Genomic DNA, 72,089 nt, shown 5'->3' with positions numbered 1-72,089 from the left:
AATTGCGTTACCAGAGAGTTGAAAAACTCCACACTGCAGCTTACCCAGAATCTCGAGAAACATGAGGTTAGAAGGATCGTAAAGCGGGAAAGATAGTCCAGCCCTCAATTGGCCCAAAATGACGATAATCTTGTCGGACGTACAAATATCCGACTGAATCCACCTGTAGTTCAGTTCCATGTCCTGAGTAGCAGAAGCAGGCGGAGTCACAGAAGAATCAACTGCGGGAGTTAGGGTTAAACCCATCTTTTAAAAATCTGCTTGGAATTCCTCAAGGGATTTGGGTGAGATATTTGTGGAAACCTTCTTGGGATCCATGATAACGAAAGAAGAATAAAAATTGAGAAGGGTAGTAACAATGGCAGAAGAAGGAGAAAGCGAAAAAACCAGATAAACACAAAATAAGGGAAGAGGAAAAGAAACCCCAGACCTAAGTCAAGTTGGGTATAAATAACGCAGAAAAGATGACCGGCTTAGTGGGTTGATGACACGTTCGAGGTATACTGACCGACAATAGGCGGTTACTCAGAAAACGTGGTTACGTGGAAGCATGAAAGTGGAGAACGTGGCGGCAAAGGAATACAAAGCGGTTCCTATTCCATTCTCGTATGATTCGAGTAGAATAAGAAAAGGCAAAATGTGGGTACACGAAATAGACTCGCCACGTGTCGAATATAAAAGGTAGAAGTATATTACCGAAGTCAGGGACTTGTCAATTCGAATGTCAGAATTACCTCGCCACCGATCAATCCCGCGAAGTATATTACCGAAGTGAGAAAACCTGTACGAATAATCTAAATTACGAAAGACCAAGCTGGAGTACCCATCAAGATATCAACGACGAAGCCGAAAGGGCGAAGTATGGTAACTTGGTTGAAAAGATAGATCGCGAAACAGATATATTGGGGAGCAAGAAAAGAGACAGGTGTCCCGACAAACCCATGTGAAGATAGCGAAAGAAGGGGAAGAACTTTATGGAAAATGGCCTGCGCGAAGTATAAAACGCTCCCGAGAGAACTTGGTGAAGTAAAATGAGGTGTACACCATTAGGGTTGATTGGCCTATAAATAAAGGTCCTTGGGCAAGGCATAAGGGGGCGGATTCTGGAGAGAAAAAGGATTTTAACCTAGAGAGTGAGATTAGGGTTTCCTTGTGTTTAAGAGCTTGTATTTTGGTTTCCTTAGAATTCATCAATAAATTTTTTATAGTTTATATTACTTAAATATGTCTTAGATCTTGGTTGTTTTCCTTTTGGGTGTACTACTGGATTTCTAGTAGTTACATTTTGGCGTCCAGAAACAGGGAACTTAGATTGGGGATTCATCCTTATCTAAGGAGTGGAGAGAAGCTGAAGTTGTAGGAGTGAGAGATCTTAGCAATACGTCCCCCTTTAAGATTAGGGTTTAAAGGATAATCGATATTAAAACTAGGAGAAGTTGATGACTAGAATACCAGATCCAGCAACACACATGATAGCAACAAGGAGGAGCAAACGATTGGAGGAAAAAAAAAGGAGGAAGAATGGAAATAGGAGGAACATCGGCAGCATGAGAAAGACAAGGCGTGAACCAACAGCGGACTGAGGAGGCCAACAAAGATAACTTTAGAAAGGGTTCTGTACACACCTCCGACACGGACACCATTGCAGGAGAAAAGATGACTCGCCAGGAACTCGAGGAGAATATCGGTGAAGAAGCCATGACGTTGGATCATTTGAGGGAAAAGCTCCTCCTTGAAAGAGAACGGTATAGGGACCTGGCGGAATATCATGCCCGATTGACGAGACAAAACGCCAGGTTGGCGCTGCAAAATCGCCGACTTAACGAGGAAGCTGCAGCTGACGTCACGGATTCAGAGGTGGACATGATATCGTCAGGAGAAGAAGAGTTACGACGAACGAAATACACCCGCGAGGACGACGGAGGTGAGCGAAGAAGGATACGACCAATAAAAAGCAGTGAAGAAAATGAGGAAATCTCAAGTCGGGAAGATCAAAGGCGGAGGTATGAAGAAGAGCGGAGGAATGAGTAAAATGAGAGGAGTCAAGAAAATGAAAGATAACACGAATTCAACGGGAGGAATGAGGAGTAAAGGAGATATGACGAAGGGAGGCTCAATATGACAGGAGTTGGCGGTCGGGAAGAGAATGGAGGGAACCTTAACCAGGAAGTTCTGGATGAGCTGCGAGGTATGAGGACATTGAAAAAAATTTGCGAAGAGGCGGCAGAGTGCAATTGGCGGAAGAAATAGAAGAGGCCGACAAATCTCCATTTACTTACGAGATAATGTACGCGGACATCCCAGAGAAATGCCAATTGGTGTCTTATAAGCTGTTCTATAGGCCCATAAAGCATCATTCAATCTTAATGACCAATCTTTCCTGGACGGGTTGACCGTCTTCTCCAGAATGTGCTTAATTTCCCTATTAGACACTTCCACTTGTCCACTAGTCTGAGGGTGGTACGGAGTAGCAACCTTGTGAGTTATGCCATACTTGCGTACTAAAGACTCAAAGTACTTGTTACGAAAATGTGAACCGCCGTCACTGATGATAGCTCTAGGGGTACCAAAACGTGAAAATATGTTCTCCTTTAGAAATGAAAGTACCACCTTGTGGTCATTTGTTCTGGTTGCTATGGCTTCTACCCACTTAGAAACGTAATCAACTGCGACTAGGATGTACAACTTGCTGTCAGACATGGGAAATGGACCCATGAAGTCTATCCCCCAAACATCAAAAATCTCCACAATCAAAATGGGGTTATAACCGGAAAAGCCATCTAGAAAACAGTAGTGACTGTGTCCAGACACACGTTCTAGCATTTGGTCAATGAAAGGGAGCGGGAAGTGATCCTTCCTTGTTACTGTGTTCAACTTCCTGTAGTCGATGCATACTCGCCATCTTGTGATTGTACGAGTAGGGACTAATTCATTCTTGTCGTTCTGAACAACAGTAATGCCTGACTTCTTAGGCACAACTTGAATGGGACTAACCCATTTGCTATCGGGAATTGGGTATATGATACCCGCATCAAGTAGTTTCAGGATCTCTCCTTTGGCTACATCTCTCATGTTAGGGTTAAGTCTCCTTTGCATTTCCCTCGATGGTTTGGCATTCTCTTCAAGGTTAATGTGGTGCATGCAAATGGTGGGACTAATTCCTTTGAGATCTGAGATGGTCCATCCTAAGGCCTCTTTGTGTTCCTTAAGTACTTCTAAAAGCTTACTTTCCTGTTCCGTGTCTAAACATGATGAAATAATGACAGGTAAAGTATCAGAAGAACCTAGGAATGCGTACTTCAACGTACTAGGCAATGGTTTCAATTCAAGCTTGGGTGGCTCAACAATGGATGGAATAAGCTTGGAATCAGAGAATAGGGGTTGTTCCACTTCATATTTCCTTTCAGTGACGTCCATTTGAGGTACAGATTCGAGCAGAGATAGGACGTCACTACAGTATGCATCATCATAGAAATCAGGGTTAAAGTTCTCCATACATGCTTGAAAGGGGTCAACGGATAGAATGTTAGTCAACGAATCTTGCATTAATCCTTCAATCATATTAACTTCATGTACATCATCATCATCAAGATTCACAGGTTGTTGACTAATATCGAACACATTCAATTCTACCGTCATGTTACCAAAAGACAGTTTTAACACTCCATTCCGACAGTTGATGACCGCGTTGGACGTAGCCAAGAAAGGACGTCCTAAGATGACAGGAATGTGACAGTCTGGGTTTTGTACAGGTTGAGTGTCTAAGACAATGAAGTCTACGGGAAAATAGAATTTGTCAACCTTGATCAAAACGTCTTCGACCACTCCACGAGGAATCTTGACAGATCGGTCTGCCAGTTGTAGAGTGATAGATGTTGGTTTCAACTCCCCAAGACCTAACTGCTCATAAACAGAATATGGCAGTAGGTTAACACTTGCACCTAGGTCTAATAACGCTTTATTGACCGTGTGTTCTCCTATAGTGCAAGAAATTGTTGGACATCCTGGATCCCTAAACTTGGGTGGAGTTCTGTTTAGAATGATGGAACTCACCTGCTCAGCTAAGAAAGCACGTTTTTGCACATTGAGCTTGCGCTTTTGAGTACACAAGTCTTTGAGGAATTTGGCATAAGCAGGGATTTGCTTGATTGCTTCAAGAAAAGGAATGTTGATGTTGACTCTCTTGAACAGATCTAACATCTCATTGTAATGGGTACTTTTCTGTTGATAGATCAATCTTTGAGGAAAAATGGAGCAACAGGAAGATGAGTTGGCAAAGGGACATTCACAGCAGTAGAATTGTCAGATTTTCCAACTTGCTCAGATTCTTTGGTTTTCTGGGGTTGTGGAGACACGTGGAATTTGTATCAGACTCATTAGGTTCGCCTACGTTGTTCTCGATGACTTTACCACTTCGGAGGGTGGTAATGGCATGGATTTGATCAGGTGAGGTTTCAGTGCAGGATGTTGTGCCTGTTTGAAATATCCTCTTTGGATTTTGTTGGGGTTGGCTCGGAAGTTTACCCTTTTCTCTCTCACATATTTGATCCATCTTTTGATCTAGATTTTTCTGACTTTGCATCAAACTCTGGAACATTTCCTCTAGGGTGGACAATCTCTTGTCGGTATTGTGTTGAGGATATGATTGTTGTTGAGAGTTTGATTGTTGTTGAGGGTTTCTCGGGTGTTGATAACCTTGTTCTGATACCTGATTGTTCTGATATCTGATTGTTTTGATAGCTCTGATTGGGTTGAGATGGTCCTCCTTGAGTGGGTCCTTTTGACCATGAAAAGTTAGGGTGGTTTCTCCATCCTGGATTGTAGGTCTGTGAATAAGGGTTATGCTCTGGTTTCTGAAACATGGCATGTGCCTGTTCAAGCCTAGACTCCTGGACTGCAAGCAAATCTGGACAATTTTGGAATTGATGGTTGGGGTCGTTACAAGCAGCACAAACAGATGAAGCGACATGTTCTCGGAGAGTAGTGGTGGAAGGTTTTGAATTTTTATGTAGTTCTAACTCTTCTAATCTCCTAACTATTGATGCCATGTTTGCTCTACCCTCAAAATCCGCTTCAATCCTAAAAGCCTTTGCTTCGGATGTAGTCTTTCTGGTTTCACGGATGGATTCCCACTGTTGCGTCTTTTCAGCTACTTCAATTAAGAAGTCCCAAGACGCGTCAGCAGTTTTATCTACGAATAGACCATTACACATCGACTCAACCGTTGTTCGGGTGGACACATCTAGACCTTCATACAAAATTTGCACAAGTCTCCATTTTTCAAAACCATGATGGGGACATTGGAGCAATAATTCATTGAATCTCTCCAGGTATCTAGCTAAGGTCTCACCTTCTAATTGCACAAAGCTATTCAGACTTTGACGAATTGTCGCAGTCTTGTGGTTCGGGAAAAACTTTTTGAAAAACTTTTATGAGGTCATCCCATGTCATGATGGATTGAGGCTGTAAAGCATAAGCCAGGCCTTTGCCTTATCTTTCAGGGAAAAGGAAAAAGCCTTAACTTCAGGGTTTCGTCGGTCATTTGAGTGAAACGCAGAGTTCCACAAATTTCCTCGAATTCTCTCACGTGGTGGTACGGATTTTCATTCTCAACACCTCTAAAAATAGGAAGCATCTGTATTGTGCTTGATTTCAGCTCATAATGGCCATTAGCCTCGGGTAGCACAATACAAGAAGGTTGACTGGCTCTAGTTGGGTACATATAATCCTTGAGAGTACGTGGTTCTCCCATTGTTTCTGGTTGATCTGGACTGTCTCCCTCAGAACTTAGAATTTCGATAGGTTCGTCTGGGTTAATTCTAACAAGTCTGTTTGTCTGGTCTCTGTAGGTCACAATCATGTCCTAGTAGGTACCTTAACTAACATGTTGGTCAGACAGAGCAATCGGAAACAGTTTGGCCCACAAGGGTTATGAAGATTTGGTTTTGAATGGGTTTTGGTTTAAAGAAGGGGTTTTGTTTTTTTTTTTTTTTTTTTTGGTTTAAAAGTTTGGTTTTTTGAAAAAAATTTTTGAACTAACCTAGCATAAATTATCACAACTCATAAAGAAAATAAAAAAACCAATAATAATAATTAAAACAAACCCATATAAAAGAAAAATAAAAGAAAGATAAAAGAAAACAAAAAAAATAATTACAGTCCCAAATATAAAAACAAAAGAAAAAGAAAATAAAAATTATTACAATCCCAAAATAAATAATTAAATTAATTATTACAAGCCCAAATTTGAATTTAAATGAGGCCAAGGGGTTAACTCATGGGTTAGGCTTACTTGTTTTTTGGAGGGAAGCCCAAAAATAGGCTTTTAGTCCCCTTTTAGTTGCACAGCCCAGTTGGGCTTTATGATCGTCCTAGCAGCTCACGTCCAAGCCCAGCAGCAACAGGTGGAGCAGAGCCCAGCAGAAGCAGCAACGAAGCCCAGCTCACAGAAGACCACGAGCCCAGCAACAAAAGGAGGCAGAGCCCAGCAGCACTTGGTGAAGCCCAATTCAGAAAAGTACAAGCCCACTAGAAGAGGGCAGAGCCCAGCAGCTTCACTTCAGTTGGCAGCCCAGCAGCTTCACTTGGCAGCAGCAGTTGCTTTGGTTCACCAGCAGCAACAGCAGCAGCAGACTTTGGCTTGGCAGCAACAGCACAGCACAGGAACAGCACAGCACAGCAGCAACAGCAGCAGCAGCAACAGCAGCAGCAGGCTTTGCAGCAGGCTTGGCAGCAACAACAAATAATGCACAGCTCCAGCAGCAGTTAGCAAGTGAACAAGATAGCAATGAACACACACAACTATGCAAGCACAACAAGGCCACAACAGCTATGAAAACTTCAAAAATATGGCAGCCAGCTCCCCGGCAGCGGCGCCAAAAACTTGTTGTGATGATTAAGATGCACACAATACACTTGCAAGTATACAAGGTCAAAATTTATAATATAAGGGTGAGTAGGGGTTTGTCCACAGGGAGAGGAGCATATAAGAAGTTTTCCTAGGCTAATAAGAGTGGCAATGCACTATGGCAGTGAGCTAAGGGCAAACAAGGTTTCAGGCATACAAACAAAAATGCAAGGTAAAGCAATAGAGAAACAGGCTAAGAACCACAGCAGGGAAAGAAACAGACAATAACCAAGGCTTGGAAGGTAAAGCAAAAGAAACAGCCAAGAAAAGCAGCAAATAACCAAGGCTTGGCAGCCAAGGGCAGGGTGAGGATTATGCACTGACTTCAGTGCACAAAAGCTACAAGGTGCAAGAAAATAAAAAGCAAGAAAATTAACTGAAGAAAATAACTGATCAGGAAGCAAACACAGGACTGAAATATAATTGACTGAAAGAGAAGTGGTGGGTAAGCCAAGGCTTATGATCCACCTTGTGTCCTAATCAAGTGACATGTTTCTAGGTTATGTTCATTCCTAAGCATACAACTAGAAATGGAAGAACACCAATTGCTCACTAGTCTACCCCTAGCATTGGCTGTCTTTTGACAGTACAGCCAATCACAGGCTCTATGAACATTGGCATCTCTCATTTGCACAATCAAAACACAGCAACAGGAAGAAGTAACTATCCTAGCTCATTCACACTTGACAGTGCACAAGGCTTCACTGAGCCTTGGCCTGAAGCTGATTAGCTCATGCTAACCATATTATGGCAACATCACATTAACATAATAGATAATTCAACACATTAGCAACATATCAGATAACAAAACATAGCAATTCAACTGTCACTGATAAGCACTGAAATTTGAAGCATAAAATTTGTAGCAAATTCTCTACTGGCTAGTCCAGAGAGGTATACAGTGTCCTCTACACACTTCACACAACACCCATTTATACCCAATACACATAATTTTTTTCCCCAATTTTCCCCAAAGTCAGTAGAACTAGGGTTTGGTGAAATTGATTTACCTACTGTTGATGAGATACTCGCTCCATCTCGTCGACCCAATCTTCTCCTGCTTCTTCTCGTTCCTCTCGAGCTCCAATTGATGCTTTAATCATCATATATCCCCAATTTCTCACCTAGGGTTTCAGGCAGAGAGATGAGAAATTGAGGTGTATGATGATTAAAGAGATGGTACGTGATGGGTTTAGGTAGTTGGGGAGAAATTAGTGGAGTGATTTGGGGTGAGGTGGTGGTGATGGAGACGGACATGGTGGTGGTACGGGGCATGGCGGTTCTGCAGAGGGGGGGTGATGGAGGAGATGGTTCGATGGAGAAGGGAAGGGTGCGTTTGTTTGAGGTGTAGGTGCTCGGTCGCTAGGGTGTGAGGCGAGTGTATCGAGTTGATGATCTGCGACGCTGAGCCGTGGGATAGGGAGATGAAAGATCAATCGGACGGTGAGATGAAGTGAAGCTTGTAGCGACCGCTGGATTTTTTATACAACGAAGTTAACGGCTCAGATGGGTTAGGTGTTGTAGTGTAAGGCGGAGATATCAAACGTTGATGAACAGCAAGGGAGCGACCGTTGGATTCAACTACCATCTAATCGAAGGCTTGGAATTTCAGCGCTGTGGTGCTTGGCAGAGACTTCAGATTTTGATGCTCTATGAAGGAGCGACCATCGGATGCTTCTGAGAACTGATCTGACGGCTGAGAACGGAGGCGCTTTTGTGTGTAGAAAATGAGGTTGTGCGCACCATTCTTCGCGGCTTCCTTGCGTAATTTCTCCCGGCTTTTCACTACTTTTCTGCTCTTTTCGCTCCGCGACTCATCCGAACTTTATTTATTACCTAAAAATGCAAAATTAATTAATAAAAATATTTATTCTTGAAAACAATGAAAATACAGAATATGGGATAAAATGTAGAATTAATGCAAAAGATGAGTTAAAATGCCAACAAAAAGGGATAAATATATACAATATTTGGCACTCATCAAATACCCCCAAACCTGAATTTTACTTGTCCTCAAGTAAAACAAAACTAAGGAAATCCTAACTATACCACTGTCGCTGGTCTCTCGAATGCATTTAGCGTATGCACTAAGCCTTTTAAACCACTAAGTGTCCCTAGTGGACGAGTTGAAGTCTCGTGAAGGTTTGCTTAGAACGTACCTACAAAGTTCTAGGTCAAAATATAAGCTCAGATTCCATCAAACGTGACATGTGCAAAACAGTTTAAGCTCACAGCAAAATGGAGATGTCAATCTAGCTATCGAAGGCACAATCCTAGCACTGATAACAAAAAGACATGTGATAAGAGTGTAAAGTGTATCTACACATGTGTAAAGAAAGATCTGAAGTCATGACTACTAATCACCAAGAGATAGTTTCTCAGGCTAAGAACTGAGGTCGAAATCTAGCTAGCTGTCCGGACTTTACGAGAATTGTGAATGAGTTGGAGGTATTTCACAATTACTCGCGTTGTACATCAATGGCATACACCCTCCTTGCTTACAAAAACAACAAAATGACTCTTTACATGACTCTTATTTACATTGACTATTCTCTTTTATTTTTGGAACAAGAGATGATGGAATTGATAAATACTTGATTTTTTTTGTATTTTTCTGATATTTTTTTTCTGAATATATACATCGTTTTTTTTTTTTTTTTTTTTTTTTTTTTTTTTTTTTGAAACACTTTTGATACAAACAAAAAGGAAACAAAAGATTACATGACACTTTGCAAGAGGTAGCCCTTTTTGATGCACCCAGTTAAATTCGATGGTTGTCTTTCTTAATGTAACCTCCACCTTCTATCCCAACCAACCAAAGAACAAGCTAGTCCAGTTTCGTTCAGTATTCTAAAGTGATTGGCAATCGTAACTTCCTATCAACACCTTGAAGATCGAGGCCATACATGTATTGGTAGATCGTGCGCGTGCAAATTTCTTATCACTATGTGAATTGTGCTAGAATCAGGGTGCCTAAATATCTAGACTAAGACTCCTAATAAAAATACATATTTGCACAAGAGTCAACATTTCAAGGTAAATGAGCTCCATTTTTATGATTTTTCATTTTTAATTTTTTGAATTTTGATTTTTAATTTTTTTGGAATTTTTCAATTTTTTTCAAAAAGAGGAGTTGTTTTCAATTATAGCATTATCATGGTATCTACTCTATACCCCCAAACCTAAACTAAACATTGTCCTCAATGTTTCAAATATGGAAAGAATTATAAAACAATATATGAAGAGGAACATGCTGAGTAGAGTAAAAGGAGAGAGAATACCCGATTGTACGGTGGTAGCTCGATTAAAACTCCGTTATTTCAAGGCAAAAATCCATCATATTAGCAGTCACAATGGATGAGCACAAAATATACACAAAGGAAATTTAACTAACACATTATCTACAAGAAAATTTTGGTTTTTAATGGGATTGGACTTTTTGGAAAAAATTTGGTTTTGTTGGGAAGACAAATTTGGTTTTGATGGGAAAACGAAAAATTTTGGTTTTTAGGGAAACATTTGGAAAATTTTGGTTATTTAGGGAAAGAGTGGACCAGTTTAGTCCACATAGACTGGGTCCTCCAGGTGGTTGTTTCAATGTCGGGTGGAAATGGCTCAAGGAATGGCTTTAATCTCTGCCCGTTGACTTTGAAAACGTTCTTGTTGGAGACATCCTCCAGCTCTACAGCTCCATGAGGAAAAACTGTGCGTACTAGGTACGGACCCTTCCATCTGGAACGCAGTTTTCCTGGAAAAAGATGTAATCGGGAGTCATACAGCAAGACTTTCTGACCAGGAGTGAAGGATTTGCGCAGAATACGCTTATCATGAAATATCTTCATCTTTGCTTGTACAGCTTGGCACTGTCATAAGCCTCATTTCTCAATTCTTCCAACTCGTTGAGTTGAAGTTTCCTTTGAATTCCAGCTTCGTCCAGAGAAAAGTTCAGCTCTTTGATTGCCCAGTAGGCACGATGTTCTAATTCCACAGGTAGATGGCACGGCTTTCCATACACTAGACGATAGGGGGACATGCCAATTGGTGTCTTATAAGCTGTTCTATAGGCCCAAAAGCATCATTCAATCTCAATGACCAATCTTTCCTGGACGGGTTGACCGTCTTCTCCAGAATGTGCTTAATTTCCCTATTAGACACTTCCACTTGTCCACTAGTCTGAGGGTGGTACGGAGTAGCAACCTTGTGAGTTATGCCATACTTGCGTACTAAAGACTCAAAGTACTTGTTACGAAAATGTGAACCGCCGTCACTGATGATAGCTCTAGGGGTACCAAAACGTGAAAATATGTTCTCCTTTAGAAATGAAAGTACCACCTTGTGGTCATTTGTTCTGGTTGCTATGGCTTCTACCCACTTAGAAACGTAATCAACTGCGACTAGGATGTACAACTTGCTGTCAGACATGGGAAATGGACCCATGAAGTCTATCCCCCAAACATCAAAAATCTCCACAATCAAAATGGGGTTATAACCGGAAAAGCCATCTAGAAAACAGTAGTGACTGTGTCCAGACACACGTTCTAGCATTTGGTCAATGAAAGGGAGCGGGAAGTGATCCTTCCTTGTTACTGTGTTCAACTTCCTGTAGTCGATGCATACTCGCCATCCTGTGATTGTACGAGTAGGGACTAATTCATTCTTGTCGTTCTGAACAACAGTAATGCCTGACTTCTTAGGCACAACTTGAATGGGACTAACCCATTTGCTATCGGGAATTGGGTATATGATACCCGCATCAAGTAGTTTCAGGATCTCTCCTTTGACTACATCTCTCATGTTAGGATTAAGTCTCCTTTGCATTTCCCTCGATGGTTTGGCATTCTCTTCAAGGTTAATGTGGTGCATGCAAATGGTGGGACTAATTCCTTTGAGATCTGAGATGGTCCATCCTAAGGCCTCTTTGTGTTCCTTAAGTACTTCTAAAAGCTTACTTTCCTGTTCCGTGTCTAAACATGATGAAATAATGACAGGTAAAGTATCAGAAGAACCTAGGAATGCGTACTTCAACGTACTAGGCAATGTTTCAATTCAAGCTTGGGTGGCTCAACAATGGATGGAATAAGCTTGGAATCAGAGAATAGGGGTTGTTCCACTTCATATTTCCTTTCAGTGACGTCCATTTGAGGTACAGATTCGAGCAGAGATAGGACGTCACTACAGTATGCATCATCATAGAAATCAGGGTTAAAGTTCTCCATACATGCTTGAAAGGGGTCAACGGATAGAATGTTAGTCAACGAATCTTGCATTAATCCTTCAATCATATTAACTTCATGTACATCATCATCATCAAGATTCACAGGTTGTTGACTAATATCGAACACATTCAATTCTACCGTCATGTTACCAAAAGACAGTTTTAACACTCCATTCCGACAGTTGATGATCGCGTTGGACGTAGCCAAGAAAGGACGTCCTAAGATGACAGGAATGTGACAGTCTGGGTTTTGTACAGGTTGAGTGTCTAAGACAATGAAGTCTACGGGAAAATAGAATTTGTCAACCTTGATCAAAACATCTTCCACTCCACGAGGAATCTTGACAGATCGGTCTGCCAGTTGTAGAGTGATAGATGTTGGTTTCAACTCCCCAAGACCTAACTGCTCATAAACAGAATATGGCAGTAGGTTAACACTTGCACCTAGGTCTAATAACGCTTTATTGACCGTGTGTTCTCCTATAGTGCAAGAAATTGTTGGACATCCTGGATCCCTAAACTTGGGTGGAGTTTTGTTCAGAATGATGGAACTCACCTGCTCAGCTAAGAAAGCACGTTTTTGCACATTGAGCTTGCGCTTTTGAGTACACAAGTCTTTGAGGAATTTGGCATAAGCAGGGATTTGCTTGATTGCTTCAAGAAAAGGAATGTTGATGTTGACTCTCTTGAACAGATCTAACATCTCATTGTAATGGGTACTTTTCTGTTGATAGATCAATCTTGAGGAAATGGAGCAACAGGAAGATGAGTTGGCAAAGGGACATTCACAGCAGTAGAATTGTCAGATTTTCCAACTTGCTCAGATTCTTTGGTTTTCTGGGGTTGTGGAGACAACGTGGAATTTGTATCAGACTCATTAGGTTCGCCTACGTTGTTCTCGATGACTTTACCACTTCGGAGGGTGGTAATGGCATGGATTTGATCAGGTGAGGTTTCAGTGCAGGATGTTGTGCCTGTTTGAAATATCCTCTTTGGATTTTGTTGGGGTTGGCTCGGAAGTTTACCCTTTTCTCTCTCACATATTTGATCCATCTTTTGATCTAGATTTTTCTGACTTTGCGTCAAACTCTGGAACATTTCCTCTAAGGTGGATAATCTCTTGTCTGTATTTTGTTGAGGATATGATTGTTGTTGAGAGTTTGATTGTTGTTGAGGGTTTCTCGGGTGTTGATAACCTTGATTGTTCTGATATCCCTGATTGTTTGGATAGCTCTGATTGTTTTGATAGCTCTGATTGGGTTGAGATGGTCCTCCTTGAGTGGGTCCTTTTGACCATGAAAAGTTAGGGTGGTTTCTCCATCCTGGATTGTAGGTCTGTGAATAAGGGTTATGCTCTGGTTTTTGAAACATGGCATGTGCCTGTTCAAGCCTAGATTCCTGGACTGCAAGCAAATCTGGACAATTTTGGAATTGATGGTTGGGGTCGTTACAAGCAGCACAAACAGATGAAGCGACATGTTCTCGGAGAGTAGTGGTGGAAGGTTTTGAATTTTTATGTAGTTCTAACTCTTCTAATCTCCTAACTATTGATGCCATGTTTGCTCTACCCTCAAAATCCGCTTCAATCCTAAAAGCCTTTGCTTCGGATGTAGTCTTTCTGGTTTCACGGATGGATTCCCACTGTTGCGTCTTTTCAGCTACTTCAATAAGAAGTCCCAAGACGCGTCAGCAGTTTTATCTACGAATAGACCATTACACATCGACTCAACCGTTGTTCGGGTGGACACATCTAGACCTTCATACAAAATTTGCACAAGTCTCCATTTTTCAAAACCATGATGGGGACATTGGAGCAATAATTCATTGAATCTCTCCAGGTATCTAGCTAAGGTCTCACCTTCTAATTGCACAAAGCTATTCAGACTTTGACGAATTGTCGCAGTCTTGTGGTTCGGGAAAAACTTTTTGAAAAACTCCTTTATGAGGTCATCCCATGTCATGATGGATTGAGGCTGTAAAGCATAGAGCCAGGCCTTTGCCTTATCTTTCAGGGAAAAGGAAAAAGCCTTAACTTCAGGGTTTCGTCGGTCATTTGAGTGAAACGCAGAGTTCCACAAATTTCCTCGAATTCTCTCACGTGGTGGTACGGTTTTCATTCTCAACACCTCTAAAAATAGGAAGCATCTGTATTGTGCTTGATTTCAGCTCATAATGGCCATTAGCCTCGGGTAGCACAATACAAGAAGGTTGACTGGCTCTAGTTGGGTACATATAATCCTTGAGGTACGTGGTTCTCCCATTGTTTCTGGTTGATCTGGACTGTCTCCCTCAGAACTTAGAATTTCGATAGGTTCGTCTGGGTTAATTCTAACAAGTCTGTTTGTCTGGTCTCTGTAGGTCACAATCATGTCCTAGTAGGTACCTTAACTAACATGTTGGTCAGACAGAGCAATCGGAAAAATTTGGCCCACAAGGGTTATGAAGATTTGGTTTTGAATGGGTTTTGGTTTAAAGAAGGGGTTTTGTTTTTTTTTTGGTTTAAAAATTTGGGTTTTTGAAAAAAATTTTGAACTAAACCTAGCATAAATTATCACAACTCATAAAAGAAAATAAAAAACAATAATAATAATTAAAACAAACCCATAAAAGAAAAAATAAAAGAAAAATAAAAGAAAACAAAAAAATAATTACAGTCCCAAATATAAAAACAAAAGAAAAAGAAAATAAAAATTATTACAATCCCAAAATAAATAATTAAATTAATTATTACAAGCCCAAATTTGAATTTAAATGAGGCCCAAGTGGGTTAACTCATGGGTTAGGCTTACTTGTTTTTTGGAGGGAAGCCCAAAAATAGGCTTTTAGTCCCCTTTTAGTTGCACAGCCCAGTTGGGCTTTATGATCGTCCTAGCAGCTCACGTCCAAGCCCAGCAGCAACAGGTGGAGCAGAGCCCAGCAGAAGCAGCAACGAAGCCCAGCTCACAGAAGACCACGAGCCCAGCAACAAAAGGAGGCAGAGCCCAGCAGCACTTGGTGAAGCCCAATTCAGAAAAGTACAAGCCCACTAGAAGAGGGCAGAGCCCAGCAGCTTCACTTCAGTTGGCAGCCCAGCAGCTTCACTTGGCAGCAGCAGTTGCTTTGGTTCACCAGCAGCAACAGCAGCAGCAGACTTTGGCTTGGCAGCAACAGCACAGCACAGGAACAGCACAGCACAGCAGCAACAGCAGCAGCAGCAACAGCAGCAGCAGGCTTTGCAGCAGGCTTGGCAGCAACAACAAATAATGCACAGCTCCAGCAGCAGTTAGCAAGTGAACAAGATAGCAATGAACACACACAACTATGCAAGCACAACAAGGCCACAACAGCTATGAAAACTTCAAAAATATGGCAGCCAGCTCCCCGGCAGCGGCGCCAAAAACTTGTTGTGATGATTAAGATGCACACAATACACTTGCAAGTATACAAGGTCAAAATTTATAATATAAGGGTGAGTAGGGGTTTGTCCACAGGGAGAGGAGCATATAAGAAGTTTTCCTAGGCTAATAAGAGTGGCAATGCACTATGGCAGTGAGCTAAGGGCAAACAAGGTTTCAGGCATACAAACAAAAATGCAAGGTAAAGTAATGGAGAAACAGGCTAAGAACCACAGCAGGGAAAGATAACAGACAATAACCAAGGCTTGGAAGGTAAAGCAGCAAAGAAACAGCCAAGAAAAGCAGCAAATAACCAAGGCTTGGCAGCCAAGGGCAGGGTGAGGATTATGCACTGACTTCAGTGCACAAAATCTACAAGGTGCAAGAAAATAAAAAGCAAGAAAATTAACTGAAGAAAATAACTGATCAGGAAGCAAACACACAGGACTGAAATTATAATTGACTGAAAGAGAAGTGGTGGGTAAGCCAAGGCTTATGATCCACCTTGTGTCCTAATCAAGTGACATGTTTCTAGGTTATGTTCATTCCTAAGCATACAACTAGAAATGGAAGAACACCAAATTGCTCACTAGTCTACCCCTAGCATTGGCTGTCTTTTGACAGTACAGCCAATCACAGGCTCTATGAACATTGGCATCTCTCATTTGCACAATCAAAACACAGCAACAGGAAGTAACTATCCTAGCTCATTCACACTTGACAGTGCACAAGGCTTCACTGAGCCTTGGCCTGAAGCTGATTAGCTCATGCTAACCATATTATGGCAACATACATACATTAACATAGATAATTCATACACATTTAGCAACATATCAGATAACCAAGAACATATGCAATACTCAACTGTCACTGATAAGCACTGAAATTTGAAATGCATTAAAATTTTGTGGCAAATTCTCTACTGGCTAGTCCAGAGAGATATACAGTGTCCTCTACACACTTCACACAACACCCATTTATACCCAATACACATAAATTTTTTTTTCCCCAATTTTTCCCCAAAGTCAGTAGAACTAGGGTTTGGTGAAATTGATTTACCTACTGTTGATGAGATACTCGCTCCATCTCGTCGACCCAATCTTCTCCTGCTTCTTCTCGTTCCTCTCGAGCTCCAATTGATGCTTTAATCATCATATATATCCCCAATTTCTCACCTAGGGTTTCAGGCAGAGAGATGAGAAATTGAGGTTGTAAATGATGATTAAAGAGATGGTACGTGATGGGTTTAGGTATAATAGAGTTGGGGAGAAATTAGTGGAGTGATTTGGGGTGAGGTGGTGGTGATGGAGACAGACATGGTGGTGGTACGGGGCATGGCGGTTCTGCAGAGGGGGTGATGGAGGAGATGGTTCGATGGAGAAGGGAAGGGTGTGTTTGTTTGAGGTGTAGGTGCTCGGTCGCTAGGGTGTGAGGCGAGTGTATCGAGTGTGATGATCTGCGACGCTTAGCCGTGGGATAGGGAGATGAAAGATCAATCGGACGGTGAGGTGAAGTGAAGCTTGTAGCGACCGCTGGATTTTTTGATACAACGAAGTTAACGGCTCTAGATGGGGTTAGGTATTGTAGTGTAAGGCGGAGATATCAAACGTTGATGAACAGCAAGGGAGCGACCGCTGGATCCAACAACCATCTAATCCGAAGGCTTGGAATTTCAGCGCTGTGGTGCTTGGAAGAGACTTCAGATTTTGATGCTCTATGAAGGAGCGACCATCGGATGCTTCTGAGAACTGATCTGACGGCTGAGAACGGAGGCGCTTTTGTGTGTAGAAAATGAGGTTGTGCGCACCATTCTTCGCGGCTTCCTTGCGTAATTTCTCCCGGCTTTTCACTACTTTTCTGCTCTTTTCGCTCCGCGACTCATCCGAACTTTATTTATTACCTAAAAATGCAAAATTAATTAATAAAAATATTTATTCTTGAAAACAATGAAAATACAGAATATGGGATAAAATGTAGAATTAATGCATAAAAGATGAGTTAAAATGCCAACAAAAAGGGATAAATATATACAATATTTGGCACTCATCAGTAGTAACAATGGCAGAAGAAGGAGAAAGCGAAAAAACCAGATAAACACAAAATAAGGGAAGAGGAAAAGAAACCCCAGACCTAAGTCAAGTTGGGTATAAATAACGCAGAAAAGATGACCGGCTTAGTGGGTTGATGACACGTTCGAGGTATACTGACCGACAATAGGCGGTTACTCAGAAAACGTGGTTACGTGGAAGCATGAAAGTGGAGAACGTGGCGGCAAAGGAATACAAAGCGGTTCCTATTCCATTCTCGTATGATTCGAGTAGAATAAGAAAAGGCAAAATGTGGGTACACGAAATAGACTCGCCACGTGTCGAATATAAAAGGTAGAAGTATATTACCGAAGTCAGGGACTTGTCAATTCGAATGTCAGAATTACCTCGCCACCGATCAATCCCGCGAAGTATATTACCGAAGTGAGAAAACCTGTACGAATAATCTAAATTACGAAAGACCAAGCTGGAGTACCCATCAAGATATCAACGACGAAGCCGAAAGGGCGAAGTATGGTAACTTGGTTGAAAAGATAGATCGCGAAACAGATATATTGGGGAGCAAGAAAAGAGACAGGTGTCCCGACAAACCCATGTGAAGATAGCGAAAGAAGGGGAAGAACTTTATGGAAAATGGCCTGCGCGAAGTATAAAACGCTCCCGAGAGAACTTGGTGAAGTAAAATGAGGTGTACACCATTAGGGTTGATTGGCCTATAAATAAAGGTCCTTGGGCAAGGCATAAGGGGGCGGATTCTGGAGAGAAAAAGGAGTTTAACCTAGAGAGTGAGATTAGGGTTTCCTTGTGTTTAAGAGCTTGTATTTTGGTTTCCTTAGAATTCATCAATAAATTTTTTATAGTTTATATTACTTAAATATGTCTTAGATCTTGGTTGTTTTCCTTTTGGGTGTACTACTGGATTTCCAGTAGTTACATTTTGGCGTCCAGAAACAGGGAACTTAGATTGGGGATTCATCCTTATCTAAGGAGTGGAGAGAAGCTGAAGTTGTAGGAGTGAGAGATCTTAGCAATACGTCCCCCTTTAAGATTAGGGTTTAAAGGATAATCGATATTAAAACTAGGAGAAGTTGATGACTAGAATACCAGATCCAGCAACACACATGATAGCAACAAGGAGGAGCAAACGATTGGAGGAAAAAAAAAGGAGGAAGAATGGAAATAGGAGGAACATCGGCAGCATGAGAAAGACAAGGCGTGAACCAACAGCGGACTGAGGAGGCCAACAAAGATAACTTTAGAAAGGGTTCTGTACACACCTCCGACACGGACACCATTGCAGGAGAAAAGATGACTCGCCAGGAACTCGAGGAGAATATCGGTGAAGAAGCCATGACGTTGGATCATTTGAGGGAAAAGTTCCTCCTTGAAAGAGAACGGTATAGGGACCTGGCGGAATATCATGCCCGATTGACGAGACAAAACGCCAGGTTGGCGCTGCAAAATCGCCGACTTAACGAGGAAGCTGCAGCTGACGTCACGGATTCAGAGGTGGACATGATATCGTCAGGAGAAGAAGAGTTACGACGAACGAAATACACCCGCGAGGACGACGGAGGTGAGCGAAGAAGGATACGACCAATAAAAAGCAGTGAAGAAAATGAGGAAATCTCAAGTCGGGAAGATCAAAGGCGGAGGTATGAAGAAGAGCGGAGGAATGAGTAAAATGAGAGGAGGCAAGAAAATGAAAGATAACACGAATTCAACGGGAGGAATGAGGAGTAAAGGAGATATGACGAAGGGAGGCTCAATATGACAGGAGTTGGCGGTCGGGAAGAGAATGGAGGGAACCTTAACCAGGAAGTTCTGGATGAGCTGCGAGGTATGAGGACATTGATAAAAAATTTGCGAAGAGGCGGCAGAGTGCAATTGGCGGAAGAAATAGAAGAGGCCGACAAATCTCCATTTACTTACGAGATAATGTACGCGGACATCCCAGAGAAATGTGTGTTGCCGACACTTCCAAGCATATTCAGCGGATCCGAAAGTACTGTGCAACACTTAAAACAATATATTCTTGTCGTTAATGCAATGGGGACGGAATGATGTGGTGCTTTGTCGATATTTCCCTACGAGCTTGGTCGGGGAAGCATTGGCTTGGTTCGACGGGCTACCAGAAAGATCGATTTCGTCGTTCAAAGACTTACAGAGGATATTCCTGACCACTTACATAACCAAAAACATGTTGAGGCCGGGGATTGAGACCGTATTCAATTTAAGAAAGAGACCTACGGAAATCCTGCGAGGATTGGTAACAAGATGGAGGACGGTATGCAGCGAGCTTGCAGGGAAAGTTGACGAGAAAAATTTCATCTTAGCTTTGGTAAACGCGCTAATCCCAACTGACCTGCTGTACACTCAAATATTTATTATTCGAAACTCTTTAACAATGAATGAATTAAGAGAGTACCAAGGGGAGTACATAGCGTTGGAAGAAAAGCAGAGGCAAGTCAGCGAAGTAGTATCGATTCCAGTGAAGGAACGAAATTCAAGGCTGTTACCAAAGGGAGTGCACGTCAAGGAGAATGATCCAAAATATGAAAAAGACAGCCATCGACTCCAGTCCCGGCGAAACTTGTAGCTGTATCAAGTGGAGATCAAGAGTGGATCGATCAACAAAGGTATGAAGAGTCAACACGAAGGAACTATGAGCCACGAAGCTATAACACGGGGTATCAACAAAGGAACAATCAAGGGCCCATATTTGGAGAGCGGAGACCAAATGCACCAACTTTTGAAGACATAAAGCTCCCTAGGCATAACACAACTATGGAAAAGGTATGTGAGGCAATAGTACTAACAGACGAGATCCCACCACCACCTAATCTGGGAAGAGAACCACCTCCGGGTACTAGGAGTCATGAGTTCTGCAGATATCATCGCTTTCATGGGCATCACACGAATGATTGTCGAAAAATTCGGCGAATTATACTTCGTCTGATAGACCAAGGAAAACTCGCACATTTCCTAGAAAATTATGTGCCCCCGCCACCACCTCGTGACAATCAGTCGGTGTACTGGATTGAAATAGATCGGGGAACACATAAGCCAAATTTTAATACGATAATACATGCAGCAAAAAGCATCCAAAATTTCCATGACAACATACTCAAGAGAGTACATAAGAGGGATTTCGAAGGAAACGAGATATTCAACGTCAATACGAAGGAACCGTTGGAGGAATGGCTGAAAAGAGAAATAACATTCTCAGCGAAAGATGCACCCGAAGGAGGAAATTAGGGTTGATTGGCCTATAAATAGAGGTCCTTGGGCAAGGCATAAGGGGGCGGATTCTGGAGAGAAAAAGGAGTTTAGCCTAGAGAGTGAGATTAGGGTTTCCTTGTGTTTAAGAGCTTGTATTTTTGTTTCCTTAGAATTCATCAATAAAAAATTTATAGTTTATATTACTTAAATATGTCTTAGATCTTGATTGTTTTCCTTTTGGCTGTACTACTGGATTTCCAGTAGTTACATATATGTTACTACATTAGGGAGTAATACTTTTTCTGGAATCTCATTAAACTGTTTTACTGCATCTTCCAACCGCCCAGACCTACACAAACTATGAATAAGAATATTATATGTTTCAACATTAGGTAAGATACCAGTACCCCCATGGATTCGAGCAATTCCATTGCCTCCACAATTTTTCCATTCTTGCAGAGACCATACAAAATTGTACGCTATGTAACTTCATCCGGAGAAACAACAAAAGATTGCATCTCATTAAGGAACCTCTGAGCAGTCTTCATTCTCCCATTCTGGTATAGTCCCCTTAAAAGTATAGTGTAAGTAACTGTTGTGGGTTTCAATCTATTTTGTTTCATTTTCTTGAATAGTTGCACAGCTTCATCCAATTTACGATTCTTGCAATACCCATCAATTAATATATTGCAATTAATATATCCACCATCGAGTCAAACAGTTCCACCGCATCTTGTAACCAACCTACCAAGCATAGACCATTTATCATTGAATTGTAAGTAATCTGATCTGGTTTAATATTTATCTTGTCCATCAATATAAACAACTCCAAAGCATTTTCCGTGTTCCCATCTTTACAAAGTGAATCTATCAATATAGTAATAGTGTGTTTGGTTCAAGTTTTTGGAAGCCCAGGAATTAGATTCCAGGGAATTGGGCCCAATTACCTCCAACCAAACACTCCATATATTCTTAGAATTAGATTCCTGGGTAATCCAATTACCCCCAAATCCCTCTTTTACACTCCCTCACCACACCTATGGAAAAGAATCCAATTACAAAAAAAAAAACGGAGGAAAGGAATGGTCGAAATTGACCTTCCAACAAATAGTAACCCTAGTGAGGAAAGACGGGGAGAACAGAAGAGATCGAGGAAACGGAGAAGAAGAGAACAGAGGAAGAAGAGATCGAAGAAGAGATCGAGGAAGACGGAGAAGAAGAGATCGAGGAATAATCATGGAAATCGACCATGATTGAGGAACGATTCTATTAGGTTGGTAGAACTAAAGCCTTTTCTTTACCTCTGTTTTCTTTGTTCTTTGAATTGAGATGGGTTTTTTTAACTTTTTGATTGAGATGGGAAATCGACCATGATTGAGATGGGTTTTTTGAACTTTCTGTATGAAATCGTTTGATTTAATAGATTATACAGTAGGTTTGTTGTTAATTGAAGTTTAGATGTTGTATGGATTTTAATTTTGAATTCATAGATTAGGGTTTACCCCTGTTCTTCCCCATTTTGGAATTAGGGTTCCCGCTTTAGAATTTACAGATGATGAACAATGAATATGAGGTGATTTGAGAATTAGGGTTATGGTAAATTGAAGATGAATTGGGTTTCTCCTGTTTGATTTGAGTTACATGAAGAATAGTTAGATGTTGTTGGAGAAGTTAGGTTCTAGGTTAAATTACAAGAGGTGCAGATGAGTTGAATTGATGGTGATTATTCATCCTCCTCTGTGTGGATTATAAGCTTCCTTCTAAGGATTCTTCTTTCAGCTCATGAGGATTCTTCTTTCAGCTCATGAGTGCCTTATACTGTTGCGCTGCTTGTCATTGGTGTTGGACTTGGATCTTTAGGTGAAATTCTTCTTACTCATCTTTTTTAATTGGATGTTTAAATTCTTGAACTAAATTAGTTTAGTTATGTGGACCTCATTAGCTTTTTGAAATCTGCTTTTGCTTTTTCAATTGAACTTTTTTTTATCGAATTTTGTTTTTGTATTTTGCTTTAGTGGTTTGACGAAATAACTGATAAAATTGCAGTGATTAAGTGGAATTTAGCTTAGTTTCGTTGTTTTATCGCTTTGTTTTTTTCTCAATTTATTTTTAGTTTGGTTGTTTAGGTGATTCACATGCTGAATTTTGTTAGTTGGGAGGATGATCGTCACACCATACAGATCGTTGTTTGAAAAAGACTGTTATGATGACCTATGTTGTAATTGGTATTGCGGATTTAGGTGATAGATAATAGAAAGGAAAGCAATCTAATCGGCTTGTTACAACTGTTTTTCTTTCGTATAAAACTGAAAGCGACCACCTATGCACTGTTATGAGGACTGTCCCTTCATGAGGAAGAACATGGCTGTTAAAATGAATTTTGTGGCTGTAACTGCGGAAACTGTCTTTGATGCAGGCCGTCTATATAAAACAGTCCATCGTCATGATAACTCAATTAGTCTCATTTACATAGTTTAGAAGTTGGATGGTTTCGAATTTTGTTTAAGTTATGCATTTAAGACTATTAGATTCTATATTTTCACCAGCTTCATGTGTTATGATATTTACAACTTACGCTAAGTTGCCAATAAACAATAGAATAATGCAACACACTCCTTGGCCTTTGAATAATGAGTTGATGTTGATTGAAAGATGTAAAAGCATTTATCACTTCTCCTCTGTAAAAAGTAAAATACTTTTCCAGTATCTTCCAATTGAGTTTTCCAACTCTAGAACTTGTGAATTACAAACATTGCTTTATTTCCATCTCTCTTTATGTGTTGAAGTGTGTGTATATACATCTATCTCTCCATCTCTCTTTATGCATTATTGAGGCTATAACATCAAATGGGTTTCTTTATCGATGACTTTCTTTTGCTTGTGATGACAGTTATTACGAAACAACATCAAAAGGAGATATAACATTATAAATACTAAGGAGATATTCCAGCTCATTCGTCAGATTCTCAGACATAATCGTCGTTTATACCTTTCCTGAATCCGAAATTGACAAGGTAATCCGAAAAAATCTTAAATGTTACCTTCCTGGTCATTGGTACTTTTCCCATAACTGTTACTCTTTACAATTCAGCATCAGTTGTACTTGTTTTGTAATGACGATATCATGATAGCATTGTAGCCTTTTTAGTGTTTAACTTTGTCACCTCAGCATTACTGGTGGTTTGCCTATCTGGCTTGTATAATAGTTCTTGCACTTACACTCAAACTTCTTCTTCTGACAGTTGAACATCTTCTTCTGACAGTTGAACATCTTCTTCAAACTGAGTTTATTAGTTAGGCTTCTGATTTGTGTTTCTTTTTGAATTTGGGTATAACTCCATTAAACCCTTACTATCTCTAACTGGAGTATATCTTAGGATAACTGTTTAGGTTCATTTAAAGTCTACCCTGTGCCATAACTTTATTTTTGTTTTCAAGTTTTACATAGAAAATTCCTTACAGCATAATTAGTATTCTAGTTATGAGTATTTTAGTTAGTTAGGGTCAGTATTATAAGTGATTCAGGAGTGTTACAAACCTAGGTCAGTATTCTTTTGGTTATTAGTATTCTAGTTATGAGTATTTTAGTTATGCTCTGTTTATTATGCTTGACTGTTATTTTCTTATGCGTGTTGAACTCAGACCAACTTCCAGTATGGCTCCTCTATTCTTGACAAAGAAAAGAAAACTAGAAATGATGAATGATAATATCCGAACAACGTTGGATGCTGTAACTTTATTTTACGTCTACTTTTATTAATATGTTCTGCGTTATCAAAGTTGCGTGTTAAGATCAAATGATCGTTTTGAAATGACTACTGTACGACTGTGGGTGATGCAAGATTTAGTTTACAAAAGCGACACAAAATGTAAATCGCAACTTCGCCTCGATAGACGTACTTTTCGAATACTTTGCCATAAGCTGTCCACCATAAGCGGACTAGAAGATAATAGGAATTCTGATGTTGAAGAAATGGTTGCGGTATTTTTGTATGTAATTGCACATCACCATAAGAATAGAGTTGTAGGGTTTATGTTCAAGCGATCTGGAGAAACTATTAGCAGATATGTGAACACGGTGTTGAAAGGAGTTATTAGACTTCAAGGGGAGTTGCTTAAACAACCAGTTGCAGTGGCTACAAGTTCTGTTGATGAGAGATGGAATTGCTTCAAGGTATGAACTCAAACTTTGATGTTTCATGTCTTTTAAGAATATACCCCGTATCCTTAATGAATTAGTAATACCTTGTTTACCTTTAGAACTGCCTAGGGGCATTAGATGGAACACATATTAGTATCCATGTGGCAACCGAAGACAAGCCTAGGTATCGTACAAGGAAGAGCTCGATTGAAACTAATGTATTATGTGTGTGCTCCCATAACTTGGAGGTTATATATGTGTATCCTGGCTGGGAAGGTTCAGCTGCCGATTCTCGTGTTCTTAGAGAAGCAATATACAAAAAGAATGGCTTAGAAGTTCCACAAGGTAAGTTCATTAGTGTATTAAAACTTAAATCTGTGGATTAATGGGTGTTTCTAGTGTTCTTTAGTGAGATAATGATGGTTTTTTGCATGCTGACTTGTCTAGGTTACTATTACCTTGTCGATTCCGGTTATCCGAATAGTGGAGGATTCCTTGCGCCTTTTAGAGGTCAACGTTATCATTTAAAGGAATGGGGGCAAGGTCGTTTAGAACCAAGGACAGCTTAAGAACTATTCAATATGAAACATTGTAGGGCTAGGAATGTGATTGAACGCGTTTTTGGATTGTTGAAAATGAGATGGGCAATACTTCGGAGTCCTTCATGGTATCCAGTAAACATACATTGTCGTTTTATCATGGCTTGTTGTTTGATCCATAACCTTATTAGGAGAGAAATGCCTATGGATGAATTTCTACCAGAAGATAATTATCAAGATGGACCAGTTAATTTGGTTTCTCCTCAAGAAAGTCGAATGATATAATTTGTTGATTCCTCAGATTATTGGGCTGTTCAGAGGAAAGAGTTAGCTGATCAAATGTGGGAAAGATGGACTGCACGTAGACATAGACGCGTAGTTAGTTAAAAAACTTTGATTTTCCTGTATTAGTCTTCTTGAATTCTTGATTATACAATTGAAAAGTTTTTGATGCAATTTTATAAAAGTTTCTGATGCAATTTATAAAAGTTTCTGATGCAATTTTCATCAGTGTTTCTGATGCTACTTTATAAAAGTTTCTGATGCAATTTTTTCTGTTATCTACTGGAGAACTCCCTGTTAGGAATCTTGGGTGTCTCTGTTATCTACTGAAATTTCTTATAAGGATTGTCTTTCCCTTATATGATGGGGTTGTCTAGTAGCATGCTGTGACAAGTCAGGAAGGTGTTCGTTTGAATGTATGTTACAGGAGTGTTGTATGTTACAGGAGTGTTTAACTTATTTTGTGTGAATGCTTGTAAACAGGAAAGTAATGGCACCTCATCGGAGTTGGATAGAAGCTGAAGATAACATATTGGTTGATATATTGACGGAACTTACGCTCGATGGCAATTGGAAAAGTGATACCGGATTTAAATCGGGCTACTTGAAAGTTATTGAGCAGAAACTAATTGAGAAACTACCAACTTGTGGGTTAACTACTACCAACATCGATTCTAGAATCAAGACTTTGAAGAAACATGCGATGGACATCAATGAAATGGTAACTATTGCCAGTGGGTTTGAATTTGATTATATCAACAACAAGCTTGTGTGCGAAAAAAGTTTATTTGATGACTGGGCTAAGGTATTTTACGTATTCTGTAGCTATTTTATCTCTGGTGATTTATTCAGTAGCAAAAAGATTTATATGTTGTTGCTAGGCAGTATATGCATCATATCCTCATCCAAGATGGCAGTATGGAACAACTCTGTTTTACATGATTATATGCAAGTTAAAACATTTCATTCTCTGCAACAACCAGCATGATTTATGTATTTGTACTGCTACATTTCCGTATCCATAACAAGGCTCTGCTATAGCTAGGCTCCTTGCACCATACAGTACTAGGAATTAGAATAAATAATGTTTCTGTTGGCAGCAAGGATTTCACTATCTTCGTCTGCGAGGATGAGTGCACGTTTAAATAGCTGAGACACACCTATTTCACGCCTGCCAGTACCAAACTGTATGTATGCAAAAGCTGTATTTAGGTTCTTAGTATTGTTAATCCCATACTTTCTTGTTATTAGTTGTATTAATATATGCTTACGAACTTGGTGCTTAATTTACAGACTAACATTCATCTAACATTCTAGATCGAGTTCTGAATATTATTAGAGTATATCTTGATCATCTCTCCTGAAATGACTTCTCTCCGTCTATATTTAGTTTTGCCTTTTAACTGTTTCTTTCGAGGCTAAAGCACTTGGAATATTTTGCTTCATTAAAATGGTTTTTGCTTCTGGTTCTGCATTGTTACCAGCAACCAATCAGGTGGGATTACAACCCTCTTTTGTAAACATATATCATTTGCTCAAACTGCAAACCATTGAAGGAAGTTGTTGATGGCGATTTCTGTTCAGTAGCATTTCTGTTTCTGATTGAAAATACTAAGAAAACATTTTGATTTTGTTAATGAAATATTTCTGGTAGGAGTCTGATTGAAACTTCTCTAAGAAATTCCTTTTTAACACTCACTGAGATTGGAAGACATGACCTTGTACATTGATTGTCATCTGCTCTATCAACACTCAAAACCTTTGTCACAGTGGATTTCAGTACTTGTTTTATGAATGTTTAACAAGTTACAGAACCATTTTCACCATTTTTGCATAACTGGATTATTATTACATTGGTTTATTACATATTCTTCTTTATCAATTGGATGCACCATTTTTCCATGCTTGTATCTGTATGTTGTAATTATGCTTGTATCTTGTTTAACCTGATGACGCTGCAAACCTGCAAACCTGCCATGTGAGTTTCCTGAATACAAATAATTACAAGGTTTCCAATTCCTGATGAGAACTCTAAGGTTTTCAAGTTTCTGTTTGTCACCTAGTTTGGTAACAAGTTTCTGTTTGTCGTTTTTGTTCTTGCAGTCTCATACAAATGCAAAGGGATTGTATGGGAAAGCATTCCCTCATTTAAATGCATTAGTTGAGATATTTGCTGAAGATAGGGCAAATGGTAAAGGGGCTGCTTCACTTGCTGAAGAGCTAGAAGAGATCGAGAAAGAAGACGAACAAGAAAAGGAAGAAGAAAATGATCAACAACAAAGTAATCAGTCCGAGTCAAACAGTGGTAAAGGTAGAAGGAAAAGGGTACGTTCATCATCCTTTGACATTGTATCCGGTGAATCAAGTGGAGATTCAAATGGCCTTAGTTTGATGGCTAATTCGTTTAGCAAATTTGTGACGGGTACACTTGATCACTTTGAAGCGGTTCGTGGGTCCCTTACTCAAGAAGCCGATGTCAATAAACGCTTGTTTGAGGAGTTGAATAAGATAGATGGGCTCACTGAAGATGAGGTGATAGATGCCGTATCTATTATTCTCAATTCATCTACAAAAACAAAGGTTTTCTTCGCATGGGGGAAGAAAAACGATCCAACTATGTGAAGAACAGGATTCTTAAGTAATGTAGCTTATGTTTGTGAGTGATGTTAGGAGGAACTACTAGAAACAATACTTTTCAGTCCTTGCTGTTTTAGTATTACAACTTGTTTGTTTTGAATTTTTTGAACTACTAGAAACAGTATTTTGGTTTAGAAATTTGAAATTCAAACTTTTAGAATTGGTTTGTTCTTAGCTATCAAAGTTTCAAAGGGGAGGAAGGGTACTAAAGTGATTTGGCATTTATTGATTACCCTGTAATTGGATTATGTCAACCAAACAATAATATTTGAATCAGGAATCTCATTCTTAGGAATCCAATTCCAGGAATTGGATTACCTTGTAATTGTATTCCCGGGCTTCCAAAAACTTGAACCAAACGCACTATAAAGGTTATTGTATCGGGTAAAATCCCTTGGTCAATCATTTCATCAAAATATCTTCTTGCTTCTTTTTGTTGACCATGTATACAAGTATATGCTGTTACGTCTGCAGAGATTCCTCTACTGATCATCTCGTCAAAGAGTCTCTTTGCCTCATTTAACCATCCTGAATTACAAAGTCCGCCAATCAAAGAACTGTAAACAACTACATTGGGAATAACTTCCAAATCTCTATGCATTTTAGAGAAGAGAACCAAAGCGTCATCAATTAAACCTCCTTTACAAAGTGCATCAATTATTGCACAATACGAAAAAACATCTGGTCTGCAATTCCATTTTGGCATTTTGCTTTTTAGCTGAAGAGCAAGACCCAGTTCACTAGTTGAAGAAAGCCCATGTACAAGAGTATTACAGGTAAACACATTAGGTTGAATCCCTGTCTCAGTCATTTGAGCAAACACCTTGAATGCGAAATCAACCTTTCCTTGAAGACACAACCATCTAATCAGTGTAGTTAATGTGATAACATCAGGCTGATGACCTCTCTTTATGATCTCTCCAAGCAAGCAAAACCCATGATCTACTTTCCTAATTGGCAACAACAGTTAATTAAAATGTTGAATGTATACAAATCAGGATTTACACCAACCAAACTCATCTTCTTATACAACATGATGACTTGATTTTCGATAATGAACCCAATACATGATTAAATGTATCATTAGAAGGTAATGGCCTTTCCAATATCAATTGATCAAACCATCATCTAAGAAAGTGGATTAAGAAGGTATCACGCAATACTAATGTCTAAACATAGTTCTGGTTATCCAGGCTTGCAATGGACTAGAGCCAAGACAAAGTAGCTGCTTCGACCACCTCAAAACCTGCACTCAGTCTCAGAACACTGGCTTAGCTATGTTGGGTTGAACCCACGAGCAGACATTTAGTGCTGATATTGATAAGGTATGTAAGCATTAAAGTAGAACCTATGCTGTGTTCCGCACATTGAAATGTTATTTTTGACTAAAAATATCACTATTGTTATGTATATAAGCTTCTACAAATCTAATCATCTCTAGCCTGGCTAAGGAAGTTGCATGTGTTAATTGAAGAAGGAGAAAATGTGCTGATTTAGCCAGGGTAAGCAATTCTAACTTTCACCAAACCTGTTGGTAAAAAGCTTTTACTCCAGAAAGAACACTTTTGATCATAGGATTGCTTAGAGAAATTGATCATAGGATTGCATAGAGAAAATAGTAAAGGGAAATGCAACTCACACCCAGCGTTTGTAGCCCAACGGTTAGGATACGGCAGACGCATTCTTTTTTCTAATCAACTTAAAATGGCCATTTCTTTCTTACGCATTATTTTTTGATGTTTAATGTAGCTTGCTTGTTATGCCTTTGTTATTAGATGCAATATCCATAGCCATTTCCAAACATCATTTTACATCTCAAGCACATTCCCTGCACCTCATATTTTTCAGACTTTATGATACACTGATTACAACGTATAAGTAATAGCTCATGGTATTTTGAGAGTAGAAACGTGTTGTTCAAGGTTAGTGCTAGAAAAAGCCTCGATAATTGGTCGGTGCTAAGTTGAGTTTGTAATCGTTTTGCTTGAGTTAATGGTGTCGTTAAAAATTTTGTCCTCTTTTCTTCTCCCCATTCTCCTTCGCTCTCTTCTTTTTTGCTTCGCTTCCACCTTCATTAGCTTTGTTTCTTTGCTCACATTTTTCTTGTCTTTCTATGCATGGTTTAAAGTTATCAACTTATTTACTGACACTTGATGTGTGCTTGCATATCACAATATTGTTACATGGACCAAGTTTGGAAGCAATCTATGAAGGTTGACTTTGTATTTTATGCTAAAACCGATTGCAATCTGATTTTTCTTGGTGAATGGAATATGAATTACTGAAGTGTCTTACTTTTTGAATATTTTGTTGAAGTCTATTGCACTAATCGGAGTATAATCATACCCAAATTCTCTGGCCTAAACACCTGAAAACATGTGCAATGCATGTGCTAGGTTTACTTTGGTTTGGGTCTTCTTGGATAGTGTTTTCAGTTCGCTTCATTGGATCTTTTCAAAGAATAAACATTAAGAACCAAAAATTGCTTAAACCTCCTTTTAATACTGTTGTTATCACTTTGATGCTGCTTGGACCAAGTCTATTAGTGGTTTTTGTAGTTGCAGGAAATCCCACGACTACACCCCTTGAATAATATATAAACTAAACTATGAAATCATCATGAAGAACACTCATAAGAATTTTATTAAGTTTAGAAATCAATACAATGAAAGAAGAAGATAAAACTCTAACTTGGGGAGCAAATAACTTTCTCTCTCCTGATGTTCTACCTCAACTCTCCAAAAGATCCCCCACTAATACAATGGCAGTTGGTCCTATATATAGGAGATGACGTAGTGGAGGACAACTAATAAAGCCCTATTTTCGGATCTGACGTGCGATGTTCTCGCACGTTTATGTTTGGTCTTCTTGCACGTGTCCTTTCACTTCGCACAGCTTCCACACTTTACTCGTGACTTCGTGACGTTATCAGTTTCGTCATTTGGAATATGCTGTGTGCGAATGAGTTGGCCCCCTTATAATGCTACCGCTCCGCATGATAACCATGTGCGCGATATTTTACCCCTACAGTTTTGGTTTTTAGGTGTGAAGCGATGCAGGTAATTGGCACTCGGCAGTTCGCAGGACCAAGCTGCTCATCTCTCAAAACGCAGAAGCTATAGGACTGCTGCAACCAGTTCAGTAGGCTAGGAAAGAGCACCTCTAAAACTTCTGTATACGGGGAGATTGTCAGAAGATTTTCAGTTTTTTTGCAAGGAACCAATGGAACAGTCAAATGACAATGTATCAGCATCCTTCGTACAGCAGTTCAACTCTTGAAAGACCGCAACAACTTTCAGGGTTTAGCTTCATTCATAGAACAGGCAATGCTGCAGCAGATGTGAAATCATTTTTGGACATCTGAATTTCTCGCTTTTGTTAGAAAGTTTACGATTAGTAGATAGCTACGGTTGCATTTGAGACATCTACTGTGTTTTTGTACCAATCTCTGGAAGAGTAATTGAAACTCCAGAAATCAGCTTGTCCCTGTCTAAGGCAACTTATAGTATGGCAGCTGACATTACTTTTTCTCGTTTCCAAAATATGTTCAAAATTTGTGATCTGGTTCTTGAAAAAATAACATCATCCCCTACTGCAACAAGAGCATCAATAACATCATCAACAACAAAACCGATAAAAAAAAGGCTCACCAGAAAACAGCATTGTTGAAGGCAAGGATGCCCAGCTAGCTAATATTGTTATTGCAATCTATGAATTCACATTGTTTCCCAATTCCCATGATTCAACAACTATTTTATTAGTAAAGCAACAATTCAACATTACATTTACAAGAGAGAAAAATCTTTGATACAGACAAAATTCAATGACTTCAATAAAAGTCTCCGATTATCTTCGGCCTTCTGTTTCGTTTTAGTTGACGAAGCGTCCACTCAATGCGTTCTTGAACCGTTCTCCCACGTTTTTTACATGTTGTTTTGCTCCTCGGATTGTTGGCTTTCAACATTACAGTGCTCCTTTGTTTTTTCGCTGTAGACAAGAAAAATAAGAAATTAACACTACTACATAAATCGGTCGATATCGAATTCAAACAAACAAACAAACTTAGTTAAAAGGGCTTACCATTCCTTATGCTTTGGTACCCAGCACACATCTTGTCGACAGCAGCTTCAAGCTTTGCTTCTGAAAAATCTACATCGGTTTCTTGTTTCAGATGGAATACTTGTGCCATGATTAGTTTTGTAAACCCTCTTTTGAGTAGGTAAAATCTCTTCTCTGCTTCTTCTTTAATCCTAAGCTTGCTCTCAATCTCCTTATAGAAAACAAATATATGTGTTGGCCTAGCCTCAGCTCTAGTCCTTATATAGAGAGGCTAAAGATCACTTTTGGCAAGTCTGTATTTTGGAAACCGGCCGGATTAAGAATAGGAAACAGGCTTATTTTGGACATAGTTTGCTTAGCGGTCTAAAACGGACTGTAGTTCTACCAAAATCTATGCCATTTGCGATTCAATACGGTATACGGACCTTGCGGATCGAGATATCCAAAACTCTCCAAGATTTCCCTTGCGACCTAAATATACACCATGACAGAAAATCAGCTGAGAAATTTACCGCTCTACTTCAAAAACGTATCACTGAAGATCTTCATTGTTTTGATCAAGAAATTCAGCTCTTTGAAAAATACCCATGTTTAATCTTGTGCAGAAATATCCTAGAAGCTTCTCTACCAACCCATGTTCTTATATTTCAAAACTGGTGCAGCTGTATGGGAGCTTCGAATTCTATGCATGATGCCATGCCCGTAAGAAAAACTTGGAAGAAAACAAATTTCAGAACTAGTACAGGTTTAGGGAAGTTACAACTGTCGACAACAAGCGTTCCTAGTCCAACGGTTAGGATAATTGCCTTCCAAGCAATAGACCCGTGTTCGAGCAAAAGAAAATGCATGTCAAGTCAGGTTCCTATACCACCTGAGCTGCATCCCCATACATCAAATTTCATTTCATGACATGAAAAATAGCTACAACATTTCATCGTCAAATCTTCATCCAACTCGCTCGACAAATCATGCACGTAAACGTATTTGTCAGAGAATAAGTCAGGTTCCTAAACCACCTCAATTTCGCTTGATAAATCCGTTCCAACAGAATCATTATTGTTCTGGTCAGCGGGTTCACTCCCATTCTCTGCAATATGATCTTCATTTTTGGGTTCATCGATTTCAACCGGGTCTTTTTCTAGCACATTGTCTTTTGCTGTTTCTTCGATGATTCGTACAGTACCCACTGAAATTGATTGCAAGATGTAATAGCATAAACATAGCCGGCCATTAAAGTTTGAACCTTGTTCGTACTACTAAGAGAAGCTTCAAAATTGAAATAAAACAATAGGAATCATAAACGAAACTGAACGAAAAAAACAAACCAGGATTGATGCCGACACATTACATTTCATTTCTCCTCCACAATCTCTAGAACAAAATTTCCTGTGATGCTCCTTACAATGTTGCACGAGTGATAAGTCTTGCACAATCTATCTTTGTCAAGATATCTCATCCCGCGCGTCCACTGGCCAATAGACAAAGAGAGGCAAACATATGATCGCCGCTGTGTCTGCATGAGATTCAGTTGGCAACTATCCTCTATTTAGAAACTGACCTGTCCCTGCCAAAACAATCAAATGAATTTGAACAAAACGTAACAAAATTGCAGGCAGAAAAACCAACCAGAAGATGCATAAATATAGAAAAGAGTATACCTGTTAAGTTCCAAGTGAAATCCAACAGATGGAAAAGTTCACCAGAAGCCCAAGTGAAGAGACTACAGCTGGCCATGTTACAATGCTGATGGCCACAGTTGTACAAGAATAACCCTGTATACATACCATATCAATCTTCTTTAATTTCTATCTGAAAGAAATTTCCATCCAGTCTGAGCGACAGCGACATCCTTGATCACCGCAGCAGCCTGGAACCTAACATTGCCAATAGAGAATTTTCAACAAGAATTTCAAAACCCAGAGAACAGAATTTCATAATATGATGCCTGTCATAAAGTATTATCTACGTCCCAACCATTATGACAGAATGAACTAGATTAATGCAAAGAATGATTAATAAGAACTTGAGAGAAATAAAGATCCCCATTTAAATGTATCAAGCCACACAAATGCCCCTAAAGTTTTTCAGAATTTCACTGTTACACTCAACAGTTACAAGGTCTCACAAAAAGAGCACCAGATTTTCACAGCATCTTGCAACCGACCTGCCAAACACAGACCGTCAATCATCGAGTTATAAGTAATCTGATTTGGTTTAATATTTATCTTGTCCATCAGTTCAAACAACCCCAAAGCATTTTCTGTGTCCCCATCTTTACAAAGTGTATCTATCAATATACTAAAGGTTATTGTATCGGGTAAAATCCCTCGATCAATCATTTCATCAAAATATCTTCTTGCTTCTTCTTGTTGACCGTGTAGGCAATGGCCATGAATCATACAATTATATGTCCATACATTTGCAGATATTCCTCTACTAACCATGTCGTCGAAGAGTCTCTTTGCGCCGTTTAAGCGGCCTGAATTGCAAAGTCCATTAATCAATGAAGTGTAAACAACTACATTGGGAATAACTTCCAAATCTCTATGCATTTCAGAGAAGAGAAGCAAAGCTTCATCAACCAAACCTCCTTTACAAAGTGCATCAATTATTGCACAATACAAAAAACCATCTGGTCTGCAATTCCATTTTCGCATCTTGTTTTTCAGCTGAAGAGCAAGACCCACTTGACCAGTTGAAGAAAGCCCATGTATAAGAGTATTACAGGTAAACACATTAGGTTGAATACCTGTTTCAGTCATTTTGGCAAACCTTTGAATGCAAAATCAATCTTCCCTTGAAGACACAATCCTTTAATCAATGTAGTGAATGTGATAACATTAGGCTGATGACCTCTCTTAATAATTTCTCCAAGCAAACAAAACCCATGATCTACTTTTCTAAGTTTACAACAACAATTAATCAAAATGCTCAGTGTATAAATATTGGGTTTTACTCCAACCAAACTCATCTTCTTATACAACATAATGACATCTGAATAGCACTTGATCTTCGATAATGAACCCAATATATAATTATATGTAATAATTGATGGCAGTGGTCTTTCTAGAATCAATTGATCAAAGTATCTCAAACCATCCTCAAGTTTCTTAATCCTTCCTGACTTGCACTCATCCTGCACATAACTCTCAAGTTGTGTCATTCTATAATCTCTCACAGATGATTGATGATAACTAGAGATTACTCTGGTATTAAGCTTTCATCTTTGAACCAAACTCATTCTTTTTGTTCTGCTTGATCGCTTCTTGTTTATCGGATTCAGTTTTTGAATGGAAAAGAGAGAGTCAGAGAGCTGAAACAGACATTACACTTCCACTACTAAAGTGTAAGCGAAGTGTGAGAGTGGTGATGAACATAAAAATATTTGGGATGCACGGCCCGCACAGTTTTCGAGTTTACTTGTACGTAGTTTTTATGTAGTTCAAAAGAATTTAACTGAGTTATATGTATTTTTACTGACTCGTTTGGATCTGACTTGTTATATCTGATTTTGACCAACTACATCTGATTTAACAACATGTAATTAATATACATTATAGAATTTTTTTTAATCCAATTGCAAAATGATAACCGACTCAAATAACTATGAGTCAGATGTGTGAGCTGAATCAGACCTCAAGACAGACTTTATAAAAATATAAGAACAAATGACTTCATCCGAATATGCTGAGCCAGATTCGTATGGCGAGTTAGATCTCAAGTCACACATTAGAAAAATATAACACGCATTGGAAAAATATAAGAACAAACAATGTAAGGTCTCGACCCAAGTGGTTATCAACTCGCTCTGCAAATCGGGAGAAAAATCGGGGGACACCGTGTCATGACCCGTTAAAAAAAATTTCTTCAATCATCCACAAATCCATTCTCCTGCATAACTATGATTATGTTTTTCTTGTTTATATCGATTCCCCACTATTGATTTTCTTTATTTGATCAATTTTGTTTTCTTCGATTGTCTTAATCTATTGTTTTTACTACCTAAATCTAGGAACCCTAGTTCATAGGCTTCGTTTTTGCCTCCTTTTAATTTTCTATACTAAGTTATGATTACCTCGAGCTAATCTAATATTTGTTGTTTGTGATGTCATCTCTTTTCAGATATCATACTTATTCTCCTTTCCCAAGCCTGATTGGGGTTTTCCCTGCGGAAGCAGTAGAGACAGTGACGGCATACTTCATCAATATTTTTTTTATACAAATCATTGTCAGTGAGAGAAGATCTTCTTCAAATTTTTAAATCAAATCGGATTCATCACTTCTCCATTCGCCTCGTATTCTCCAATTAAGCGTGCAAGTAACCCAACTCTGCACTCATTTTAGCAATTATTCTTATTTGTTCTTTCATTGCTTGGAATTCAACTTTCTCCCCAAATTTTTTCTTTATTGTTTATTGCTTCAATTCCAAGTCAGTAGCATGTCAAACAGTTAGCAATTTCCAATCCTTGGTCTTGATATGAAGAACATATTTATTCAAATCTGTTGCAACCTCTACTTTCCCACCGAAATTTCTAAGCAAAAAGGACTTCTACTTTCAAAATATTATAGCCATTTGCCATACATAAAAGTTCAGAGAAAGTTTTTTGATTCCCTTTTCAACATTACTAATCATCCAAGTCTTTCTATTAGTTCAATGGCCAGCTCATCTTCAAATGTTGATGCTCTTTCCAACAATCTGCAAAGAAACAGAAATACTTCCAAAAGAAACAACAAACATGTTAGTCTGCAAGGAAAAGGAAGAGTTGTTGATTCTTTTGCCTTGATTAGATATGTACGCAGAGAAAGTGAAGTTACCGGGAATGTTGTTAGCTATGCAATTAAGAAAAGATGGGGTGCAGAAAGAGAAGTTGTTATTATCTCAACTGGAAGAAGGAATGTCTTCATATATAATTCACTCAAGAGAAATATTTCAAAGAGTGTTGAGAGAGAGGCCACATGCAGTTGGTGTGCATTTGTTAGTCTTACTTCCTTGACAGTTTCATATGAATGTTCAGAGAGCTATTTTTCAGTTTGAAGTGTTCTATATTGAATTTAGGCTCAGAGCATATTTGGATAAAGCCAATTACTATTTACAATAGAGACCCAACTGGTGTTGTTAAAGCTAAATTCGGACTGGATGTTAATTTACCTCTGGTCAGGAAAGTCCACATAACTTTGGAAGATGGGGAAAGGATTAAAATAGCTATTTTCTATCTGGGTTTCCACCTGCAACTTGTAGAAGTTTTTATGTGTTTAATCACAATGAAAATTATCGTGGGATGATTGCTAGTGTGGTTTCCACCTGCAACTTGTAGAAGTTTTGATGTGTTTAATCACAATGAAAATTATCGTGGGATGATTGCTAGTGTGGTTTGGATGGATGTCCCATTAATTCTATGTGTTTGTTTAGGGTTAGGATCTCAAGCGCATAATGGGTTTGATTCTCTGCTAGCATTTGCAAGCAATTTAGACTGTTTCCTTCGACTAGAAAATAGCATATGGAGTACAACGTAAGTGGACGGGAAAAAGATTAAAGTTCCGAGACCCAAAGTTGTGAGGGTCGAGTATTAAATGAGTTTTACGTTATGTATTATGTCAGAGAGGTTATATAATGTAGTCATATGACTACGTAGTCATTTCAGCTAGTGGTGTCGTACTACTACGTAGTCATTTTATACTCTGTCTCTCTTGTTTTTCTGTCCATTAGTTTTCTTTTCTTTTTCTTGTTTTTATGTTGATCATTAAGAATTCCTGTTTTGGCTATTATCTAATGTGTAGTTATTTTATGTAACGCGGTCCAGGTTGGTCTTAAGAAAGGCCAATTCATTATGGAATAAGAGGATAATGAGAAATTAAAGAAGAAGGTGAACGGCTGAGGATGCCTGCAAATCAATGTACGAGTTTTACTACCAATTTAGAGGTTGCATAGTTTGTTTTCGAACCTGCTATTGTAGTTTAAGTTGTTGCATATGAAAAATGCCGTTTGAAACCTCATGTTGGCTATTACGAGTAGTATTATCAAGCTGATTGCTTTTTTTGCTTCGTTGGGTATGCTAGAATTCTGTGATTTTAAGTGTATCTATAATTTCTTAAGATTGTGAGCCAGTTTTTTATGAGGATGCCGTGAGTAAAATGTTTATGAGTAGTGCGAGTTGCAGTTCAACCTTGAACTACATTTTCTGTGCTCGTATGACAGTGAACTGGATGAATATTAGAATGTATGGTTTAAGTACCATGATAATTGACACCTGAGAGTTGATAAATGCTTATCTAGGCCATTATCTGTGTTTTTTTTTTGTGGTCGTTGATGTGAGAATTAAATTCACTTGCATTAATTTTGAGTACATACTTGGAAGCTCCGCTTAAAATGAGGCAGACTTCACTTGGTGCATCTGTACTTGCCGATTTATACATACGTGGTTTTTGCTGCAATTGTTGTGTTGAAAGCCACTAACTTTGAGCTTGTGAAAACAGGTGCAAGGGTTCAAGAAACGTGCAGTAGGGAATATGGATGATCCATTTCTAGTTCCTGGCATATCTGATAAGCTGGTGCCCATGTCATAATCACTGAAATTGATTATAGGATCCTTGTAAATTGATTGAGTTTTCTTTAGGACTTGTAGCACTTCTTAAGAATTAAAAGCTTTTTTTGTATGATTTGAACTAAATTTACAGTTCAATATAATTGATTGGGCATTTTGTGTGTATGGATTACTATTTGTATTTTATTTGTCATTTGAATTTGAGCGGTCATTTGAGTTTCATTTGGTGTAGTTTGAGTCTGAATCAGAATCATTTCAGCTCAGTCAGAATGACTGCAATCAGTCAGCCAGGTCTGAATTGTTTTTTTTTGTATAATATAATTAAATCTACGACATAATCCATGTGTCGAACCTAGAGACAGTCTATAAGTATCATAATTATGAGTCAACTTGAAAGTGTCGTTCCAGGAAAAGACACTAAATCTACGGCACTTTCAGAGGCAGCTCTGTAGTGTCGTATATGTCTTTAATACAACACTTTCCAACTATCTTAAAACGGCTTTTTTCCATTAGTGTACCACTTGTAATCTTGTTCGCAGTTAGCACCATCCACTTTATCTACACCAACAGGTCCATAGAAACACCATCATCATCAATAAGAGGAGCATCACAAATTCGAAGGAAAGTTGAAGACGTTCAAGGTTTATAAGCAACGATGCACAAATGAGCAGATTTCAGATTCAAGTAAAGCAACAACACAAGGAGCAGAATTTTTACAAGTTGAAGACTTGTGTACAAGAGTGAAGATTATCAAGATGAGAGTTCAAGAAGTTTATGATATCGAGACATACAAGTTGTGAAGATTCAAGCGGTAAAGTACTTACACCATGGCCTTTGTACTTGCATTTTTATTTCTATTTTCAGTTTATGTTTATTTCTCTTGTCTCATAAAGAAAAAAAAATTTGAAAAAAAAAAGAAAAAAAAAAGAGACAAGAGAAAATTTTGTTAGGTGCATTATTAGTTTTATTGTTTTTTTTTTTTTTTCATTTTGTATTTGTTTTATTTTTCTTGTCTCAATAAAAAAAAGGGAGCGATTTTTGTGCAGCCAGGCGACTGGCGATTTTGAAGAGTTTTTGGTTAGATCGTGGTTTTCTTTGATCAAACCAGTTCTTCCAAAATCCTTCTATATTCGTTGTTTGTCTCATCTTCTTCCCCCTCTTTTGAGCTTTCGATTGACACCCTATTTTCGAATTTTGCATCTCTAATACTCTTTAGGGTTGCGCAGCTAGAGTTCTCATGAGTCTTTGATCAGTCATGGTAGGAACTAGAAGTTCTTCCACTTCAGACACTACTCAGGATAATGCCGTTTCTACTGATAATGCACACTCCCATTGCCCATTTCATGGCTTCGATAGCTGCTCTGATGGTGTTCGAGGAAGAGGCTACACCAAAGGCTCGTTACTAACTCACATGCGTGATAAACATTACCCCAATGAAGAGTGCAGAACTGTCTGCCGAAGAAGAATCAGCAACAACAGCAGAGTTTACAAAAACTGGGAGGAGGTATTGCGACAATTGAAGATGTGGCTATGTCCAGATTGCATGTGTTTGCAGGTTTGGAGGAGTTCATGCAGATCGCATAAAGTGGGTGTGTCTAGAGGTCCTTTCAATGGAGTTGGCGTGGATTTTCTGATTCACAATATTCCCTGCCCTGCAGACGCTCCTTCTTGTGACAGTCCATCTCTTATCATCACACCTGATCCTCTGCCATGTTTGAGCTTGGAGTTATTGGACAATGTGCTTCGTTAACAAATCAAGACTGTGTCCAGTATACCATCTAAGTGTAAACTTTTCTTTGCTCGAACCTTCAACACGGTTATACAGAGAGTCATTCATAATACCACGGATACTACATTGTGGATACAACTTCTGCTCTTCCCTGTTTGCGTACTTCGTACCTACATTCCAAAGAGTATCCAAGAAGAACAATCAAGCAACAGAAAGAAGTTACAGATGGCAGCTATCAACTCTGCCTTATCGATGTGGTATGATACACATGGGTGTATCACTTTGATCCACCAAGTTCTGGATGAGCAGAAAGCTTGGCAGGAGCAGTTGTTGAAGATCAAGAAGAAAAAACATGACAACCAAGAGGCTAAGAACGTGCGGCTCTGCTGTAAGAAGATGAGCTATGGTATGTATACATCTGCTATTTATACCCTTACATCTAGTGGGGTTGCCCCTGCCAATGCCGGAACTCTAGAAGAATTAAGACGCAAGCATCCACATGCGCCTTTACCAACGATACCCACTGAACCTCCTACTCAAGCTGCGCTTGGAGCTTCTAAAGAGATGGTCTTGAGTAAAATCAAAAGTTTTCCCAAGGGAACCTCGTGCGGTAGAGATGGGTTACGAGTTCAGCACTTGATCGACGCAATAAGTGGCTCCGCATCTGCCGTTTCAGACGATTTGGTAACCTCCATCACTAGTATTGTTAACATTTGGTTGGTTGGCTTATGCCCATCAGAGTTGAGTGCTTTCATTGCCTCTGCACCACTCACTCCTTTAGTCAAACCAGATGGGGGATTATGGCCTATTGTTGTCGGCACAGTATGGAGGTGACTGGTGTCCAAAGTTGCGGCTGCTCATGTTGGGAAGGAGATGGAATCCTACTTGGGAGACTATCAATTCGTTGTGCGTGTGGCCTATGGTGGTGAAGCTATTCTCCATTCTGTCAATCGTATGTTGGAAGTTCATGGATTCTCCAATACACGTACGATGCTGCTTGTCGACTTCTCCAATGCCTTCAACTTGGTGAACTGGACTGATATGCTTAATGAGGTTAGAAAACAATGTCCCTCTATCTCATATTGGGTGGATTTTTTTTATTCAGTTCTCGCGAAGCTGTATTACATGGACCAAACCTTAGTTTCTGCGCAAGGAGTGCAACAAGGGGATCCACTCAGACCTCTTCTGTTTTGCTCTAACAGTCCATCCTCTTATTCATAACATTGCTAGACAGTGCCAGTTGGATCTTCAGGCCTGGTACTTGGATGATGGGACCTTTATTGGAGACACACTCATGGTGGCCAAGGCCTTGGAGATAGTACAATAGGAAGGGCCGGCACTTGGTCTACATCTTCATGTGACTAAGACGGATATTTATTGGCCTACGGTTGATGACAGAGGATTGGTTCGGGTGTTTTCCCAGTTAATATCAGCAGACCCTCTGACGGTGTAAAGTTGCTAGGTGGTCCGGTTAGTATGAATGACAAGTTTTGTAGAGAATTTGTGGCCAGAAGAGTTCAGAAAACCGTAGTCTTGATGGATGCTGTCAAGAAGATTAAAGACCGATAATGTGAGTTACTTCTTTTACGTAATTGCACCGGGGTTTCTAGGCTTTATTTCTCCATGCGTACGGCCAAACCAACACATTTTAATAAAGCTCAACCTTTGTTTGATTATTTAATGGCATATCTTCAACACCTTGACACTGGGGATGGCCCAGGTTTTGGTAAGCTTCAACAAAGGTTAGTTACTTTACCTATTCAACATGGTGGCACAGGTGTTTATACTATGTGTGATACTATGCAGTATGGTTATGTTGCATCTAGCTTGCAAACTATTTTGCAACAACATAATATCTTGCGTCATTCAGATGTGTCTGGTTTTAGTCCTAGTCTGGAGCATGCTATAAGTGCTTACAATCAATTATGTGGTATTGCTGAATCACCACTTAGTGTCCATGATACCGCCCCCCAATATATGCGTGCATTGGCGGTTAGATACCTTAGTGATGTGTTGAAAGAGTTACCCCTAAACTTCGACTTATCTGCACGTGATGCTGCTCTTTGGCAGTGCAACAGGATTAACACATGCACAAGACTACTTACTGGTTGTTCCGATTGAGGGACTTAATCAGAAGATATGTCCTAGACAATTCAGTGTGGTTATGTGTTATAGATTGGGCATACCTCTTTTCGAAGAGGGCAGTACTTGTCCTTGTTGTGGCAGAGACATGGATGTTTTTGGGGATCACGCTTTACATTGTGTCAAGGAGAGTGGGATTAAATTTTATCATGATCTTGTTCGTGACATGTTCGCTGACATGTGTTACCGGGAAGGTGTTCCATCCAGGAAAGAAGTTGACTTGGGCCTCCTCTCCAATAATGGCTCGGACTTAAGACCTGCGGACATTCTAGTTCATAACAGGATTGATGGGCGTGATGTATGTATGGATGTGACAGGTGTCTCTCCCTTCTCGGATAATGGTGTACGAGTTTTTACCCCACGGAAAGTCCTTGCCAATGATATTGATCGTAAGAACGTTAAATATCTAGACAAATGCACAGATCATGGGCTTGGTTTTGGTGTCCTTGCCTTCACTACATTGGGCGAGCTCGGTGATGGTACTATCAAATTCCTAAAGAGACTCCGTAATTATATGGCTAGTAATAATGCAAATGTCAAAGTTGGAGATTTTCTCTTCCATAGATTAGGTGTTGTCATTCAAAAAGCGGTCGGGGCTCAGCTTGTTGCTAGACTCCCTTCCAATTTCTTGCCACGTGATAAGTGTACTTTTTAGTTTTGATGATTAATATAAGTTTGTAATGGCCTCATTCTAAAAAAAAAAAAAAAAAAAAGAGACAAGAAAATTTGTTGTATCATATTTTGGTTCGTTTTTAGTTTTGTTCTTTCAATAAAGCCAATGGAAAGAAGAAATATCCATAATGAAGTTTCCAGCAAAAAGGAATTAGAGGAAAGAATCACATTGTCAAGATTCTACGAAGTTCAAGAGTTATCATCGACAGTTAAAGACCGAAGATGTTTCTATGGATGCTGTGAGAGTGGTGCTAGATGCACGTCGAACGGATAACGAGGTAAGTAAGCATATTCCCACCTTCGTTAAGTGGTTGATTTCCTTTCTTAGAGATCGTCAGAAAAAAGGATTTTCAAAATTATAAAAGATGTGGGTTTTTAAAATAATTCGGAGGGTTTTTTTCCTTCCTACCATTCAAACGTGTCGCAGGATTCTCTCTTCATTCCTACCTGCACACATGTGTGACCCATAAAGAGATATTTATTATTGAGAGAAACTTCATAAAACCCTTTCTTGTGAGGCAAAGTCGAGACTTTTGATTACTCCGAACCCGAATTTCTTTCGATAAGGGATGGTTATTTCTCTCTCAACTTTTAAGGATGATATTGTGTTCATATATATGTCTAACTTCTTATGACTAGTGTGCAAAATTTCTATGTCTTCTTAGCGCGTTGGATGTTATCATTTCTGAGAACTTTCAAGTTGGAAAAGTAGGTTTTGTGGGTATATCTCTAGTAAACCATCACGAGACTATAACTCGTCCACTAGGGACACTTAGGGGTTCAAAGGCTTGTTATACATGCTAAGTGTGACCGTAGCCTCGACGACACGGAGTTGTATGTATGTTTTTAGAATTGTTTTGTTTGATTTGCTCGAGACTAGCAAAGTCTAAGTGTTGGGGAATTTGATAGGTGTCTAAAACACCTAATTTTATATCTAGTATTTATGCTTTCTTTGCTATTGTCGTGTAAATTATGTATCTTATGTTTGCTTTTGAGTTTTATAGGTGTTTTGGAGTCATTGGAGCAAAAGGAGGCGAAACTCGTTCAAATATCGTATTTCTTCTCATCATGGCCGGCGAAGTGAACGAAAGGACGAAGCCACCGGTGAAAGAATGACGCGACTACGATGTCATACAAGAAAGTTAAGAGTGAAAGCATTGAAGAAGCTTGTAGGTTCCTTGAAACTGACATGCCATATATGAACTGGGTGGCCCTTATCGACTGGACCTGAGTGGCTATATCCATTTACCTCCTACCCAACCCTAACACCGAGAAATGTGTTCTCCCTTTTCATTGCCTTTTGCCCGAAAGCTAGAGAGAACAGAAAATGAGAAATGGATGCGCCATTTAATGGTCAGATTCAACAGGAATTGAGACTGCAGATTTGTTATAGCTGTGAACCGAAAAGAGGTGACAGTGTAGCTGATGGATTTAATTTCGATTGAGTTCGAGTAGATGAAATTCAGAGGATGAATGGAGTAGATTCAAGGATGATTGAGAAACTGTTGAACTGGGTACGGATTTAGGAAGATGGATTTTCTGTGAATCGAATTTGGACACTGAGATGAACAAGGGTAAAGTCGTTCTGCTATTGAAGAAGGGGGTAGGTGTTGAAAATGATTTTGGTGTTACTGCCATGGTCACGATGGTTGTGTTTGCCTGCAGTACAGGTTTGATCTGAAATTGAAGATGAAAGAAAGGGTTTGTTGTTGGAGGAATCCGATGCCATTGATTGAAGCCATGAATGATGGGGTTTGGTATGAATTGGTGTTGGTTGTATTGAAGTCGAGAAGAACAAGAAGTTGCTGGTACTGGTTGTTATTGCTATGGACGTAAAACTGAAGAATGGTGATGAATGGGTTTCTGATGGAATTGCAGGAGATCGAGAGTGGGTATGAGCTGATGATGTTACCAGTAAGCAGGTTATGTGCTGTGACTGAATGGAAGAGTTGAGTTTTGAGGAGTCTGTCATGGTTGATTCCAGAGAGAAGATTAAATGGGTCTGTTCAAGAAATTGGACAAGAAGATGAATGTTGGTTGTACTGAAGAAATGAGGAAGCCGAGATGGATGCTGGTATGGATGGTTTTGAGCTGGATTTGGTTTTTTAGTTGTATAAAGTGGCAGTAAGGTTAATGGAACTAAGGCAGTAATGGAAATAAGTGCAGCTGAACTGCAATGGGCAGTGACTGGAGCTACAGATGGTACCGGTGCCTTGGAGACAATTATGAAGAATGGTGAAATTGCTAGGTTGCAGTTAGGTGATGTTGCAGAACTAAGTAACTGATGTTGTGAGCTGGTAGAGATGGGTGAATGATGCAAGTGGTGATGGAACTGAAGGTTCAGCTGGTGCTAATGGTTGCTGCCAAGGAACTGAATTGCAGCTGCATTGCGAGTAGATGAGCAGATGGAGTTATCTATGGCTCTGGTGTTGCTGTAATGGAACTGGAGATTGTGTTGATGCTTGTATCTACGGTGTTGGTTCGACTGGTAGCAGAAGTGGTTGTATTTGTAGCCAAGGACTGTAATATCCCTGACCTAAGGAGAAGATGCCCCATATCCAATATATGTCTGTCGTTAGCGCTTTTATGTTAAATAGCTGTTGGTAGTAATTTATTACAGTTAATTAGCTTAGTTAGTTTAATTAGAAGTTAATGTCAAATATTAGGGTTGGTTGTGATGTAACCACCTGGAGCTTCATTGGCCGTTGGATGCTAGGTTAAGATGAGTATAACTTTATAAGCTATGGAGTCTGTAAGAAGAGGACATGAAATGATAATCTAAAGAGTCGATTTAATCGATTAGGGTTTGGTTCAGTGGAATCAAGGAGGTTACTATGTTTCTTTCAAAGTCTCGATCCAATCTTGTTGTGGGTACACAACAATTATTATCAGAGCAGCCACGATCCATGGGGGATTTGAGGGCAAGGTTCGGTTTTACTAATCAAATGATTATGGAGTTGAATGCTCAATGGGAATATGCAGCTGATCAAGATTAGCGGTGTGAGTTGTTGAAAGGAATTACCTCTCTATCTCGGCAATCAAACTGGATATTCGCCCAAATGTATGGTATTGATTTGGCCGAAAAAGCTGATCCAGAAGAAGATCATAGAAGAGTTGAGGAAATAGCTTCTTCAATACCTACTCAACCACCACCTGAGGAACAGTTAGTTGAAGATGATGTTATTGAAATTCAGGAAGTCAAATCAATCTTTCCTATTGTTGAAGAGGAGAAATTCGATTTGCCTAATGTTGTGAGTTTTCCGTTAGAAGAAGTTGAAATAATTTCTGCTGGAGTTGAAGACAAGAATGATTCGACCAAGGGTGTGGGTTTACAACTTAAAGAAGTTGCAGAAACTGATGTGAAGAAATGTACCAAGAGGGGTCAGGTTAAAATGGACGAGGTTAATGATGGGGAGATTGTGATCTTACAGGTAACACAAACCACTACCCACATCCTGCTAAATTGTGATGGTTTTTACATTGTGTTCAATTCTTCTCGTATTCTATTTGATCGTGGCAGAGAGATTGAAATTATGATGGGTTTCTCTGATGTTTCTGGGAATTATAAGTTCTGTTCTATTACGAATATAATTCTGGTTCTTTTCTACCCAATATGTGTTGGAATATTTTCAACGCCGCTAACCAAAGGGGGGTCCTGGGGGGCATCGCCCCCCATGCTGGGGGTCCAGGGGAGACCGCCCCTGGTGGGGGTTTCAAGGGGGCAACGCCCCCGGAAGAATTTTTTGAACTGACGGTTTTATTTGGCCGATAAAAGCCTGTTCGAAAATTTCGAATCCAAAAGACACCATTGATGTCTGTTGATGAAGGAACCTGACGTTTCGTGAATAGAAACCTGTTGGCGAATAAAAACCTATTCCCAACAGGTGCAAAACCCTTTATAAATAGCTTCTCCCAGTTTCGTTTAACATATAAGAAAAATCAATCTGTTTTCTCTGTTTCAAAAAGCATCATCAGAAATCAGAAATCTCTTTGTGTGTTCTTGATTGAATCAAGGGGTACAAACCTTGAATTCAGTTTTCGTTGCAGGGCTTTCATTGTATCCTGAAGGCAATATTTCGCATACCTGTTGTAATCGCCAATTGTTATTGGGAGGGTAGAAATATTTGTCTAAAAGAAATTTATACAAGCCTTGAAAGTTTTGGAGTGCAACACTTTCTTCTCTGATTCATTCATCCTTTGTGAAACCCAATTTTTTCCAACAATATGTGTTCAATTCCGGTGGATAAATTTGATTGGAAATCTGTTTATGGGAATGTTCTAAAACATGGGTATCAATTGGAATGGTTGCTTGAGGATTCAATGATGTTTTGGTTGGTTAAAAACATAGACAAACATGCTTCTAGCAAGTTGTTTGATAAAATGCCTGAGAGTGCAACTTGTTATCTGAGTGGTGATGGAGATGAATTTCTCTTACAACTTCAACTGGGTAAGGCGAGTTACAACTTAATAGTCGATGAATGTGTCTTCCATATCATCGTTGCAGCTCGTAGGTCGTTTGATCGAGGAAAGTTGTTTCAATGTGTTAGAAGGTATTCTTATCACAATACAAGCAGTTCTAATTTCAGTTTCGGTTTACTTTATTTTAGTTTGATTGTTCTTAATGGGTTAAATTTCATGAATACTTATGATGGAAAATCTGTTTATGAGCTAAATATAGAAGTTGGGTACCCTTTATATTTGTTATTGGAGCACCCGAATTTACATGAAATTATTAATGTTTGTGATACTCGTGATGCTTTCCAGTTACTTAGTGAAATATTACAGCAAGTTAGTGTTCACTGGGCTAAAATGATCCTTCATGAGACAAAGGAAAGTGAGTCTCGCAATGCATGGGGTCTATGTAGTGGAGAATGTTTATATTGTGTCCTAGATTGTAATGAGAGGGTATTTGATTGAGGAAGGTCGCTAGGAATTGCTTATATGATAGTCCACATGGTTGCAGATAGTAGTGTAAAGGTTGCAGCTACAATTTTTGAAACTACTCCTCGAAGATATCATGAATATTGTAACACATTCATTGCTAAGATAGCAAAGTTGATGGTTATGATAAATTCAATTGCGCTTTTACTTGCCTAGGAGGGTAAAGACTGCGTCACTTGCAAGTTGTTTGATCCTGGTAGCCACAATTTTCATAAAAGTCAAGGTTTTGTGATTCCCTTACTTGGTGAACTATTGAAGGTCGGTGCAATTTCACGTTGTCATGAGAAGATGCTGCCAAACTTCGAAGGAGTTTGATTTTTTTTTCTGATACATCTTTCAGTTTACAAAATTGTGAGAAGTTACTTTTGTTTCTCGAGAAGACAACATATAGCTCAACTAAACTCTTTATTGTGTCTTGAGTACTTGAGTTGGAAATTAAAATTGTTTCCACCTAGTTTATGGAGTTCCAAGGGATGTGAAGAAGGTATACTCTCGCCTACTGCTGCAAGGGTATTCTGTCTAGAGTTATTGATGGTTATAATTGATAGACCAGAAGGTAATGAGCTTAAAATTCTTTTGAATGGGTTTACAATTCTTCTAGTGCCTATAAATCCAGTTCCCAGAATTTCTAGAACCCGATTTTATCTCTCAGCAAGTTGTTTCTTCTGGCACTTTTATTTCCTCACATCTGTTGCCAGTGAGAGCTTCTCAGTTCAGAAGAAAATCCTAGGGGCAGAATGGTATTCCAAACTGATGAGTATATATAAATGTCGATGGGGTGTTAGCTTTGATCAACTTCTTACAGCTTATATTCCAGCAAAGCAGTTGCCTTACCAACTGGTTGGGGTCTTGACTTCAACTGGTAATTTTATATTGTTCCATTACCATTCCATGCTCCTTTCTTGAACTAGAAGTGATTACAGACTTTTAACGAGAGGGTTATGTTTGCATTATCAAATACCTGCACCCGTTCTCTATGGAGTTCTTATTATTCTAGAGGAAGTTAAAATGGTAATTTTATACTCCTCCCCCATGTTTGATCTTCTATCTTTTTATTATGCTCTACATGAAATTGTGTGCTTCTATCGACCAATGTGGGGTTTTCTCAAGTTTGAGTTCTTCGCAGGGATGATGGGAACTCAGCCCATACCCACTGTGCTTTACATTCCAAATGTATTAATGTGTGTAATACTGTTAAAATGGAAATTTAAGTTGTCTACATATGAGTTGTGTAGTATGAGAAATGTTAGCTGGAATTGTAGGAGCAAACTGTTCTCAACAATCCTATGGAGTAGGAAAAGGAGAGATAGTACTATATGGCTTCTCGTCAAGCTACCGTGAGCACCAGGCTATATAAGTGGTTGTCGTGTGTTGTTTGATAGTGGAAAAATACATGAAATTATATCAGGGGATTCTCACTATTGGAGTTTTTGGGGTGCAGATGATAGTTTGTTGCAACTTCCACTTAGTTTAGCTGATGCTACAAGGGTCCTTAATGCTGAATTGTTGAAAGTTAAGGCAGGGTACTTATACAGGACGTGAAGGATTGTTTGTATCTCTTGGAAACTTTGTTGTTGCACTCTTTGTGGCCTTCATCTGAGGTTTATGAGGGTCATTCGGTTCACGAGAGAAATATATTGGTATATTATGATCCCAATTGGAACTGTTCGCACTCGCTTCGTTGTACTCAACATCCGAGTTCTTGTTTGTTCAGTTTTGATTTTATTTGTTATTATAGATCGACAAGGCCCCTGTAAGGATAATGGGAATCCTTGTCGTGATTATTACAGCCCACTTTGCAATTGAATTGAAGTTTATCAATTACTCGAGGTGGAAATACAGATGGGTTCCAACTAGTTTGTGGAGTGTGAGAATCGTTGGATGGGTTGGTAACATTTTTATTTCGGTGGTGTACCTCGGACTTAACTGGAATTATAAGAGAAATTTTCTCTGCGAAGTTGTAGCCTATAATCAAGTTGTGGCGATTCTTCACATGATGATGTGGTTGGATTATCTGAAATGGAAGTTCAAATTCTTTTCAACTGTATTATGGAGTGTGGAAAGTGGTGAGTGCTAAAAAGTGCATATTTCTATATATTTTTCTTGGCATTTAACTCATCTTCTGTGCATTAATTCTATATTTTATCCCATATTCTGTGTTTTCGTTGTTTTCAAGAATAAATACTTTTCTTAATTAATTTTGCATTTTTAGGTACTAAATAAAGCCTGGTTATCTCACGGAGCGAAAAGAGCAAAGGAACGGCAAAGACTCCCGCTAGGAGGAAGCGAAGAATGATGTTTGCAAGAGCCGGATCAATTAGAAGTGGGCTTGAAGAGGAAGAATTGTTCTTAAAGAAGATATGGGCTTGGCATACCCAAGACCCAAGACCCTTACCCAAATCCATTTCCATTATCCATACCCATTTCCATGAGAGCCGTCAGATTGGATCCATCTCATCATCCAACGGTCGCCTCATCATTGTGCATCAAACTCCGAAGCTCCCGTCAAACACTTTAGTACCTAACTCCATCTGAAGCCGTCAGTTTTGTTGTATCTCATCATCCAACGGTCGCTTCTATCGCGTCGTTGGATCATTCCATCACCTTTTCATCCTACACTTTCGCTTTGCTGAGCATCAACCTTTGATACACCCGCCTCACACCCTAGCATCAAAACCCTATACCCCTAACCAAACGGACCCTTCTTCTCCATCGAGTTCTTCTTCTCATCTTCCCCAAACTGCAGAGAGCTGCTCCACAGTTCTGCAACTCCATCACCTCCACCAGCTACACCTTCTTCTCGAACCACACAACCACCGACAACACCACGACATCTCTCCCTAGCCTAGACTTCTTTCCAAATTCACATCTCTGAACCCTAGGTGTGGGTTTGACAAGAAAGCTCGAGCTAGGGTTTCACCAACAGCGAGGAGAAGACAAAATTGAGGGCAGGAAAAGCTTCAGAAGAGCAGAGGGGACATACCCAAAGCATGGGTCGAGCTCAATTCAGGAAATTGGTGAGAGAATTTGATTTTCCCCAAAAAATTAGGGTTTCGAATTAGGGTTTTGTATTTTTGAAAAACTATAAAAGGGAAGCTGTAGAGAATGCAAAACTTGTTCTTGGGTCATCCGAGATACCCCCTAATTGGGTTAATTTCATGTTTAATTTCAATTTCAATTCCATAATACTATCAGTACATGTTCTTCACTGTTAAATTTTGTTCTTGTGTTCTAAACTTTGTTCTGATGTTATGTTCATGTTCTTGTGTACGTTAATGTTCATGTAATTCCCCTGTTTGACTCACATGTTCTTGTTTTGAGTCTTAATGCTTGACAAACATGAAAACTCCTAACTTCAGCATGTTCTAAATCCACCACTAGGGTGAGAAGACCCTTAAGCCTTGTTGGTTAGCCTTTAGGTTGATTCTTGTAGAACTCAAAATAGTCTAGGCTAGCTAAATTCCTAAAAGCCTCACTGACTTGTGATTAGTGGTGCTGTAAAAAGACCACTAATGCTAGGGGTTAGTGGTAGTTCTAAGGGATTAACCAGCCATATTAGTTAGAGACCTAGAAACCTAAATGACTTGTGATTGTTTATGCTTTAATCAGATAGGCAATGCTAGGGGTTAATCTAAGGATTTTAGGTTAGATAACTTGCCACATGAATTGCCCTGGCCAAGAGACTAGCTTGAACTAGACCCTCTTGTCCATTAGGGACAAGGATTTATCCTAGGCTAACTAGATAGGTGAAAGAGAATTCTCATCCATCTCCATACACTTCCATTCCCACTGTTTTCATTTTCTTCACTACTTTTCCACTTTGTTTCCCTGTCACTGCCTTTGGCCCTTGGCCATTGTTTTTGTTTTGTCACATTGTTACTATATCACTACCTCACTATAAATATATCACCTTCACTGCCTTAGGATTATTGCCTTTGTTTCATTAGCTCACTGCCACTGCTACACTTAGAGATCTAGCTTAGCTAGGAAAACTTCATAACACCCCAAGTCCCTGTGGATTCGACCCGTACTTGTGCACTCACTGCAACAACACCGTGCACTTGCGGTATCACTGTAGGCATCCATTTATTCATCTTATTTACACATCTATATTCTCCTACCAGAAAGTGCCAGCGAGATTTATGACGTTCAGGGTATAAAGAAACTGGTGGAACATGAAAGGAGGCCAACCAAGCTCCAACAAAACTTTAAGTGGAAAGTACATGTTGTACCATTTCAGAGTTGCACTTCAACAAAAGCCAAAGGAGGTGATCTTAAAGTAATACAGACAGACTTGATGAAAAATTCCAAGAAGATCATTGGTTATGCAACAACTGTTGTAACTAATACGGTAGTTCAGTTAAGTCTGGGAAATGTCGACTACAAACAACTACAGGTTACCTTAGTTAAGGAAAACGAGATAGTAGTGCTACCATGGAGTGAAGAGAAGCTGCCAATCTAGAAGTTTTCAAGCAATCATCCTTCTTACCAGGCGTGACAGTGCTGCAAGTAGGTGTGGGAGGTTTTGTGAAGCAAAGATATGTGACCAGGCAGGACAAAGCTGAGTTCTACTGCAAGGTGGTTGATATTAGTTCTACTGGAACGTGGCAAGTTGTGCATCTCAATCCTTCATCCTTGAGGACAATGATGTTTTGAAGGGGTAGGTATTGTCATATCCCTGGCCTAAGGGGAAGATGCCCCGTATCCAATATCTGTCTGTCGTTAGCGCTTTTATGTTAAATAGATGTTAGTAGTAATTTATTACAGTTAATTATCTTAGTTAGTTTAATTAGTAGTTAATGTCAAATATTAGGGTTGGTTGTGATGTAACCACCTGGAGCTTCATTTTCCGTTGGATGCTAGGTTAGGATGAGTATAGCTTTATAAGCTATGGAGTCTCTAAGAAGAGGATGTAGTTGCAGGAAATCCTACACTACACCCCTAATATGATTTCATTGACACTCAACTCATTTTAGATTAACAATCTTAATTTTATTGATGAATCTTTGAACAATCTTACAAGAAAAGATAAAAGAATCAAGAATAACCACTGCTCTAGATTTTCTCTCTCCTATTTATTTGTTTCTTACCCAAAAAAGATCTCCTCCTTTCCTTTACAATTGAACGACTATTTATAGGGATGTACCTAGTGGATGACAGCTAATCTGTCCTTTATTTTCGGATATGTCTGGTGACATTCTCGTAACCTTACAAATGTTACTCTCGCAAACTCTCTTATTTTTGCAGAATCATTACATTTTTCTCATGATTTTAGTTGACGTCTTTTATTATGTCACTTCTAAAATTGTTCTGCGACGTTGTTGTGTTGTCTTATTAATAATTTCGCTGAGGCATTATTGCTGCGAGATTCTAATCCTACATCTTTCCTCTTCTCAAATCTTCTCTGCAAAGTAGAGAATGATGTGAGAAATGCCGCAGCTGTTCATCTCTTCATATTCTGCATTTATCACACGTATTCTTTCTTCCATATGTTTCTTGACACGTTTTCTGTAACCGCTGCTTTTCAACCGCTCATGTCTTTTCGTCTTAATGGTATTTATTTCTTCGAGTAAAAAATCTTCTTTATATATTCTTCTTACTCTTCTTTCCATTTTCTTTTTACTTTCTCTTCTGTTTTTATTCTCTCATCTCTGCAACTCTATTGTTCTTCCGTAATTTCCGCTACTGTAATCCTTCCTTCTTCAATCTTCTTTTTATTCATTCCCATACTCTATATTAAAATATGCCTCCAAGTGACCATAAACATGATAAGAACTTAAAAGACGTCCAAAAAGATCTTGCAGAGAAAGGTTTCACACTTTTTACCATTCCTGGTGAAAGTGCCAAGTCGATTCTTTCTATCAAACTTTTTTCTTATCAATATTGTGATGATAAATCAATCATAATTTCGCTAGGTCAGATTCTCGCAGGTCTCCCCATTCCTCTTTATGACCCAGATATTCCTCTGTTCTATGAAATTCTCGCTCACTCGGGATTTTCGCGAGCTATCTTCCAATTGAGTGGGGATTGCATCCGTCTGATGCTAGATTCGCTAACCGTGGTGCTGGTAAAGGATCTCTGTACTCCAAAGAACTTAGGGATCCTAAATTCGCAGACTTGGAGATAATTGCTGAGAAATACACAGTAGCGAGTTTCTTTGAAAATTATGAATTGATCTCCATGAAGAAAGAGAATACTCGCTGGGGTATTCGTTTGAAAAGGAAAGATAACATTGATGAAGCTAAAATACTCATGCAAGACATTGATTGGCATTCTGGTAAGAACACAACTCCTCGCCAATCCAAAGATGATAAATGGTGTGTTTTTCCCTTGATGCTGAAAGGACCTTACATTGCTGGGTCAAATGTTCTTCCTGAGAATCTCGCTACTTATCAACCTTGGGTATTCTCTTGGCCCGAGAAGGAGAAAGAGGTATGTTTCTTCCAGTTTCGCTCATTATTTCTATTTATTTTATTCTTTTGTTCGCTGACTCTTGCGAATTCTACAGATCCAAAAACTGAAAGATAGTTATAACAGGACTGGGAAGACTAGTACCTTGTTAGCTCTTCGCTCATACACAGATGAGGTAAGAAATATCTCTTATGATTTTAAACAGTATATTGTCTCCATTTCTTATTTCTATTGTGTGTGAAGATTATTGCTGAAATAGAAGAACCTGCCAATGTTGCGAAGACTGGTGATAAAGGCAAAGGTGCTCTTCGCAGGGAAAAACCAACTGCTCCTCCTTCAAAGAAGAGAAAAATCCGTTCTTCTCTCTTCAAATATTCCTTCTCATGAAAACTCCGAGAGTGAAGGATGATGAGGATAATGATGACCTTGCTGCAAATGAAGATTCTCCATCTGAATCTTCTATGGCTAAGCTCTCTGGCCTCTTTTCTGATTCTTTGCAAGGAATGGGAGATAGTCAATTCGCTAACCTGCAAAGCTCTCGCTACAATTTGCGATGTTCCTTTTGGATGGTGATAATTCTCTTCGGGAGTTTCTAGATCAGTGACTCCCAATTTCCTGCATTCTCTTAATAGTCTGGTATGCTTTCATCCTTTTACTTCTTCATTGTGTAACTCAAAATCTCTTTCTATTTAATACTTTTTATATTTTCTCGCAGGCTGGAAAAGCTTTTTCGCTGTTGCCTCAGATCTAGAGAGGAGACGCGAAAATCTTGAAAAGAAGAATCTTCAATTTCGTACAAAGAATGAGAACTGGAAGCTGAAGTCAAATGTCTTCGCGAGAAAAACAGCAACTAGAAATTGATTCTTCTTCGTATAAGAACAAAATCTCTAGTCTTCAGCAAGCTAATAATCACTCTCTATGGTGTTACTTTTCTCCTTTCCCTTCATTCATTCATCCTGTTGTTTTATCTTATTTAATTGATCCTTTTTGCAGACATTTATGGTCTTTCTGATGAAGCTACCATTCTTCGTTCATTTCCTAATGCCTTGGATAATGATACCCTTCTTGAGCGTCTTAATAAATCTTTAAATAGTTTCTCAAATGATAAATTTCATCTCTTTCTCTGAATGAACTAGATCCAAATTTCGCCTCTTAGAAATTGACCATAGATCTAGTTTAGGCTTAGCCAACCGATTTAAGCGTCTCCTTCTTAATTCTAAAGAGAAAATCAATGAGTTGAGAACCAAAATTAGCGGTCTCATAGATGATAAGGATCGCATCTCTGATCAAGGTGCTAAGGCTTTGGCGAAATTCCAAGAGACCTTCTTGAAGTTCAACTTGAACGAGATGAAGCTAACCGCAAGAACATCGAGCTCTGCGAAAGAGAAAACCAAATTCGTTCTCGTCTTCTTATAATAATGAGGATGAATTCGCTTGGGCTGCGAAAATCTTAGACGATGCCAGAAAAGATTTAGGTGTAAATGTTAGTCTCCAAGTTGAGCATACACCTTGATTAGAGATATGATTTCTGACAGAGAAGGTTATTAACTGTTCTTTCAATTTTGTTTCTTATGAATTTTCATCAAGTTATAATTGATTGTTTTGCTCGCAGATTCTGAAAGTAGATATCGTGAAAAATTGAGGAACTTGAAGCTGAAAAAGAGGAACTCGCAAAGAATCTTTCTTCTCGCAACGACAAGTATTCTAGATTAAAGAATCAAATCAAGATCACTGTTGCGAACTTTAAGAATGATGCTATGCATTTTCGCAATCAAACTATTCAAATGGTTTGTGATGACCATAGTACCTCATTCTGATTATCCTTGTCTCTTGGAGAGATCCCAAAGAATTCCAGTCTGATTATTTCTGATAGCGAAGCTGATGATGAAGAATCTGATGGTGATGAAGGTTCTGATGGAGTGAAAGTTCTGATGCAGACGAAGAAGGGAACAAGTCTGATGAAGATGATGAAGGATCAACTAAGAAGTAGTCTTTGTTTTTTCTTTGATCTTCTGTAATACTTGTACATTTATTCCTTCTTTCTGTATATTTGCGAATTCTTTTGGTTCCCATATTCCTTAATATATGATTTCTTTCATTTTGACCTGCATTCATTAAAACAATTCTTCCTTGCAATACAGTTAATCAATATAATCATTAATTTTTGAATTTTTGTGTAAATATCATATGGAGACAAATAACATTTTCTAATTTCATTCATTCCCATACTTGCCTCTGTTATTTGTATCCAAATGAGAGATTTTGCAGATTTTTCTTATTTTGTGCCTCAACTTCGCAGTTGTTTATGTATAATTTCGCAATCTTATGCGAAGTGAATTTTGATTCTTTTCAAAATCTCATTCCTGTGTGGTCTTATTTTCCTTCCTAATTAAAGGTCTTATTATGCCACCTCTTGTCATTGCGACAATTTCTTGTTTTTTTTTTTTTTCTTGCACTTTCATGCAAAAACCCATTGATCTTGCCTTAACTTTTTCTTTTGTATTATGGCCTCTTCAGGAATGTTGCGACAATATGACAGGCCTAAATATTCTTGCGAAAATAAAGCCCCATGACATTGTCCGTCTTGCGACGAAATCGCAGGACGTCTTCGCACTTTCATGCGAAAACCCATTGATCTCGTCTTATCTTTTTTTTTGTATTATTGCCTCTTCAGGATTGTTGCACAAATATGACAAGCCTTAATACCCTTGCGAAAAAACCTCATGACATTTGCGTCTTAAGACACTTATCAGCTCCCTAATGGAGGGTGCCGCCCTTATCTCCCCCTGGTTGCCCCTTCAAGGAGGCGTACTTCTACCATACAAGGTTAGCTCCTCCCATCCGTCTTAACAACAACCAGTTGTTTTCGCAGCCTCTTATCCCTTTTACCTATAGGGTTTATGGTTACGAGACTGCACCCTAAGTGGGGTTTTTCTTCGGCCGAGTGCAGTATAAGCCAAGACTTGTCAAGAATGGCAAGGTACGCTTCAAACGCCCCTGGCACTCTTGACTCAACCGTGTACCTCGGCGCCTTGATCAGATTGCACTCCTTGGGAGAGTCCTTATTACCTTAGTCGCCCAACCTAAGTCATATGCTTAAGCTGAGAATCCAAGGTGCCTCTCCCGGATGGGCTTTATTGACCCCAAATCTCCATGACTCAGGTTCCGGTGGCGGTGTAGCCTTTCCCTGAGCCATGCAACATGTACCCCCTTATATGACGTACTTTAGGTCTTACATTTGCCTCTTGCGAAATTGTATTCGCGAACTAGGGTGTACGCCATAAAGGTTCGCCCCTTTCTCTTTTGTCATTGTTCTCTGATTGTCTTCTGTAAAATTCATTATCTCTGCGAGATTCTCGCACGTCATCATATCGTATTTGCATTTCACAATCTCAATTTTGTCATTCAATAAAATGTATTTTTGAGAATTTTACTTATTGCGAGAGTATCGCAACAAATTAATCATTCATACATTTCGTATTTTTATTACCTTTGCCATCCTCTGCTTCTTTATAATTTTCTGCTACTGCCTCCTGGATAGTGGTATGTTCATCATTTTTATTCTGAGGTAGCATTAGTTTCGCAACATCTCTTCTTCTTTTCTTTTGATTGCATCCACCATCAACCTCTCACTTCTTTGTGTCTCTTTGATTTTGTGTCGCCAATTTTCCTTCTTGTTTGCTCTTCCTTCGCAAGATTCTATCTCAGTTTCATAACACCTCTTTCTTTCAACCCAATCTCCCTTTATGATTCCTACACCGCTAGGGTGAGGGAATTTGATGCACTGGTGGAAAGTTGAATCTACACCTAGAATCCCATGTAGCCAAGCTCGACCAATTAATGCATTGTAGGGTGATTCTACATCAACGACACAGAATAGGATTTCAGAAGATATACCCTTCAATGGAATTCGCATAGTAACCTCCCCTTTAGGCTTGTTAGCAGTACCATTAAAACCATATATCTTATATGTTGATGGTATAAGATCATCCTCTCTTCCTCCCATAGTTTTATAAGCATGATAAAATAAGATGTTCACAGAGCTTCCAGTATCGATTATAATTCTATTAATTGCCCATGAATATTCAGCTTCATCATCCTCATCTTCTTTCGGTTTTGGATTAATTTCTAATTTTACTACCAATGGATTATCATGTACCTCTTCACCTTCGTGGATTTCTTCTGCGGTAAAAGAAATGATCAGTTTCTGCCATTCCTTTAGTGGCGAGATTTTCGCAATATTCATAAATTCTCTTCCATCACTATCTCTTGCGAACACTCTACTTAAAACATTGTCATGAAAATCTTCAACTGTCTTGTATGAATGTACGATAGAGTGACAGAATAGATTCTTTGATTTTGCACCAACTTCTATGAAGAATGTTTCCTTCTTTTTCATCGTGTTTACTTTGTGATGCTCTGGTGGTGGTGGCAATGGTTGAGATTGTAGGTGTCCTACTAAAAGTGGTTTAGTTTTCCTTGATCTATCATTCTCAGAATAATTCTTTTTACATTTCTGCAATCATTTGTTGTATGTCCATGAAAATGATGATAAGAACAAAACTCATGACTTCTGTGGTTTGGAGGTGGTTCCGTTCCCATGTTCCATGGTATTGGTATATACTCCATTAAAATTATAGCTTCCCATATTTTCTTCACACTTGCATTTAGAGGTGGCATCTTGATTTCTTCCCATACTACCTTGTGACCTCCTTGTCCCCTATTATAGTTTTGTCTTTGACCTTCATAAGTTTCTTGTGGTTTATCGAGTCTTTGAATCTTGTTATTTTCACCACGATTGTAGAAATTTCTTACTCCTTCATACTCCTATTGATCTCGGCTTCCCATAGCCACCAGTTTCTGTTGATTGTTACCTGTCACCTTCTCTTGTTGTACTTGCGAAGTATTCGCTACTATGTTTATTAGCTTGGGTAATAAGCTTGCATTCGATGTTTGTGAACTGGTGTTCGCAACTGGGTATGATTCCATTTGATTTTGCCTTTCCTCCAGAGCAATATATTCTTCTTGAAGTTCTCGCAATTCAGTCATTGTGATCGTATTCTTGACTCTGAAAATTTGGACATACAATAGGTTGGTTGCAAACATAGCATTGATAAATGATAATATAAGACATCTACACGGCCAGTCATTTCGCTACACATAGTCCTCCATCTTTTAGTTAGGTGCTTCAAACTTTCGCCAAACCTTTGCTTTAATCCAAACACGTCTTCAATACCAGGTTGCGAAGAATTATTACTTATATATGCCCCCAGGAATGTAGTCTGCAAATGATTGAAGGATGTTATTGTATTCTTTGGTAGACCTTCGAACCATTTTAACGCCTCCCCTGTTAAGCTGGATGCGAAATACTTGCATAATACACCATCATGATTTTCCCATTGCAACATGCACCTCACGTAGGCTTTAATGTGTTGAATTGTTCTTCTCTCGCGAAATTTTGCATTTCTTCTTCATTATCCTCATCTCGTCTTCTTCTGCGAGTCTCTTCTTCATCTCTATCTTGAACTCTCATATGATTATGTCTCTCATTTTCCCCTTCATGATTTTGTTCATTTCTTATTAATTCCATTTGTTGTATTTCATCCATCCTCTGTATTCTATCATATTCTTCATTGATATTACCGTTATTCCGGTTTTATGTACGCCTTCTTTCTCGATTGTCGTGATTGTTCTGGCAAATTGTCTCTTGAAGCTCTTGTTCTTCCATTTTCGCTCTCAATCTTTCACGTTCGCAAATTAAACGTGCTTGTTCAATATAATGTCTTTCAATTTCTTCTTCAATCGTCTGTTGATTTCTTTGAGTTTCTCTTTCATGTAAAATTCTCCTTCCTTCCTCTCGATTTCCTTCGCAATCTTGATCATTTCGTCCCTGACGTTGTCCATTCTCTTGATTTCTACCATTTTGCCTATCATCAAAAGTTTCATTTTGTGGAACATAACGATCATCAGCTCTTTCTCTATTTTTGCGATATTCTTCATTAAGATTTGATATTTCTTCTTGAATATTGTTTCCAGCATTAATTGTGGGTGAGTTTCGCCTCGTCTCTCTTCTAGTCGATCTTGAATATGATTTCGTAATACTTCTCGATCTTCTACTCTGTAGTCTCATATTTTCCATCCTCAATTCGTGATTTTGCCTTGTTAGATTTGCACGTTCTTCTACCTCAGCTCTTCTTTCTTCATGTATTCTTCGTCTCAACGTTTCTAACGCTCCAATTTCCTCATCTCCATGAATTATTCCTTCATCTGCTTCTTGATATATCTCTACTTGTCAATGGTTTCTGGTTTGCTGCTCTTCTTCTACTTCTTCTGCGGAATTTGATTGTCAAGTGTGTATACTCACCCTATCATAATCTATATTCCTTCCTTGTAATAGTGTTTGTTGAAATGGTGGTTGAATTTGATTTTCTCCATTATTTCTCATTCTAGTAGATTCTCCCATTTCACTTCTTTCTCTTCCAGCAATTTTCTTGCTTCTTCTAACAGTAGTTGGTTGTTCTGATGTATTTCTTCTCCTATCCATTTCCTCAATGTTAACGAATTGAAATAAATTATGTAAAATTCTTAATCAATCACTCCAAATCTTCACAAATCTCAATATTAATCTTCAATTTTTTCTAGAATAATCTTCGATGCGTCCCTGTTTCTAGCGCCATTATGTAGTTGCAGGAAATCCTACACGACACCCCTAATATGATTTCATTAACACTCAACTCATTTTAGATTAACAATCTTAATTTTATTGATGAATCTTTGAACAATCTTACAAGAAAAGATAAAGGAATCAAGAATAACCCCTACTCTAGATTTTCTCTCTCCTATTTACTTGTTTCTTACCCAAAAAAGATCTCCTCCTTTCCTTTAGAATTGAACGACTATTTGTAGGGAAGTACCTAGTGGATGACAGCTAATCTGTCCTTTATTTTCGGATATGTCTCGCGACATTCTCGTAACCTTACAAATGTTACTCTCGCAAACTCTCTTATTTTCGCAGAATCATTACATTTTCTCATGATTTTAGTTGACGTCTTTTATTATGTCACTTCTAAAATTGTTCTGTGATGTTGTTGTGTTGTCTTATTAATAATTTCGCTGAGGCATTATTGCTGCGAGATTCTGATCCTACAGAGGACATGAAATGATAATCTAAAGAGTCGATTTAATCGATTAGGCTTTGGTTCAATGGAATCAAGGAGGTTACTATGTTTCTATCAAAGTCTCGATCCAATCTTATTGAGGGTACACTACAAGGACATTGCAGGTGACATTGTGAAGCTATTGAAGTGTGTTAGTGAATAGAACTGGTGGTGATTCAAGCTATAAAAGGAGCTTAGATGCATGTTAGGAATTGCAGGGAAGTGACAGTGCCTGAACAAGACTGCAAAAACAGTTGGAAAAGTGAGCGAAATTGGCGACCGGTGGTACTAGTTCCGGTTACCGGATCTCGGAATGGAAAGTGAGAATTACAAAGTTTCACTGAATCATAAAGGGGGTTCGAGTCGGATATAAGTGTAATACCCGGTATTTTTGGTTCGGGTTATAAAATCCTAATTGCGACCCGTTTGGTATAAGATGAAAGTAGAAGCCTAATATACATATATTTACCTCATATGATTTTTGGTGTGGTGTTTAAAATAATGTAAAACTTTTAAGTTTTGTCAATACAGGGAAAATCTAATAAATAATTAAAATGCATTTATTTACCAAAATAATATTTTTGTAGGACATGAAAAATCAGAAAGGAAAAATTATATGTAGTGAATGTTAGTAATTAATTGGTTTGATATGCATGTTCAAAGATGATGGCTATTTATAGTATTGAATGACATTTATTAGAAAAGTAATAAATGGGAGAAAATGAGAAGAAAAGTGAATGTTTCGATTTGTAACCTAAGGAAATCTAAAGCAAGCACATATGACATTTAAGGTTATTATTATTTTGGTATTAGTGCATGTATTTATAGACTAATGGAAATAGAAATCCGGAAAGAAGCCTAATAATTATTATTATTTAATTATATTGTATTGCATGTGCATTAAATATGTTGGTAGAAAGTGCTAGAATTCTCTAGTTTGATCCGTTATGCATAAGAATTAAGAGAGAAACGTGAAAATAATTAAGTTGGAATTAATTAAGTTTTTCTTTAAAGAGTAGTTAATATAGTATGAATATAAATATATATTTGCACATTTGGGAAGGCTAGAAGTATCACATGTAGCTAATTATTTTCTTGTAACCCATATTCTTCTCTTCTTGATTTCATTATTCATTGGAAATATACCTTTGTTAGAAACAAAATTCTACATAGTTACCTACCATATTTTCTTTTATGGATCATTTGATAACAAAGGAGTGGCTTATGGAACAAAAGAAATATGTTGTTCTACTTGCATGAATTATGAGTTTTATTGGAGTTTTAGTTATGGGATGATAAACAATAATCAAGGTAGGTTTACTTAACCATTCTCTTGGGGTATCTTTATTCCTTTACTGATTTCAACATCTATTTTGAATTGTGTGAAATTATTATGAAATGTATATTTTGTATGAATTGAATCTATGTGATGTGCATGGCGTTAAAATCTCACTGTATGCTCTTTTTGTTTCTTTATTATTGGTTATGATTTGTTTGTGGGAATGTTCACGAGAACTGCGTGTATGTCGAATAATTATGTGTAATGGTTTTCTAGTATTGTAATAATGATTTTTGAATGGCGGGGCACGAACCGAGGATACTCGTGCAACTTGTCGGAATGACCCCGATAAGCGGATTGGCGGGGCACGAACCGAGGATACTCGTGCAACTTGTCGGAATGACCCTGATAAGAGGATTGGCAGGGCACGAACTGAGGAAACTCGTGCATAAAGAAATATTAGTACTGTGAATTTATTGATAAACTGATGTTGTTATTGTCATTTCATATTGTGAGTTTGTGTTCACATGAATGTTTGTTCATTTTGTTGTGATTGTTTTCTATATCTTTTAGAGGATAAAAGATGGGAAGGTATGCCTATTGAGTCGTCAACTCACCCCAATTGACAATTTTTTTTGCAGATTTCATGGAAGTTGGAAATGAAAACTAAAAAAATTAGTTATCTTGTTGATCATGTTATTTTTGTTATTTGATGTGTAATTTGATGTTAACATTTTGTTGAGAATAGTGTAATTTTTTTATAATTAAATAAATTATAGAGAAATAAAACTTTAAGTCTCTTTCCGACCCGTAACGTTTCGAGTTCGGATCCCCATATGAGTTTGACCCTGGTCCGGAACTCGGGGTGTTACAGTAAGAGTCGACGGTGGGATATATGAGCTACGTGTCACGCTTTTGGGCATGTTTTCGCAAAAACAAGGAGTTGGATTAAGTGGTTCTTTTGTGAATGAGTGGGCTGCAGTGAAGCAGAGTTGAGCTACTGGAAGTATAGAATTTCCTAGTGATAGCTTCTGATCATTCAGGTGGCCAGAGACAGTTTCTTGATGCCGGATTCCGACGACAGTGACCGGATTTCGGTGATGACGTCAGCAATTCGGCGACCCAATTTTGGGCCCAGAATTTCCAGAAGAGATGTTTTAACACATGGGCTTGGTGGACCAATTGGAGACGGGTTTTGAGAAGACTTGACCTAGTTTTGGAAAGAATATCCTTTTGGAATTGAAGAAGCATATAAATAGAAAAGTCTTTCTCTAAACCTAAATATCTCCGTTAGGGAGGCTTCTACTTGTTTTCTAGGGTTTCACATGATAGTTCTTCTTTGCTTTCTATGATGATTTCCAAAAACACAAGTAACTAAGTTTTATTATTGGTTAAAGATGTAGTTAGATTTTTCAACCAACTTATTGATTTTATGAATTAGTTTTCTCTCAATATTATCGTTTGATTTCTACTGCGTATAATAATTGCATGATTGATGTATTGCAATATGATTAAATATTTGTTTAGTTAAGTCTAGAATTGATTGAACTCACATCCATGTCTATAGCTAATTTGGGGTTCATCATCGAGCGATAACCTTGAATATGAGTAGCATGATATGATTACGGTTTGTAGTGATACACTCTTGTAATCATATGTAGAAATTGACCTTTGTCCGAATTGTCATGCGCAATGTATGACAATTGCATTGATTAGTCTATTTCTGAAACTTAATGCTCTTAGGAATCGAACTTAATTAGCGCAAGGCGTTAGGTTATTCTTTAGGTAGAATTCACACTCGCAACTCTAATGTGTTTGTTGATGAACTTAGGAAATTGACGGAGTATTCTTGCAATAAGGTATTCTAGGGCTTTTGATGATAGCGAGATTAAATATGAATTCTAATCATACATTCAATACTTGTTTACAATTGAAGATGAAACCTTTACCCAATATTTCACATCCTTGATTTGCTTGTTTATTTCATTATTTGCTCATGTATTTTTTTTAATTTATAAAAATCAGAAAACCCCCTTGCTTTACATAAGAAACCGAAACATATTGACAACCTAAGTCCTCTCTGTGGGAACGATCCTTTCTTACCCTTGCTATATTATATATTTTGAGTAGTGAGAAAGTAATTTATTTTTGACGCATACGACAGCGATCAATGACTGGGCAAGTCATTAATTTCCAAAAATCTGGAGTTTATTTTACGCCTAAAATTCACAACAAACATTGTAAAATCATTTCTAAAATTATTAAGGTTAGAAAAATTTCAAAAAATGACAAGTACTTAGGAACACCTCTATTTTTTGATAAAAACAAAGTTAATAGTTTTGAGCCTTTACTTAACAAATACTATACTGTTCCTCAAGGCTGGATTGGGAAGATGTTTAATCAAGATAGGCGCACCGTTTTAATAAAAAATGTTCTTAGTGCTTACCCTAATCACCAAATGCATTGTCTTTCCTTTCCCAAAAAAATTCTTGATAATTTAGATAAGATTCAAAGGGACTTCTGGTGGCAAAAAAAGAATAAAAAGAAGCGTTATTATTCTAAAGCGTGGCCTAGTATCACTAAAGATATTCGTCAAGATGGTCTGGGAATTAGAATTCCCCATAAGCATAATCTAGCTTTAATCACCAAGTTGGATTGGAGGTTAATCCACAATCAAGATCAGTTGTGGGCTAAAATTCTAAAGCATAAATACTTTAGGAACCATAATCCTTTAAGAAAAACTAGAGAACATAGGATTCCTTGGATTTTGTCTAGTATTAAAAAAGGCCTGGATTTTATTAAGTTTAATAGCGTTTCGAAGATTAATAATGATGAGTCTACTAATATTTGGTCTGATTTCTGGCTGCCTAATCAAACTTATCTCTTGACACCGATCCTTACTGATAATAATATGCCTATGAATGTGTGTGATTTAATGAACTCTGAAGGAAGCTGGGATATGAATATTATCAACAAGTATATTGATAACTCGTTTCATAATGTTATTAACTGTGTAGCTATAAATATTTGTTTGCAAGATTGGATTAGATGGAAATATACTATATCTGGAAATTTAACTACTAAATCTGTCTACAATTACTTGATTAACCTAATTATTGATAAGGATGAAGCAATCTTTTGGAAGCAAATTTGGAACCTTAATATTCGTCCTAAAGTAAATATGTTTTGCTGGAAAGCTGTGTCTAATGCTCTAGTGCTAGGGAAAAACATGTCTAAATATGTTAAAGATTCTAAGCCTTACTCCCTGCTTTGTGATTCTCATGATATTGAAGATGAAATGCACTTGTTTGTTAATTGTATGTTTTCTAGAAAAGTATGGAATGCTTTTGAACTTAATAATATCTATAACTATAGAGGAAATCAGGACATTATGCGTTGGTTTAAGTTTTGGTTGAACAATAAAGCTTTCAATGGCAAACACAATTTAATTTCCTTCATTATCTGGTCCATTTGGAAGTTCAGAAATAGTGTGCAAGTGCCTGATGTGTAAAAGCTAATATATTTAGTAAAAGTTTCACACCAAAAGTTCAATATTCAAGGGGACAGCAAAACTAGTCATGATTCTGTCACAGCTAAGAAGTTATGCAATGATAATCACATACATGGAAGATGATCTTATGACTGGTTTATTCATTTGATGCTTCCTTTCTTGGAGATGACTTTTCTATGGGTTACACTATCTCAATTCTGGACAAAACAGGGGTTAAATAACGCTGTCGAGCAGGCTGCATCTGGGCTTCATGCCCCATAGATGCAGAAGCTAAAGCAGGAATCGAGGCTCTTAGGTGGGTGAAGAATTTGAATCTCAATAGTTGTTGCATAGTTAATGATTGTCAAATATTAATGAAGATTATGAAAGGAGAAGCTGACCCAGAAGTTCAACCTTGGAGGTCTCAGACAAGCATCTACAGATGCAAATTTTCCCTTACGTTTTGTAATTCAGTTTCCTTTATGTATAAAAATAGGAAGTTTGTAGACTTTGAAGACAAACTAGCTAAGGAAGTAAGATCTAGGAGAATTAGTTACTTCTCTATGGAGAATTTGAGAGAAAATGAAAGATCTGATATCCTAGATAGATTTAATCTTGGATTAGCTCCCATCTTGTATATTTTGTAAACTTCCTTCTATATATATATAAATAAAAGTCTTCTTATCAAAAAAAAAAAAGGTCTCGACCAAAGTCAGATACCAAGTCAAATTCGTATCATGAGTCATACCCAAGCAAATAAGGTAGCTAGTCCCACAGATTGCTTACTTGTAGCACCACCTCTCATTGGTCCCAACTATCTAAAGTGTAAGCCGATTATGACATTTGTCTAGGCAAAGGTAATATTTTTCCTGAAGCTTTCGTAAATTCATCACTGAACTAGGAACACACGTACTAACTTACCTAGGACTAAGCTGAGAGAATTATGAGTCAACTCGGTGCAAAAAAAAATTGATCTTGTTTTGATCTTCATCACCTCTTTTTCTTATTAATCTCTGCTATGTTTAATATCTTGTGTTACAACTATGTCCTCTATAACAATTATCTTAGTTTTTGAATCTTTGTTATTATATTTTCTTTTCAAAATTTTAAACTAGTTGTTCATTTTCTTCTTTTTTTCTGCCTTTGATTTCTAGTTATTTCCCTTCGGGAATTTTTTCTCCTTCCATCTACACCTCTTTTGTTTTTTCTAATGGCTTTTTAATTTATTTTTTTGCAGAACCTCAATCATTTAAACATGACATGCATCCATTTTTGGAAAACATGACAGGCATCCATTTTGGACTTTGGCACGGTTATATCTCACTCTGACAACATTATTGTTGCAGCCAACGACAGTTTTGATTTCATCTTCGAGTGCAGTTTTGCAGGCCATCAATCATAAGGTGGTTTTTATCAGTATGATCCAGTATTTAGGTTTAGATTATGTTTATGATCACAAAGGTTTTAGTGATTTCAAATTCTACGAGTCAAACAGACCGATCCATTACTGCAAGTCTATTTTTTTGAATTTTCAAAATTCAAAGTTTCCCCCTATAACTCAGCGTAATAGTTGGATATGCAATTTATACTTGAATACATATCAATTGACCTTTATCCCAATCAATGCTAGCTTTATTTTTCCAGCTCAAAATAAGATATCATTTTCCAAATTATCTCAATATCGTTACACCAATATAACTAATTTTAGTTATAATATATTCGATCTTCATCAATACAATACAAGGAAAGTGAAGCTTTTTCTTATTATCTGTGTCAAAGGAAAATCTCAACTTTGGAATCTCAGAAACATGGAGTCGACTTCAAACAATCAAGTCTCTCTTATCACCTAAAAGATGCAAGCAACGAAACTGGGGGATCTTAACTCTAGAAATGTAAGAAGATCTATTGGTACTAATAGAACTATTTCAGCAGCTGCTGAAGATTTAGGCAGCACACTTATTGGAAAACTCTTCACCAAATAAACTTTTGAGACGGATGAAATCATAAAGGAAGTTACTCAACTCTGGAAACAATATATATTGCTTAATATGCGTGTTCTGGATAAGAATATCTTTCTTTTCAAGTTCACATCAAATGAAGTGGTTGAAGCAATCCGCAAGAAGGGTCCATGGAATGTAAAAAGATACCATCTCAATCTCAAAAAATATGACCCAAGAATCGCTGTGAATGATCAAGCTTTTACCCACCAAGAATGGAATATCCAGTTCAAAAACATACTTATTGAACACCATTCAGTTCAAGTAATTGATGAAGCTTTAGTTGAATTGGGTCCAAAAATTAGAACTGAACCAGAAAAATGTTGACCTGGTTATGGTTCGATGATTACTACTAGAGTCAAATTGATTTAAAAAAACCTATGCACAGGGGTGGATGGTGGAACACTGCATCTGGTGGAGTGGCCTGGATTAGATATCACTGGGAAAGATAGCCACATTCACTCTGCAAGGAATGTTACACTATTGATTATGATGATGAGGAATGTGAAAACACTGCTTTGGATTTAAAAATCAGGAGGTATACTAATGAAGAATATGTTATCTATTTCCACAACCTTGCAAGGGCATATGGTGTTGAGATAACTGAGGATCTTGATTTGTTGATCCAAAGAGTTTGTGAAGCTAGCCAAAGGCAAATAGAGGAAAAAGAAAAAGTTGAGAAGAAATAGGAGGAAAGGAAGGCAAAGAGGTCAAGAAGTGAAGATGTTGAAGAAATTATTGATTCCAGGGTTCCATTAAGTCATGTTTTGCATACTCATGGTATTCATAAAAGTATTGTTGGTCTTAATACTGGATCTACTGATAGATTGGAACATTTTGATGGTATGGAGCATGACTTGGCTGAAGATGGAGAACCACCTGCAAGAGAGTACTCTCATGAAAGGGCTGAGGTTCCTGCAACTGTGGTAACTAAATTGTTTACTCTACCTCTGCAATTTATTTCTAATTATTTTTCTTTCTTTCATCTTGAAAGCATGAAAATTTTGGCTTGGAATGTACAGGTTTATGGAAATAAATTCACTAGATATCATCTTAGTGACTTAATCAAATCAAATGATCCTGATTTAGTCTTCTTAGCTGAGACTAAAAACCATGATAAGAAAATGCTTAAGTATACTCAGAACTTAGGCTTTATGAACTATTGTTATGTTAATCCTATAGGAGCTTCTGGTGGCATTTTTCTTCTGTGGAAAGATGGATTTCTCTTGATATAGCTGATGCAAACAGCAACTTTATTGTGTGCCATAGTCAAATCAATGCTAGGAGTGATAAATCTTTGATTATTTTAATATATAGTTCCTTGTCTCAGGAAGGTATTAACAATCAATGGGATTTTCTTTACAGACTTGCTAGTGGTTTCGATTGTCCTTGGGTTGTAGTAGGTGATCTTAATTTCATCACTAGTATAGAGGATAAATTAGGGGGTAACATTCCTAGTCAGTGTTACCTTGATTTTGTAAATGATCATCTTAATAATTTGAATCTCTCTGATGTGAACTATATTGGTAACCCATATACCTGGACTAATAGGAGGAGTTTTCCTAATTTGATCCTAGAAAGACTAGATAGGGCTTTGTGTAATGATAAATGGTTTAATTTCTTTCCAATTATGTAGTTTATCATCTTGTTCCTCATGCCAGTGACAATTGTCCTATTTTAGTTGTTTGTGATAGAGAGGTAAATGATACTGGTAAACCCTATAGGTTTAACAAATGCTGGTTTTCTGATTTGTCTTGTGCTGAGCTCATTGAACAGAACTGGAGGAATAATGAAAATGGTTCACATGCTTTCAGGCTTACTAGGTGTTTCAAGAATTTTAAGTATATACTCAAGGACTGGAATCATAACAAATTTGGTAATTTCCAAACTCAGATTAGGGATATCCAGGCTCAGATAAATAGTATTAACCAAAACACTATTTTTAATAGTGATACTATTATGTTAAAATAACTATAAAACAAGTTGGACTATTGGTATCAGGTTAAGCATGATTTTTATTTGCAGAGAGCTAGGGAGAATATTTTATCCTGTGATGATAGAAATACCAAATATTTGCATGATAAGGTTAAATATAGGAAAAGACGGACAAAAATTGAGACCATTCAATCTGACACTGGTGTTTGGATTACATATAGGAAATGCATTGTTGGTGAATTAAGGAATCATTTCTCTGCTGTTAGTAGGTCTACAAATCCTCCATGTTCTGATGAATTTCTTTGTGATATTGTGCCTTGTATAACTAATGATGAAAATGATATGCTTACTAAAATTCCAACTAGAGAGGAAATTAGGAATACCCTCTTCCAAATGCAACCTTGGACTACCTGGTCCAGATGGATATCCTCCTGGTTTTTATCAAAAAATATGGCATGTTGTAGGTGATGATACTGTTAAGATGGTCCAAGCTTTTTTCCAATCTAAACATCTTTTAAAACAGCTAAATCATTCTTTCATTACTTTAATTCCTAAGAACAATGGTCTTAAAAGTCCTCATGATTTTAGACCCATTAGTCTAAGTAATGTAGCTTATAAGATTATTAGTAAGCTCCTTGCTAGTAGAATTAAGAAGGTTATGGATAAATTCATTAGTCCTTACCAAGATGCCTTTCTTTCTTCAAGGCAAATAACAGACAACATAGTTATTGCACATGAACTAGTTGATACCATGAAAAAGTGCAAAGCTAGGAAAGGATTAATGGCTGTCAAACTTGATATGTCAAAAGCCTTTGATAGGATTGAGTGGGGTTTTCTGATTAATGTCCTTAGGAAACTTGGCTTTCATAAAGATTGGTGTGATATGATCTTTGAATGCATCTTTACTGTCTCTGCCTCTGTGTTTCTGAATGGTTCTCCAGGTGAGGTTTTTTATCCTTCTAGGGGTCTCAGATAGGGAGATCCCTTATCTCCCCATCTCTTTATTATTGTTATGGATTGTTTTTCAAGATTAATGGTCAAAGCTGAGCATGATGGAGTTTTACAGGGTATCAAAGTGTCTACTTCTAGTCCAGCAATTAATCATCTGTTTTTTGCAGATGACTGCCTTATCTTTGCTAAAGATAATCTTCAAGGAGATATGACTTTGGACAACATAATAAAGTGTTAGAGCATATCTCGGTCGACCTCGCATGCGTTTCTATCTCAAGCATGTTTGTCAATGTTAGTGATCAAAACTATAAGTCTTGATTTCTAGCCTACATAGCTAAGTCTCGGACTAGGATAGAAAAATGTAGTTGAGCTCAAGGAATTCATGGCGATTCATCATAAAACGACGAAGATCTACTCAA

At 38.3% G+C, this 72,089-nt stretch overlaps 1 protein-coding gene, 1 long non-coding RNA gene and 1 pseudogene across 2 annotated transcripts; 1 reads left to right on the top strand and 2 right to left on the bottom strand.

The window, feature by feature from the left end:
- Nucleotides 1–21,842: 21,842 nt before the first annotated feature.
- Nucleotides 21,843–24,523, top strand: LOC113319357. Its single transcript, XR_003345401.1, has 3 exons — nt 21,843–22,039; nt 23,657–23,780; nt 24,409–24,523. It is a non-coding gene; the product is annotated as an uncharacterized LOC113319357 (long non-coding RNA).
- Nucleotides 24,524–28,615: 4,092 nt separating this feature from the next.
- On the bottom strand, nt 28,616–32,554 carry LOC113316464 (putative pentatricopeptide repeat-containing protein At1g12700, mitochondrial). The gene is made up of 3 exons (XM_026564638.1): nt 32,466–32,554; nt 32,293–32,352; nt 28,616–29,315 (listed from the first exon to the last, which is right to left on the bottom strand). The coding sequence occupies exons 1-3, from the start codon at nt 32,552–32,554 to the stop codon at nt 28,616–28,618; spliced, it is 849 nt and encodes a 282-aa protein (XP_026420423.1).
- Nucleotides 32,555–34,222: 1,668 nt separating this feature from the next.
- LOC113316463 lies at nt 34,223–35,587 on the bottom strand (annotated as a pseudogene).
- Between the last annotated feature and the right edge of the window lie 36,502 nt (nt 35,588–72,089).

This window comes from Papaver somniferum, chromosome 10 (assembly GCF_003573695.1).
Source record: "Papaver somniferum cultivar HN1 chromosome 10, ASM357369v1, whole genome shotgun sequence".
Lineage (NCBI taxonomy): Eukaryota > Viridiplantae > Streptophyta > Magnoliopsida > Ranunculales > Papaveraceae > Papaver > Papaver somniferum.
This window is presented reverse-complemented; position numbering and strand designations above follow the sequence as displayed.

Bases quoted from the DNA above. Each gene is read 5' to 3' on its own strand.
- LOC113316464 (XM_026564638.1), bottom strand. From the start codon at position 32,554: ATGGCACAAGTATTCCATCTGAAACAAGAAACCGATGTAGATTTTTCA. The intron at 32,353-32,465 runs GTACCAAAGCAT...TCTTGTCTACAG, and splicing joins GTCGACAAGATGTGTGCTGG to CGAAAAAACAAAGGAGCACT. The intron at 29,316-32,292 runs GTAAAAAACGTG...GTTGCCAATTAG, and splicing joins TCCGAGGAGCAAAACAACAT to GAAAGTAGATCATGGGTTTT.